The sequence below is a fragment of the Emys orbicularis genome, chromosome 1, assembly GCF_028017835.1.
Source record: "Emys orbicularis isolate rEmyOrb1 chromosome 1, rEmyOrb1.hap1, whole genome shotgun sequence".
NCBI classification, from domain to species: domain Eukaryota; kingdom Metazoa; phylum Chordata; order Testudines; family Emydidae; genus Emys; species Emys orbicularis.
Genome location: NC_088683.1, coordinates 99,100,964 through 99,170,986, shown reverse-complemented (window position 1 = coordinate 99,170,986; position 70,023 = coordinate 99,100,964). Strand labels below are relative to the sequence as shown.

At 54.0% G+C, this 70,023-nt stretch overlaps 2 protein-coding genes across 2 annotated transcripts; both read right to left on the bottom strand.

Moving 5' to 3' along the window:
- Nucleotides 1-23,055: 23,055 nt before the first annotated feature.
- On the bottom strand, nt 23,056-36,898 carry MFNG (MFNG O-fucosylpeptide 3-beta-N-acetylglucosaminyltransferase). Its single transcript, XM_065414099.1, has 8 exons — nt 36,220-36,898; nt 28,282-28,330; nt 27,106-27,208; nt 26,646-26,799; nt 24,878-24,963; nt 24,249-24,414; nt 23,532-23,617; nt 23,056-23,116 (listed from the first exon to the last, which is right to left on the bottom strand). The coding sequence occupies exons 1-8, from the start codon at nt 36,688-36,690 to the stop codon at nt 23,056-23,058; spliced, it is 1,176 nt and encodes a 391-aa protein (XP_065270171.1). The 5' UTR covers nt 36,691-36,898.
- A 5,225-nt stretch (nt 36,899-42,123) lies between these two features.
- Nucleotides 42,124-65,277, bottom strand: CARD10 (caspase recruitment domain family member 10). The gene is made up of 22 exons (XM_065405616.1): nt 65,271-65,277; nt 63,151-63,369; nt 62,344-62,481; nt 61,578-61,903; nt 58,615-58,797; nt 57,303-57,377; nt 56,485-56,640; nt 56,262-56,387; nt 55,742-55,939; nt 55,411-55,557; nt 54,121-54,236; nt 52,618-52,658; nt 51,821-51,938; nt 51,375-51,555; nt 50,068-50,191; nt 49,452-49,692; nt 49,071-49,140; nt 48,216-48,306; nt 47,113-47,289; nt 44,775-44,896; nt 43,942-44,057; nt 42,124-42,331 (listed from the first exon to the last, which is right to left on the bottom strand). The coding sequence occupies exons 1-22, from the start codon at nt 65,275-65,277 to the stop codon at nt 42,124-42,126; spliced, it is 3,180 nt and encodes a 1,059-aa protein (XP_065261688.1).
- Between the last annotated feature and the right edge of the window lie 4,746 nt (nt 65,278-70,023).

Genomic DNA, 70,023 nt, shown 5'->3' with positions numbered 1-70,023 from the left:
GTCTGAAGGGGCAGGATGGGGGCAGGTTTTCAGAAGTGTACCCAGGAGCATTGTGTACCTCCAGTATTGGGAGGGAGTGATCAGGACCTTGCACGGAGCCATGGATTTGTGCAGGATGAGGGGCTCTGGGTGACATATGCCTAAGGGGAGGCAGGTGCAGTTTGGTATCTAACGAAAGATAGGGTTATTCTGCTCTCTGTCCCCAGCATCTGTGTAATGAATTGGAGCTGATCTCTGCTACGTCTGAATCTGAGTCTAGACCCACTGCTTAAAAGACATGTCAGAGCTGCCTATGGGCTCTAAGGAATGTCACTCTGACGGGACACTCCCCTCCCACCTGCCCTGCAGGAGAGAGAGAGGAGAATCCTACATCCAGTTCATTCCATTCCAGCCTTCTTCCCACTCATGGCTCCCCCAGTCGGACCCCACCCATTCCTCCCTCTGCTGGGGTGAAAGAGGAGTTTGGCCCCAATGTTCAGTGTATCCCAGGCTTCTCCTTCATACCCTGCTCTCTGAATGGGGATGGAGCCCTGGGTGAGACACAGGCTGCCTCTGATCCTCTCCCTGGCATGCCCCAGAGCCTCCTTGGAGGGGATAGATTCCTGGACTTACAGGGAGGAATGAGGGCGTCCTGTGGAAGAGAGGAAAAGGGGTGGAGCTGGAGTCACAGGAGGCAGCTATGCAAAGGGAGCTATGATATCATTATGGTGGCTCCACCAATCCCAGGCAGGCAGCTTTCCACATCAATCCCATTCCCCTCCCTCTCTCCCCCCCCCCCCCATCTCCCCGTCCTGCAACTGCCTGTTGACCTGCACACCATGTTTCAATCACCCCCTTAGGGGACAGCTGGACAGGGATGAGAAAGTGGCCTTCAAGACAGACGGACAGACTTGCGTACTTCAAAATCAAAAGTCCTTTTGATCTTCAAAGATCAATGGGAGATGAAACAGAGGAGGGTGGGGAAAGAGGTGGCAGGGGGAGACAAAGAGACAGAGTGAGGTTTCCTAGATTTCTACCCCAGTGAGAGGAAGAGAGAGACAGCACATTCCGTCTCATCCACTTTGGTAATCTTTTAATCTCTTCTGTTTTAATCTTTCACGTCAGGAATGAGATAAAATAAATATTAAAACAGAAAACCCCACAGTTGGAATGGGTGAAGGAGGGGACAGACAGACGGACAGTGTGTCCTTTCCAGGCCTTCTCTCTCCTTCCCTCCCTTTCTCCGCTGTCAAGCAGGAACCTGACTCGAGGCACTGTGGTATGCTGGATCGCACACCTGACTCGAGGCAGTGTGGTATGCTGGATCGCACACCTAACTGGATCGCACACCTAAATGGCAGTACCATTGACTCACTGGGTGGTGTTGGTTAAGTCCCCACACCACTCTGTGCCTCAGTTTCCCCAACTTTTTGAAGGGCTGGGGGAGCAGGAGATGAGAAGCAGTAGATGTGTGAGCAGTAGATGTTATTAGTAGGATTTCAACCCTCTCATGAGCTAAGGGAGAGAATAACAAATGAGCCCAGTGAATCACAGGGAAATAATCCCAGCCAGGGTGGCCCATGGAGGGGAGGAGAGAGGGGGCATCATCAATTCCCAGGGCAGAGCTGGGAGATGGAGATTATGACGTGAAAAAGTCATGGCCGCTCCCCACCTTCTCCCATAGCTAATGGCAAAGGATCCAGTCCTGCTCCCATTGAAATCAACAGCAAAACTCCCATCCGTTTCAAAGGCAGCAGGATTGGACTCTCGTTTATTTCTTCGGTGCCCTTTCTAGGCTATTGATTGACCTGTGTTTAGTGAGAGAAAGCTAAGATATTAAATGAGACATTTGTTTAACAAAAATATAGATCCCAGAAGGAAAATTGTACAGACTTCTATAGCACAGTAATAGATGCAGTCAAAAAACCAGAGAGAGACAGAGAGAATCTTCCTATATGCATGGAAAGTGCTCAGCACGTAGTAATGCATTTATTATTATTATTAGATTTATACAAAAGTATCCAAGGCTACAGATTTCACTGTCATAAATTATCAAAACAAATAACATTATGTATATTTTACGTATCTATCTCCCTTATATACAGTCCTAGCCTATAAAATATCACTTACTAACCCATGGATCATAAATATTCTAAAGAATCTAAAATTGATACATTATAAAATAGTCAGTAACTTGACGACAGGCTCCACTTAATTAGAGCAGGGCCACAGGGATGCTGAACTGGCCTCGTGAACTCATATACCATGGGTAGTTCCTCCCTCTCTCTCTGTTAACAAATTAGCCCTTCAACTGCTGCACTGAGGTGACAGCTGCTTCCCTCTTGGTGCTTGATCCTGAATGGTGCTGAGCAGTTGGGGTGAGATCCTGGCCCCGCTGATGCAGATGGGAGTTTTGGCATTGACTTCAGTAAGGCCCTCGGACTGTGCTCCAGCAAAGCACTCAAGCCTGCACAGGAACAGTTCCACTGAAGTCAACAGGACTGTTTGTGAGCATTGTTGGGTTGGGACCAGAGTGCTCAGTTCTTTGAGGATGGAGCCCTCAGTGTCTGGCTCAAACCCCCATGCCAGGTGAATGCAGTATAAAGGGGGTTTCCACTGGTGCTGGGTGAATAATGCAAACGCCTTTAGGCAGCTATTCAGTCAACGCTTTCTGTGGATCCACTTGGCCATATCCATGCCCCTTTCATATTCACTTTCCATAAGAGTTTGAGCAATAACGTTTTGCTCACAAAAATGTTGGCAGAATATGAATTTCAGAGTTGCAACAGTTGTGAATACCATGGAGACCAAAATGTCTGTTCACACACAAGTATGCTTCTTGCATCTTCACTCAATCAGAGAGCAGGAAAAAAAGCATATGACTTATCTGACCAATCACAACTCAGCAACGTGGTTTGATGTGGGATAGTTGCAATCAACCTAACGAATGCAAAAACACTGAAATAACATATAAATTGTGATCTGCAAGCAGAAAAAGAGGTTCAGTTGGTTGAATGAATTATTCTTAACAATTAGTTGCTCACCTCTGCTTTCAAGATTCCAGAATTTAACAGAACGAATCAAGCTGGAAATATGGCCAGGAACTTATTAACGGTTGCTCTTACTTCTTAGTCCAAACCTCATCTTCTGTTGTTTGTTACCATGCTTCCTTATATCCTATCCATCTCATGCCTATTGCTATTTATATATCAGTCTGATAGCTATTACTATCTATCCATCCATCCGTCAGGCGCCTGTCACTGGTACCTATGCAGTGCTCTCACCTGGTATCTTATCCAACTCCCACTGAAGTCAAAGGGAGCCTTGCCATTGCCTTTAATGGGAATTGGATTGGGCCTCCTGGTCCTTTTCCCATAATTCCCCTCTCCAGTCCCTCCACCTGCCTTGCAATCTCCAGCCAGCAGAGTCCCCCACCCTTTACTCCCTGAGGGCCACACTCTTGCCTTCACTTCCAGAATGCCAATGGATAAAGAGACTCTAATCTCCCAACCAACCCATCTCCGCCCCATCGATAAGGCAGGAAGATGGCTTTAATGAGGAACAATTTGCTATTCAGTAGGTCCTTAATTAATATTAAAATCTAAGACAGGTGTTGAGTTTTAATTTTAAATCTTCTCTCTTTTTTTTTTACATTTATTTCACCTTGTTAACGCATTTGTGATTTAGATGCAGTTTCCTCTCTCCACCGTGCTTAATGAGTCGCGGGCTTTATTCCCTCTCACTCTTGTCCTCACGGGAGCATGCTTTGATTTTCTAGTGGGTGCATGAAAACACAGATTAAAGCAATTAGACAGAAATAATCTTAGGGAGAGGAGAGAGAGATCCAGAGCGCCTAATTATATCATTTTAATCAAGACACAATTATGCAGAGACTTTTATAGATTATAAATTAGCCAAACTCCAAAGGCAAAAAAATATCATTTTAAATACTGTGCATTGTGCCTGTTGTTTCCTCCTTTCAGTCTTTCCTGAACTGGATTTCTAGGGCTCACAGAGCCACCCCGAACCAAAACTGCATTTCAGTGCTCACTAGATTTGTTAGCATTTTACTGATTAGCTGAGGAAGTTGTGTCTGCTAACAGGCCACAGTTTACTGCAGAAGAATTCCAGCAGTTTATCAATCTCAGACAGAGCTAGGTTTTTGGTAAGAAAAGACAGGGATCTGGATGATGGCAACTACACCATGTTTTATTTCCCCCAATACACCCCAAAAGGATACACCCAGCAGCTTCCTGTTAAGGATTCTGGGTAGTGTAGTCGAAGAGGCAATTTCCTGTACTAAGGGTTACAATTAGAACCACCACTAGAGGGTTTCCAAAATACTATGGGCAAGATTCTGCTCTGTGTTGCACTGTTATAAACCTAGAGTAACTCCAACCAGTTTTACACCAGTGAAACTGTGATCAGAATCTGGCACCATGAGCGCATTACTGAACAGGATGCAGCCCCCCCAGAAGAGTAGGGAGAAGGGGAAATGGAATGCTTTCTGGGTGCAGCCTCTAAGACTAGGAGAACCTGAAATGGATGTTAGGGCCCACCAGGAATGGATTCCAGCTGCATCTCACGGACAATGAAGAAGAGGATCGTTCAATCTCCATGGCCATTCAATACTTGGCTTCTGCTGAGGCTGCCAAGAGAAGAGTCAATCAACATCATTCATAATAGGGAACACCTGTCTTCACAAATCAAGTTTTTATTTGTATTATAGTAGCACCCTCAATAGGAGTAGAGAGGTTATTTTACCTCTGCGTTTAGCAGCAGTGTGACTGCTGCTGGAATACTGTGTCCAGTTCTGGAGACCACAATTCGAGGATGTTGATAATTGGAGAGGGGTCAGAGAAGAGCCACAAGAATGATTAAAGGATTTGATAACATGCCTTGTAGTGACAGATTCAGAGAGCTCAGTCTATTTAGCTTAACAAAGAGAAGGCTAAGGAGTGTCTTGATGACAGTCTATCAGTATCTACATGGGGAACAAACAGTTAACCATGGGCTCTTCACTCTAGCAGAGAAAGGTAGAACATGATCCAATGGTTGGAAGCGGAAGCTAGACGAATTCAGACTAGAAACTATGCAAACATTTTTAACAGTGAGAGAAATTAACCATTGGAACAACTTACCAAGGGCTGTGGTGGATTCTCCATCACTGGCAATTCTTCAATCAGGATTGGCTGTTTGTCTAAACGATCTGCTCTAGGAATTAGTCTGGGGAAGTTCTCTGGCCTGGGTTATGTAGGAGGTCAGGCTAGATGATCACAATGGTCCCTTCTGGCCTTGGGATCTATGACACTCTACTGAGATTCGGGCCTCGTTGTGCTAGGCCCTGTGCAAACACCTAGGAAAAGACAATCTCTGCCCTGAAGATTTGATCCTCCAAATAGACAAGACAGACAAAGATATATTATCATCCTCATTTTACCCATGGGGAGCTGAGGCGCTGAGAGATGAAGTGACTTGCCCAAGGAAGTCTATGACACAGCTGGAAATTCAACCCATCTTGCCTGAGCCCGAGCCTAGTGCCTTCACTACAAGACCATCCTTCTCTCATTTTGCACATGCTAATAAATGTCCATCCTGTGTTGTGTCATGGAGCTGTCACAAACTAAGAAGGGCTGGACTTGGCCAGACTTCTAAGGAACACCGAGATAGTGCCAGAGGTGGCACTGGTGATTCCCTCTTGCCCTGCTGTTGGAGGGTATCTAAAACTGACGTCCTGATCACTTGCAGTCATTTGGGTTTTAAGAGAGAGAAGGAATCATGGCACTATAGGGCTGGCCTGGACCTTGAGAAATCATCATGGCTGTGGTCCAGTGATTAGGACTTGGGAGACTCAGGTTCAGTTCCCTGCTCTGCCACAGACTGCCTGTGTCAACTTCTATAAGTCACTTAGCCTCAGTTGGCAAAGTTCCTGCTCTGGCCCTGCATCTCACTGCTACTGTAAAATGGGACTAATAGCACTGCCCTACCTCACAGGGGTGTTGGGAAGAGAAGTATGTTAAAGGCAGTGAAGCACTTTGAGATCTACTGCTGAAAAGCAATTCAAAAGAGCTAGGTATTATTGTTTGTCTAGACCAGGTTTTACAGGTGAGCTGGTGGATCATGTTAGCTAACTCAATCTAACTAGTACCTTTACTGGTCTAGTCAAATAAATTTAAATTAATGGAGATATCCTATCTCCTAGAACTGGAAGGGACCTTAAAAGGTCATCAAGTCCAGCCCCCTGCCTTCACTAGCAGGACCAAGTACTGATTTTTTGCCCCAACTCCCTAAGTGGCCCCCTCAAGGATTGAACTCACAACCCTAGGTTTAGCAGGCCACTGCTCAAACCACTGAGCTATCCCTCCCCCCTTTTCAAGCTGAAGGTGGTGCTTTAGCACATGCAAGCTGGTCAAGCTAGGCTGTAGCTCAGTTTCCCATTGTGTAAGACAAGTCTAGCAATAAGATCACTTCTGCAAGGGGTGCTGTGAGGCAGTACTTCTTTAATTGTCCCGTGCTTTCAGATGCTAGGAATGAAGGTGCCAGAGAATTATTAAATTCCCTCTCCACTTGCAGGCAGCTATAGTATTCTTCACTTCCTGGCCTGTCTGGCTGCGCAGTGTTTCAATGTGCTATTAAGCTGGTGCTGTTTTCCCCACAGTGATAAGTAAAGGGAGTTCTCTCTAGCCATTAATGAGCTCATGGGGATGTTGTGAGGTTTGAGTCATTAGTGCCAGATTCTGCCCCCCTTTCTCACTGAGTAGCATCTTACTCCATGAAGAGCTCCACTGAAACCAGTGGACCCACATGTGAAGTAAGGGCCTATGCAGTGTGAGTAAGGGGAGCAGAATCCAGCCCACAATATTTGTATGCACCCACCTCTGTAGTGCCCAAGTACTAATACCCGAGATGAGGTGCTTTGCATCCCAACCTAGGAGTGAAAGGCTCAGCAACCCATTCCACAATGCCCCCAAGCTGTTCCGTTTTCCAGACTAGAGTGGGTAACCCTAAGGTGAAAGGCTGTCCCTAAGATTCCATATTTACCGTACCCATCCTCAGAGCGTGTGTGTCTGTGAACGTGTGTGTATTTATGAATGCAGTGCCTTGATTTGCCATGCCAGGGAAGTGTGATTGAATATTTATGTGAACCGAGACTGTGTGCGGGTGTGCCTGAGCGACAGCCTGTCTCCTAGACATTTCTCTCATACCACTCGTGTTGTCTATTACTTCATCTTGCAGAAAGTCAAGTGGGTTTGCAGTCCCCCTGCCGTGACTGGGAAGATCCCTGTTCACCACCCCCTCACCCAAGAAGACACACCCCACACCCGAGATCCAAACCACACAAACAGGCTAAGGGACAGGGAAAAGGTAGTCAGCTTCGGGAATCTGCCTGCTCTCACAACCAAGAGCTCAGCCCTGTGTGTGTGTGTGTGTGTGTGTGCGTGTGTGTGTGTGTGTGTGTGTGTGTGTGTGTGTGTGTGTAAGTAAGTAGTGGTGTTGGAGTGCCCCCTGCTGGCACTCTCTCTGGACTGCCAGCTCCTTCACAATCCTCCAAACCCTGCACTCCCTTACACACACACACACACACACACACACACGGTTGGTAACTCTCCTGCAGATAGTCTGGCCTCAATTTCCCTCCCCACCCCCACCCCCACCCATTGCTACCATTACAGTCACTGCTGGATCAGTTATGCAAATGAGTCCATCATCCGGCCAACCGCGTCTCTGTGACCGCAGCAGAGCCAGTGAGTGAGCGTGATGGGAAATCCTTGGAGAAGGAAGGACATAAATAGTGATAAATCTGTGCGTGTGTGTGTGTGTGTGTGTGTGTAACTCCCTCCCCTACTGTTGCTGCAGAGACACAGCAGGGACTCCCAAGGACTATTTGGATCTGTTCCCAGTGCTCTCGGATGAAGGGTCCATCCCCTCCTCTTCTCTGCCCCCTCTAATCCAAGAATAAATAAAGCCAGAGAGGCTGCGCAGGGATGACACGAGGCCTCTCCCAGGAGCCTGGGCATAATTCCGATTTCAGGCTGAGTGGTGGTAGAGGGGAGATGAAGGCCTTGCCACAGAGTATTATCCTGTCTTTATTGATGTCTCCAGGACTATGGAGGTGACATCCCCCAACTGAGCCCCCAGGACCCCTGAGCAGGCCCCAGACAATGCCAGCATGTGCATGCTTTGACTCGGCAGCACAGCATTTTCCTTGAAGCCCCTGAAAATGTTTCCCCTGCCTGTATTCCCCGACTCTTTAGCACCACAGAGCGGAAGGGGCTGGTGCACCAGCCAGGGAGATGAGACACTAAAAGGTCTAATGGTTAGAGCATAGGATTGGGAGCCAGGACTCCTGCGTTCTAATCCTAGTTCTATTATTAAATACAAGGTCATGTTGGGCCAGAGCCTCAGATGATGTAAACTGATGTAGCTGCACTGAAGTCAGTGTGGATTTACACCAGCTGAGGAGCTGACCCTCAGTCTATTCGTGCCTCAGTTTCCCAATCTGAGGATAAAATCCTGACCTGACAGGGGCATTGTGAGGGTTAATTAGTATCATTTGGTCTCTTTGTGATCCTTGGAATTAAGGTGCTAGAGAAATACGAAATAACGGTATTAATTATTGTTATGAACAAAAGTGCTACTGTGGGTAAATAGAAAGCAGGGATGGAGAATCTGTCTGTGTCCTGGCTCCTCACAGTGGGGATTTCTTGGCCCCAGAGGAAAGCGTGGGGCTTAGAGAGACTCAGAGATGGTTCCTGCCAGATGCTGAGCATCCTTATCTCCTCATAATTCCAATGCCAACTGAAGGAGCTAAGTATCAGCTAGGATCAGCCCCTGAAGCAGCATTATCAGCTGGCATTTGAAAAGATGCAATCAGGTCAATTCAGTCTACAATTTAGGTTTGGCGAAACCCTAAACATCAATGGAAATGTTTTCAGGGATTTTCTTTTGTCAGTAAACAAACCCAGGTTCAATGAACACAGTTTGCTTTCAAAAGAATACTGTTTTCCTGCAGTGTCTGCAAGCCAAACAGCAGAGGATCCTGTGAGCCTAGGAGAACTGGAGAGTGACACTGACCAGGCCTCCAATCCATCAAAGTACTTAAGATGGCTCACAAGCAGTAGTTTAGTTTACTGGAGTGGGACTACTCACCTGTTTAGAGAATTCCACGTGTGCTTAATTGCCTTGCAGAATGGGGGCAGTCACCTAGAATCAGAAGTGAAACTGACTGCTCTGTCTTCATCCTCCCAGCTAAAAGAAATGCAAAAAATAAACAAACAGCAGCAAGGGTGGAAAGTAAATGGGATTTTTTTTTCATTTTTAACTAGAGATGGGCCTAACCAAAACCTCCTGTATAGACACACCTGACAATGAGAAACTGTGGAGCGATCCCCAAGCTTAGCTCACCTCTTGTTTTAGTAACCTAAGGTGTTAGGACTACCAAAGGTTTGGAAATCTGTGTGGTAAAAATATTGGAATGCCAGCTCTACAGTGCTCCCTTAAAAAGCAGCCTCCCCTGGGGAAAGCCCCTCACTTTCACAAGTGACTTCTGGGCTGCTGTTGAGGAAGCAGTCTGTATTGCTGAGATACTGGTGTTGAATAGCCTGGCTGTGCTGTCTTGCCAGACCCACCCCTCCTCCTCCTTGGTCCTGCTGCAGCATCCTAATGCTGACTACCCTGCGGCGCCAGGGGGCTGAGGAGGGACTTGTCATCTGCATCACAACACAGACAGGCCCATCTTTAAAGAAAGCAGAATATCAGGCCCCGAAACCATTCCAGGAGGAAGGGAAAGCCAGAGAAGAGCACCCCCTTCTGGATTTGTTAGGAAAAGGGACACATAGTCTGGATCCCATGCTGATCTCAGCACTCATGTGCTACAGTCTGCTGAACATCAGGGAGAGGGTGACTGACGGAGGATGGGAGTTGTAGGGACTTTTGTAAATACCCCTGGTATGCTGACAAATGTCCAGAAACACAGGCAAAGTGATTTGTTAGCCCCGATTACAATTTTCTCCAGGAGTCCACATAAAGCCTCAGACCCAATTCTTCCCCTACAGGATACCAATAGCTACCACTGAAGTCAATAAGAGTTACAGATATGAGTGATCTGGACCCACTCTGGGGTGTATCTGGATTTGTATAGCCTTGGAGGGAATGCCTGAACTGGATTGCTGAACAGCCTGGAATGGACTATGAGAGGAGGAACTGGATAAGAATCTGAACTGGATCCCTGTGTCCCTCTGGAATGGCCTCTGGGTGCACAACCCTGTTGAGAGGAGACTCAGAAGGGGATTTCTGTGGCTCCTTGGCTGGAATGGACTTTGGGTACAAGTCCCTTGGGTGCTTTTTCACCCCTTCTGCTCCTGTAAGTGTCTGTGCAGTTTCCTACCCCATTCCCATGCTACTTGTGTGCAGGCACGTACTATAATGCTGTCCAGTGAGGATTAGATCTGTTGTTAGAACCCTAGACCAGTGGTTCTCAAACTTTTTTTTTCACGGCCCACTTGAAAATTGCTGAGGGTCTCGGCAGACCACTTAATGATCTTTCCAAATGTTGTTTGTACTGTTAGCTAACTACTGTAAAGCGCTTTGGATAAAAGCGCTACATAAAAAAAAATAACATTTTTCATTCTACAGATAAAAGTACACAACTTGTATTTAAAAATATATATATATCAGTAGTCCTACCTTTCTAATGCGATGGATGTGCCCTCTCTCCCCCGCCACGGCAGCTCCCGAGCTGGGGCTGGGAAGGAGGGGGGGTGTATCTCCCCAGCAGCCCCCGAGCTGGGGCTGGAGAAAATCGTCTCTTTCTCGGGCCGCTGCAGCCCTGCACGTCCCAAATTCCCCCCACCCCCTCTTCTCACCCCACTGCCCCCTCCCACCTATCCCCTATTCCCCCCAAGGCCACCACCTCACCTTACAAGTGTGTCTTCTCCAGGGTCCAGGCACCTAATTAATGGAGCCACACCTGCGGGGCTCCATTAATTAGGTGGGTGGCCCTTCATTCTTGTGTGCGGCTGCCCAGGTGCGCACCTTAGAGGGAACTATCGGTGGACTACCTGAATGGAGCTCGCAGACCACTAGTGGTCCATGGACCACAGTTTGAGAACCACTGCCCTAGACGAATGCAGTTGATCTAATCTAATCTGCCTATCTATGGATTTTCTATAGTGCCTACCACCAAAGTCTCTAGGTGCCTGTGTCTACTCCCTCCTTGATTCCTTCTTTGTGCTGCTATTGACCTGTATCATCCACGAGGTGTGACACTAGACTGACTGGGATGCAAGGGCTTGGCCTGCAAAATGGTTAATGCTTCTGCTAAGTATTCCAGGCTTCATCCGCTGTAGGAGGGCCATGCCAGATCGGCCACCACTGGGTGTTTGTGCCTGATGATCTCTGTGTGTAGGACTCCAGAGCAAAGAGGCAGCTCTTTGATAAATTCATAGCTCCTTGGAAATGAGCAGCTCAGAAAGGAGGGTGGGGAAAAGAGGAAAGAGGGAGGGGGAACAGATAAATATGGAAAAAGGAAAGAAGAGAGGCACTGCAAGAGTTAAAGAGAGAAGAGAAAACTGTATATGTGGAGAGATGGTGATAGGAAAATAGACAGGAATCAAAAATGAGGGGAGAAGGGAAGAGATGCAGAGAAAGAGAAGATAGGGGTGAGGGAAAGAAAAACGCAGAGGCTGACAGAGAGAATGAGATAGTGAAAGACACAGGGAGCGAGAAAGAGAGGGCATTGGAGGGATTGTCTGATGTCAAATCTGATAGAAAAGAGGATTTGTCTGCAAAAAATAACCCAAATCTAAGCCGCAGCTTCAGAGCAGCTGCATATTTAGCGCCATCGACTCTGCATATTGGTTCATAAAGAGGAGCCAAAGGGCTGCAAAATGAAAATCGTTGCTGTTTAGGAAGCAAAACAAAGCAAGCAGGGATGACTATGATGGTCCCTTCTGACCTTAAAGTCTATGAGCCCCAGCTAGGCTAAATGAACCTCCAGAATGATCTAATAATGACACAGGCTGGGAGGGGATCGGCCAGGTGAGCCGGACTTGGCTGTGCTGTCCATGGTGCTGAATGGAGTTGGCTCCTCAGTCTGGACTGGCCAAGAATGTAACTGACCACCCTCCCCCTATACACCCCTCCACTCACACCCCCACACTCTTCACTCAGAGTAAGAGGCACCAGTTAGAGGGTGCAATGCACTGAGAAGAGGCTCACACATCTGTGACATTGCACTCCATACTGTTTATGGAAATATGCTTATGAGTGTGAATATACTGTAACTGGAATATGCTTCATGCAAAAGGTCTCTTGGAAGGTATCATTATAAAGCTTATGATCTACTGAGTGTGTTCATTCTATTTGTTTGCATGTATTATTTCTATGTCTGAAGTTAGGAAAATAAGATATAAACTTGTATTACTGATGTTAACCCATTAAATGGAAACCATTAAGGGTGCTTCAGAATCAATGATCTGTAAATGGCTCTGTTTACTTGCAAACCTTGCTGGGTATGTGTGGGTCAGCCCTGGAAGAACGGAGGCTGGGGTCTCACAGGACATGTGAACATGTCACTGGATACTGGAATCCATCTAAATCATTTAGTGGGAGGGGTGGGGACCCAGAGAGACAAAAGATTCATGCCTTGTGCCAAAGCTATAAAAGGGGGCTGCCAGTCATGAGAACACCCCTGCTTTCCACCTAAGATGTCTGCTGGAACTAACAAGGACTGTACCAGGGGAAAGGATTGGGCCCAGACTAGGAAGGAGTCTAATCTGTGAAAGAAGCTTATTGGAACATCTCTGAGGGTGAGATTTTACCTGTAAACAGTTTCTTAATGTATTAGACTTAGACTTGCGTGTTTTTGCTTTATTTTGCGTGGTGACTTACTTTGCTCTGTCTGTTATTACTTGAAACCACTTAAATCCTACTTTTTATAATTAATAAAATCACTTTTGTTTATTAATGAACTCAGAGTAAGTGATTAATACCTGGGGGAACAAACAGCTGTGCATCTCTTTCTACCAGTGTTACAGAGGGCGGACAGTTTATGAGTTTACCCTGTATAAGCTTTATACAGAGTAAAACGGATTTATTTGGGGTTTGGAGCCCATTGGGAGCTGGGTGACTGGTTGCTGGAGAGGTAACCTGCTGAGCTGTTTTTGGTTAAAGTCTACAGCTTTGGGGGCATGGACCAGACCTGGGTCTGGGTTGCAGCAGGCTAGCATGTCTGGATCAACAAGGCAGGGTTCTGGAGTCCCAAGCTGGCAGGGAAAATGGGCTCAGAGGTGACTTCAGCACGTCAGGTGACAGTCCCAAGGGGGTCTCTGTGACCAAACCCATCACACACATCATCTTGGATAGAGGCAAAGATTGCCCAGGAAGCAGGAGTGAGTCCTGTGATGCTTCTAACAGCTTCTGTGTGAGGATCCATGGGTCTGGAACCCAGGTCTGCTGGCTCCTGGGTGGCTGCCATGTCCACACCACCCCCAACAGCTCTGGTGAAGTGGGGAACAGCAATCTAAGAGCCCTGTGGGTTCAAGCACCACTGGATGTCCTGCCCACAGAGGTCCTGACTGGCAGAGCCTACCACGGTCTCTGACTGCGCAAAGAAACAACATAGGATTCAAGGGGTAGGGGAGGACTAGTGGAGAAGACAACCAGGAATGAAAGGACATGAAGAATTAATTCCCTTCCCTTTTTAACACTGGAGCAGGATCTATCTAGAGGCACAGTTGGTGGTTCCAATTGGTGAACAGTGTGTCTACAACCTCCCATTGGAGAGGTGTGTATGTGTGTGCTCACACATACATGTGGGGAAGAGGCTTTCATGATGGAATGAATTTGAACACATGGCCCAGATCCTCAAACATATTTAGGTTCCTAACTTCCATTGAAATCAATGGGTGTTAGATGCTTTAATACGCTAGAGATTCTTGGCCTTAGCTCCCCTCTTGCACTGGGTAATCAGTGTCGCACTAGGGAGATGTCACAGTGTCACAGTGTCATACTAGGGAGATGTGTGTTTGTGCATTGTGCAGGCACACAGTGGGGCTAGGGCTCTCCAGATGGGAGGAGCATAGAATCACAGCAATAGATCTAGAAAAGACCTTTTAAGTGACCTTTTCTCTCACATTCGCACCTCACCAGCCAGTGCATGATTGTTCCTTAGAGTACCAGCTGGGGTTCTCATGAGAGGCTGCATCCTGCCAGGTGATGACAAATTGCCAGAGCTGTTGAACACTGAAGTCATTAGGAGATGAGGGCCCTCAGCACCTCCAAGAGTAGCTCCGAACCTTGCAGGACTGGGCCTCAAAGACAGCAGTGTCCATCTGCATCTGGGCACATATGGTATTATTGCCCCTTCTTTCAGTCCCAGTAACCCCATCGTTCCTCTGCTGAGCAGTTGCAGATATCGGGGTCTTGCAGATCAGCTTCCCCATGTGGCGTTTGATATACTCAAAGTGTAACTTGGTATATTTACACACATACACCAGTCCTGGAATAGAGGCAGGACAATCCCTTCTTTCAAGGATCTATCCGACACCAATGTCTGGTTCCCAGGGAGTAACTCAGCCTCAGGAATGAACTCTAATCAAAGAGCAGGGCAGAGCTCTGACTCGCCTGCCAATCTCACAGCTCCCTCTACCCAGAACCTTGTGTAACCCCAACAACAACACAACACACCTGCATTTCTGCCAAGACTAAAAACTTGCTCACACACTAAGAGGAACAACAGCTTGGAAGATTGTGTGTAATTGTGCCACCTGGCAACTCTCACCATAACAGTATGTTTTCTAGCCATGATAAGGGAGGGCTGGTGATGCTCTGGCAGCCACAGGTTCTGTGCTCACCATATCACGATGAAAGCCTGAAAAGTGCCTTGCAACAAGAAAGGGAGGGTGGGGTGGGGAGCAGGGAAGAGACCCATAAAGACCTGATGGAGGTCATGACTGATAGAGCCCGTACGGGTGCCTCTGCCATTGGGTAGGTATCTGAGGCACACACCTTAGTGAGGATTGGCTCAGTCTTTCCCTGTCATTGAATTTACACCCAGATGCTAACTGCCCCAGGGTTTAGTGGGGTTTGGGGCCTGGGTTTTTGGAGCAGCCCATTGCAGATCCGGGGCCAGTCTTGACCTCCGCTCTGACTCAGAACCAGCTCAACATTCAGAGAGGTTTGGATGCAGGGCTCTGGCTTGGCCCCATCTCCACAATGGATGGAATGGAGCCCAGCAGGGGAATGCAGGCTGGGTAGCAGGCAGTGCCTACAGCGTGCTCTCCATAGGGATGTGGTGGCCGTCCCATTGCGTGGGACAATTCAAACTAGACCTGGGAAAGCCCCGGAGAACACACTGTCCAGAACAACCCTGGACTAGCAGGGCAGGGCAGACTAACTGCCCCACTAGGTCTTTCCCATCACTGCTCCCTCTGGTGCTATCTGTGCGGAGCAGCAGCTGCTGGCCAATGCCCGGCTCCATCACAGTCGCTGCTGTTCCCCTCCAGCGGGCACGTGGCTGCGCTGGAACGTTATATTCCAATTGGATTAAGGGTCAGAGAATACCGGCTGTTATTTACCTTTGATTAAAACCAGCCCTCCTCCCTCCCGGGCTGGAGAGACCAATGTTGCTGCTATTTACTCTGCTGCCAAGCCTGGCGTTCCAGCTCTGCCCTGCGGCACTCACTAAAAGCCAAGGCAGGGCGGGAGCCTTGCGTGGGAGTGGCGACGCAGGCCACGCTGTCCCGTTTGTTTCTTTTGCAATCAGGATTTCATGCCAGCTTGGTGCCGGGGCCAGAAATGCCGGAGCTGCCCGGCTCAGTGGGGCACGCTGGGTGAGAGAGCGAGAGAGACCTGGCAGGGCTGGGGGCTGGCCGGCAGAAGGGACAGCAACTCGCTGCCCTGGCTGCCCGAGTGTGGGGCATCGGGGGCTGTTCCTGGACCAGACTCTGCATGTTCCCACTTCGCTCCTCTCTCAATTCCCCACACCCCCTTCCAGCCTTCCCGCCTCGCTCGCCTCTGCTCTTCCCAGCTTCCTTCCGCTGACTCTCATTCGCTCCTCTGCTCTCCCCTCAGACTCTTTCTTTCATCCTTTCTTTCCTCTCCTCCTCTCTAGCTCATGTTTTCACTCTCCCTCTTTCTCTCTCTCTTATCCCATTTTTCTTCTGCCCCCCCCCCCCCCGGTTTGCTTTCATTATCTCCTCCATTTTTCTCTTTCCCTCCATTCCCGTGGCTTGGGCTCCCTCTCCCCCAGCCGCAGCTGCTATTCCAGGACAATAGAGCAGATGGCAGGCTGTTTGTTTTATAGGTCCCTTCGGAAACTCAGCTCGGCTCGCGAATCTGCCACTGTTTCTAAAAACAGACCCCGTATAATGCTGAACCGAGCACCGCGGGGATTGGGAGGGGAGCTCAACTCTCCCCCTACCAGCTGCACAGGGGCATCCTCCCTCTGGCTCCTCTGTCCCACACCAAGCCCCTGGGAAAATAAGGCTATTGCCGTTTCCCAAGCAGCTGCAGCAGAGCACAGTCACAAGTGAAATGAGTCTGGCCAGCCTCTGCTGCAGGGATTCCAGTGATAGGAGACTGACTTTAAGGCCCTCTCCCCGGACATCAGTGTTCCTGGGGAGTGTGCGCGCTCCTTCCAAAGGCGCCAAGAAACTGAGCTGTGTTTCACACAGCGACAGGTGGGCAGGACCCCGGCGTTCGATCCCGGGCTCTGCTGTGTGACCTTGGCACGGCGTTTCAGCTCTCCGTGCCGTTGTTCCCCACACCTTCCCATCTAGTCTATTTACCTGTAAGCTCTTGGGGGTAGGGACAGTCTCTGGCTTGGGCCAAGGCTATACTGCATACTGTTGCTGGCTTAGCTATGCTGGTCAGGGGTAATCCCTGACCAATGCAGTTGTGACAGCACAAGCTCCTAGTGTAGACACCGTTTCACCAGAAAAGCTCCATTTTTGCAGATCTAGCTTATTTTGCTGCTGGGAGAGGGGGCCTGGAATAAGGAGGCCTGGCCAGGGCCCTGAGGGGGCACTGAATGTTTTTTCTCTGGGTGCTTGGCTGGCTGCTTCTTGCTCACGTGCTCAGGCTCTAGCCACACGTGTGGTCGAGGACTCCTCCCCGGCCCCAGGTCCCTTGCAGGTCTTTCACCTTCCTCTACAGTGGGTGGGTGTAGGTGTCTTATCTGGGTATCTCTCACCCATTTCACTGCCACTGCAGGGGCCTCGGACATTGGTGCACCTCAGTTCCTCTGCTGCTCTGCCTGCAGCACATATCAAGTCTCCTGTGGGCTGTAACACTTTGGTTGAAGTTCGGCTGTTGGGTTTCATGTGTGGGTGCTGGGTGGTGCTGGGGGCCTGCGATACGCAGGAGGTCAGACTGCATAATCAGGTAATGTCTTCTAGCTTTAAACTCGATGACGCTAATAAGCTATACCACCAAAAGTGCAGTTTTGCCCACCCTGGGAGCCCTTTGCTGCTGTAGCCGACCAGCAAAGCACTCCTTGTGCAGGTCTGGCCCGTGTGCTTGCAAAGTACTAGCACAATGGGGACTGTAGGCACAACTGCAGTACAAACAGTAAACGCACATCAACCCTGGCGTACAACCCAATTGCAAACGGAACAGCCAGCCCGCCTAGCGCTGGGAGCACGTCAGCTCTTCTGACTAATCACGGTTGAGCCAGGTCACTGATTGACCGCCAAGGACCAGGCAGGTACGGCACAAACGCGGTGCGGGTGGCTATGAGGATGCTCTCCTGGGTGAGCCCTATACAGTCCAGCATGGAATTATGACCCCCTGGGATGAGGAAAGTCCTGGCTTTTGGCTGAGATATAAGATCCTAACCCCTCTGTTGGCCATTAAAGAGCACAGGCACTTTTTGTAAGTGTTCACCTCGTTCTCCCCATCAAATTCCAACTCAGCTAATTACATCGGCCCGGATCCTCAAAGGGATTTAGACACCTAACCACCATTACAATCAATTGGTGTTAGGTGCCTAAATACCTTTGTAGATCTGGGTCTCAGGGAATTGGGAACTATGGGCCAGGGAGCCTTTCAACGCTTGACACCAGCTCTAATAACCAGCAGTATGTCCCCCACTGGAGAAGCAGATCTCCAATAGCAAAAGTCTCCCCCCACCCTCCCACCAGTGGCAAGGGGAAGGAGAGGCAGTTCCTGGGTTTCAGCGTTACCCTTCTAGCTGCAGCAGGGCTGGGCTGGCATCGGAGCTGTGGTGATCTATCCCGGAGCGAGGTTGTTGTGACTCTCCAGCCTGCGCCGCCGGGTGCCAACAAAGCGAGAGGCATGTGTGCTTTGCAGAGCACAGCCGTCCCACCCCAGCCGCACAGCCGCTGCAGAAAACGAGTGTAAATAATGACAGCGCCGGCACAGGGAACGGCTCCCCAGAGCAAGAGAAGCACCTCATCACTCAAGCACCGCCTGACCTGAGTGAGTGATGGAGACTGTTCTTAACTGCAGGATTGGCCTGACTGTCGGGGGGAAACCAGCCTCTCACCCTTTTCCTTCACAGGCTGCATCTCCCTCCCCACACTCAGTCACGTGTCCTCGCTCCTTCCCAATGGGACAGATCCTCAGCTGGCATCAATCAGCAGCTACTAAAGTCAATGAGGCAACACTGATTTTCACAAGCAGAGGATCTGGCCTTATCTCGGTCCCTCATTCTGGTTGTCTCCTCTTCCCCTTCCTTACACTCCTACGCCAGCAGCCCCTTGCCCCTGTTTCTTTATCACCCCATCTTACCGGCCTGCCCCACAAATGAAGCTGACGTTGGGCAGGGGAAGGAGAAGGTTGCTCCTGCTGCTCTTCCCAGCACTATCCAATTTCCCCACTCTGGCTTTCACTCCCAGACCCTTTCTCAATCTCACCCTTACCTCTTTGCATAACCCCAAAGGACACTCTGCCCCAGGGGCCTTCAGCAGCAGATCCTCTTCTCCCTGCCAGCTCTGGTTGTGATTACATGGGGGTCACAGCAGTCTCTTCCTGCCCCACAGGCCCCTGATCAGTCCCGTTTGCAGCAGGTTGCTAACATTTCCAGCAGGAGACAGGGCAGATTCAGAGAATCCAAGCACAAAGCGTCCCATTTAATTTTCCTCAAAGCTCGCTGATAACAAATTCTGGCTCCAGGAACAGAAAGCAATGGATGCTGTAATGAGGTGCATTCAGACGAGATGTCTGAATAACTAACTTGGGCTCAGTAAATCCTGGGAAGCAATTTAAACATCAGACATAGGCAAATCACCCCATCTTGGGGTCCATAATTAATCACACACATTTTAAACAGTGGAAGAAATGAGTTTTTAGCTTTCTTGGAATTCAGGCTAGATCAAATTGCACCAGGCAGAAAATTCAACTTGTCAAGGGACAGCAGTCAAGGGGCCCCATCAGCTTAGTCACCACAGGCCTCTCTGAGTTTATTTTACCTGCTATTGTCACAAGTGACACCCTGGGTGATAGTACCTGAAAAAATAAAGGGGGAACAAATAGTTGTCACTAGTTTTTCCATCTTGTTTCCTTTGTGTATTCGATGGTGCTCTGTGCATAGTTAGTTTCACCATTTCCCCTCTTGGAGTGAAATCTTGGTGCCTGTGAAGTCAGAGGCAAAACTCCCATTGCTGTCAGTAGAACCAGGATTTCACCCTTTGTGGATAGTCAGTTAGGCCCTGATCATGTGAATTGTGCCACAAGGAGCCCCCACTCCAGTCAATGGGGTTCTGCTCAGTCAGTTGCAGGCCTGGGGCCTTAGTCAGTTTCACCTCTTTGGGTGAGTTTCTCACAGCAGCAGGGGAGAAACAAACATCTAATAGAGCTGGTCAAAACAGCTCAAGCCTCAAAATGTTGCCACAGAGAACAGTGAAAAAATTCCACAAAAACTTTCACATTAGATTGTTCCCAATAAAACGGGATTGTAAAACCCCGACTCAGGGATGGGATAGTTCTTTAACACTGATCAGATTTCAAGTTGCCAGTGTCCCCTTAAGCTGGCTTTTTTGTGCTTAAAAAAAATGCTCTTGGATCCCTTTGTCTGCTTTGAGGAGCCCTTTTCTTTCTAGTACAGCACCGGAGCAGTTACCACAGGCCCTTTTGAAGTTCACTTTAACACAACCCTGCTTTCCTCCACATCCTCCTCTTCTCATTAGTTTGCAGGCTCTTCATGAGAGCAGATGTTCTCCACAGGAGCGGTGCTTGCTGGTATGGCAAGGAAATGTTCCACTGGTTTAAGAAAGTTTGGACTCTCACACCTGCTGAAGGACTTGACCCTTTCAGGGCCCGATTCTCAGCTGGGGTAAATGGAGCTGGGCCAGTTTACACCAGATGAGGCCCTGACCCAGCATTTGCCTCCTATTTCTGCAGCTTGTCTTCCCACAAGACTCAGAGTTTGTTGTTTAGTCGCCCCCTCCCTCACCCCCCACTGTGTTGTGCTCTGACTGCCTCTGCACCTGCTGTCACTTCTTCAGATATGATTGGCTTTTTTAATCTAAGCACTGAATGCATATGAGGTGAGATCTCAAATGGGTGGGGGGGGGGAGGGAATCCAGGCACTGTAGACTCCTCTCTTGGGTGCTAGGCTGGCTTAGGCCAGCCAGAAGCTTTTTCCTGTTCTGGTTAACTTGAAGCCCCAAAACATTCTCTTACCCCGGGAACTTCAAACTCATCCTTAACCTCAACGGATTGCCACACACGTACTCCTGCAGTGTGGGTGACTTCACTTTCAATGGCTTTGATTCCTATGGTTACTGGGCTCCCGTCACTGTGCAAGGAAACCATTATACACCCAAGGAGAGGTAATTGTTATCAGCAAGTCCTTGTTCCTGGTCATCAGAGAGGAGTTTCCAGATGAAAGGGTGCATTTCTTGTGACAGAAAGCAGGACTTGAGAGCCGTCTGCTTCTTCAGAAGTTGATCACTGACTGGAAGAAATGGTTGGATTGGAAAGTGACAAGAGGCCACTGTATTCTTCTAAAAAAATCAAAGCATGCTTTCAATTCTTGAACCCTCTCTGCCCAGGTGGAAATGCCTTTGAAACATGTGATTTTTAACCCTTCAATATCCTACACAAGGGTCTGCAGTGCAAGCCAGGACAATTGTAGTTCCTTTGCAGGGGGTTGGGCTGACCGGTTTGCAAAATGGTAAAGACACAGTGGTGCTCTCCGTAGGCCTCTACCACACTGACTGCAATAGATGCAGTTGTATTATCCCATGTTAAAGATTTCTCTTCCAACCTGTATGACTGTGTAGAGAGATCACACCCGCACTTTCATCTGCATTCTCACAGAACGCCAGAGGTCCCCCTTGTACACCACTGGCTTTTGAAAAACATCTTCCCTTGAAAAGGCACCCACTTTACATTTCTTTTATTCAGAGCATCCGTTGCCATTGAAAGTGGTTTCTTTGCTTGTTAGCTTTCCCCCAGTCTGCTCTCTGTATGTAAGCAAAGACAAAACGTAACTGCTATTCATTTCCCATCAATTAGGAGGGACCTTTGGGCAACACAACAAGCCCAGTCCAGGGCAAGAGACATTCCCCCCCCAGGATCTGGAAACACTCTGAACAGTCGGCAACCTTGCATGTCCCACCTAAGGTGACCAGATGTCCCAATTTTATAGGGACAGTCCCAATTTTGGGGTCTTTTTCTTATATAGTCTCCTATTACCACCCACCCCCGTCCCGATTTTTCACACTTGCTGTCTGGTCACCCTAGTCCCACCTCTCCCTCTCACTCCTTCTTCCCCTCTCTGCTGCACTGAGCAAGGAGTGAGGAGCTGATGAAGCTGCCCCCTAGTGTCTGGAGGGCTGAAGAGCAGGGGTAATAAGCTATTTGCCCTTCCGCTTTCACTCCATAGTGAATTCGGGGTTTTTTGGCATGGCTCTTAAATCTACCATCTCCAATCTGCTCCTGTGTGCTCCTTCACTATCTCCTCCTCCCTCTTCTACCTCATTCTCCCTTTCTCCCACTTCAAATCCTTCTTTAAGTCTATCCTCTCACATCCCCTCCCGCCAGGTAGAGATTGGAGTCTAATCTCAGAGGACAGGCTGGTCATTAGAAAGAGGGATTATCCCGATCCCCAGTGGAGCAGAGAAAAGGGAGAGTGCTCAGGGAGAGACAGAGAGATATCCCCACTTGAATAATGCACAAACCCACACAAGCCTCCACCCGCCCATCACATGGGAGACTCCTGGAAGAACCCAGCACTCGGGCTCCTGGCCCCCGTCCCCTTCCCAGGACAGTCCCAGTGCGGCGCTTCTCTTGGGCTGATCTAGCACGAAGACGTGATCACACTGTCATTTTATTGAAACAAATTATCAAAGACTTGAGTTTCTGGCATGAGAATGTAGCCAGACTATCTAAGCAGAGGCTTAGCAAGGGGGCTGGGGCAGGCGGAGCCCTGGCCAGCAGAGGCTCAACAAATGGGAGGACAGAAAAGGCTCTTGTCCAGCATAGGCTCAGTGAGAAAGGGTTTGGGGGCATAAAGGGAGGAGAGACTCTGCCCAGCAGAGACTGAAGTGAAGGCCAGCCGTACACTCCATTCACACTCGGCCCCACACAGTCAGTGTGGCTCAGGATGCACACAGATATTTGCTCCATCCACGCAGCAGGGGGCACCAGGTCTCCATCTATTCCTGCACAGCCAGCAGTTGTGGCCAAAGTCTGGCTGTTAATAGAGGCATAAGGTTACCTCCCCCACCTTGTCTCTCTAATATCCTGGGACCGACAGGGCTACAACTACACTGCCTACATTACCAGAGGCACGTCGACTTCCCCTCCCGCCCATTCTCACCCCCCACAAGTGTCCCAGAGCCCATGGGAAATTGGGTTGCATTTGAAATGCCCCACCAACAGCGTCATTCCACATTTTCACCTGGGCGCCTTGCTGTGGATCCTACCTTCTCACCCTGTGCCGTGCTCAGCAAGCACTGACCCACAAAGCTATCGCTAGCTGCAGCATGCGGCCCCAGGGCGGTCACTGCGAAGGAGAGAGGGAGCGCCCAGGGCTCCTTGAGTGCCCCCACACACAACACGAACTGAGGGTCACTGGCCTGAGTGGGACCCTTTGGGTGTGGGAGCTCAGACAGGCCGCGGGCACCAGGAAGTGTCCGGGTAGAGAAGGCAGTGAAGGGATTGGAACCTGCAGGAGAGAGGAGGAAGGTTAGGCGTGTGCTGTCAGAGCCGAATGAAGAGGCGTGGGAGGAGCGCGTCTCCCTGGTGCCCCATCCCACACCAGATGCTCTCGCTCTGCACTGCAGCTAGTGCTCTACACGTACGCCTCTAGACTCCTAAACTTCACAAGGACGTGAGGACGGTTAGAGGTGAGCCCTGGATCCAGACCCAACCAGCGGCAATGTGGGCCCAGCTCCCGCCAGGGCCAAAGCGAATGCCACAAACAACAACAGGGAAGGCAGGATTCCAGCTCCAGCTACACAGCTCTGCCAACGCACTTCACTCCTGAGCAGCAACCTGCCCCTGCCCATGCCCTATTCCAACCCTGTTTTCATAGGAGACTCTGGGAGCAGGCCAAACGAGCCAGAGACTCAGGGACCCACCTGGAGGGGTCATCCTGCTGGGAGAAGGGGCCAGCCAGCTCAACAGTGTTGAGTTTCTTCTCAAAGACACCATAGCTGAGGGTGACCTGCAGGGAAAGACCATGAGAAAGGAAAGGGGGAAGTTAGGGAACAAGGGGGCAGCTTTGGCGGCTCTCAGCTTTTATGTGCCTGGGCTATAGACGCTCCCATCACCCCCCAGCCGGGAGCCACTCTACAAGCTTTGCGTCCCACACCCAACTCCCCACTGCTTCTCCCCTCTGCCCAGGCTGATTTACAGGGCCAGGCTGCAGGCTTTCACCCCCTCCTCACCTCCATTTCCTCCATGTCTCCAGCCCCCATCTCACCTAAGCCTCTCCCCCTTCCTCCATGACATGCAGGGCTATATCGCATGGGCCCCATGGGTGGGCAACAGGCACTTCCTCTGGCTGTGCTGCAGCTCCAGAGGGGAGGGCCCTCCCCCTGCTCTTTGACTGGCAGCAGTTTTACTGGCTAGTTAATTGCCTTTTCATCCTTTGCCCATCATTGCAGAGAAGCGTCTAGGGATGCATTTGTCAGGAAAACCTCATTGAAATAATGTGCGGTTGATTCAATCAGGGTCACAATTACCGCCGGAGTGACGTGAGTCATCGCCCGCCTGCTCCGCTCCTCTCCCCCCGCCCCCTCCAAATCTCTTCTCCAACCTCTCCTTCTCCCTTCTCACTCCCCTTCCCCACTCACCTGCTGCGGGAGCTGGGGCCTGGAGATCAGCTGCAGGTTCTCCAGGTGAGAGTGGAAGAGCGTGTTGGGGAGTAGACGCCCGCCCAGTTTGCACTCCACGATGTAGCCCACGGTGCAGTCATCCGGGAGGCGGATGAGCTCTGAGGTGCTCAGGAAGTTACTGCCACTGGAAAAGAATGGGCTGCATTGATCAGTGGGGAAATACAGACATCTAATGGGATCCCCAATTTGGAGCAGGATGAGAGATCAGGAGCCAGAATCATCCCTGGGTAACGCCACTGACCTCAGAGATTCGCGTTGCCCTGGCTGTGAAGAGGCAGGTGGCTGCCCAATTCTGTCTGTTTGCACTGCAAGAACTTATAAACAGATACCCACTTACATGCCAACTCAGCTCAACGTGCATGCAGTGCCCAGCACAGGTGGGGCCTCTAAGAGCTACCACAACACAAATACATGCCCTTACCTACCTGCTCTTGCACACTCACAGCTGGGTAGGCCTGCACTGTGCCCTCTCTCGCACACTCTCTGTGTGCTCACATACATTCACACACACCCCAACTCGTGCATGATCTTCCATGACATTCCCCTGGGTTTCTGATGCTCACATATCTACTGGCTTCATGGCTCACCTGGCCCAAGGTGCCATCTTGACAGCCAGCCTGCGGCTGATGCAGAATCCCGCCCCTCCAGTAGCGAACCAGAAGCGCACGGACCTCTGGGGAGGGAAGAGCAGAGAAAGGGAAGGGGCTGAACAATGGGTGTCACAGCTCCTGTACCTGCAGGTCTCAACACCAAAGCACTGGCCATTAGATACACACACAGACCCAGCTATAACCCACCTTCTGCACCACAACATGGGGTGGCACAGAGGGGAGCCTGGCTTCATGGCATCAGCTGGTTGAAAATGCAGGACAACTGTGCTACTACCATAGGACCAGAATTCTTCCCTCAGCCCAGTAGCAAAGAGATGGGAGACATGAGGAGTCCAGAGATGAGGGCCGATTAGCTGAACATAGAGGTGGAATTCTCCCCTCACTCAGAGAAGGGGCGGTCCCGCTGAAGCAAAGGCATCCTATTGGTAGAGCAGTATGGGATGAATCTCTTAGCAGATGGGGTTCCCATTGGGGAGCAGCATAGGTGTGACTGCCTCTCTCTCACTCTCTGGGCTGTGCATTGCTCAGACTGAGCCTGCACATGCTGTTGTGGTTGTGTGACACAGGACCAGAAAGGGTTAAGCAACTTGCAGGCTAATTAACCCAGATTTAACCATATTAGTAGATAATGTTTCTGGCTTTGTGTGTTTACACAGATATTGCTAGAGGTGAACAATGTAACCAAACAGTTCCTGCTTATCACTATATTCTGTTAATTCAGAGATCAAAAGGAGATATTAACAGTTAAAGGAGCTGTGACTGGAGTGATATCACTGTCTTGATTTCTCTTTGGAGAATATAGCAAATCACCTGCAAATGGTGAGAGATAGGCAATTGCCTTATGTTAATCCATGTAGCTAATTACCAGAGATGTTTAGGAAATAGGAGGTTACTTCAAAGACACTATTGTTCACCCAAGAACTGCATGCAGTCAAGAGGCTGCCCAAAAACTGTATAAAGGGCTCTTGGGATCTGATCCTTTTTATCTCAAATCTGCTTATGCTGCATCAGGGGAAGTTTGAGCCAAAAGATTGAGATCTCCAGTTCCATTCCGGGTCACCCTGATACTGAACATTGGATTGAACCTATGGACTAATTCTGAAAGAACTCTGCAATTCTAGAGCTCACCGTCTCTACTATGAACCTGACCTAGGGACTCTATTCATGTCTGTATGTATAATGATCTTTTAACCAATATTCTCTCTTTTCTTTTTTTAATACATTTTAGTTTAGTTAATAAGAATTGTCTGTAAGCGTGTATTTGGGTAAAATCTAAACTATTCATTAACTTGGTGGGCAATGTGTCCAATCCTTTGGGATTGGTAGAACTTTTTCATATGATGAACAAGATTTTCAATAATCCTCATCATATTTGACTTAGCTGTCTGGGTGGGAGCCCAAAGGCTGGGTTGCTTTAAGGGAACTGTGTTCTTGGCTTCTGGGTAACCAATAAGATATTATAGAAACTGTTTTGTTGTGAGCTAAGTATTGGAATAACCACCAGTTTTGGGGATTGTCTGCTCCATTCTTTATAGTTTGCCCTAATTGAGCAATCTCAGCATGGCCTCCCTGGGACTCTGGTCACAGGTTGCATGGGACCAGATTGGGTCCAGTGGAGGCCAGGCCCAGAGCCCTCCTCTTTTGGGGGTTTGACAAGACATGTGGTCAAGAATCATCAGCTCCCTTCAGAATCCCCAATGAGCCAATCAGCTGCTTGTCCCCGTTGCTGTGGGGCAGGATTTACCGTCTGATTGTTGGGCATTGTTTCGGAGGCGTGGATGGGCCGGTTCAGGCTGGGCTTCCCAATGTAAACATCCTGGGCTGGAGAGTAGGAAGACAAGAGCTTCAAGAGGGCCTGTGGGTTTAGGTAGTTATCATCATCCAAGTGGCAAAACCAGCTGACAACAGACAGGGAGACAGACCAGAGGAGGTTAGGTCAGGAGGCTGCTTCTGACTCAGCTTCATGTCACAGGCCTTATTGATAGCGGTCGTGTGCAGCTACACGCTGATGGCCTTGAATCAGCACCTCTGCAAACTAGACCCTTCTTCATCCTTTCCCACTGGAACTCTACTCACAGCCCCCTCTGAGTCACACCAGCAGCCACCGGTTGGCAGTGACAGCTTCCCATCCCTACCAGCCTGTGGTGGGAAGTTCCCTCCCACGCCCCTGCGCGCAGGTGTGAAGGCCACCCCTGTGTGCTCACCTCAGGCCGCTGGCCAAGAACGCATTGAACTCGGCTGCCATCTTGCAGGAGAGGGCTGGGTGGCTATGCTCTGCGGAGCAGTTTGTGAATACCACATGGTCACCTGCGGGGAAAAGAGACAAAGCTCCTGGTCACTGCAGTCTGACCCCACCCCACTAGCCTGGCCTGGAACAGGAAAACCCTCCGGCCAGAGAGAGCAGGAATCAATCACCGTATTAATTCAGTCCTGGCCTTCTCACATTCACACCCTGCTCGCCAATGGGGTCCCCACATCTCTCCAGCCTGTTCCCACCCACCCTTCTCTCTGGGTTCTATCTTCCTATTCACGCAGCTCTTTGCTTCACAACCCACATGCTGCTCCCCTAATGGAACACCAGCCTTGCCTTGGAGGGGACCCCGTCCCTTCTGCTGGGCTGAAAGGGAAAATGCTTGTCTCTGTGGGTTTTCGATCCCAGATTTCTCCCCACACAAGCAAGACACCAGCAGGAATGAGCTCACTCATCACTGATGGTGTCACTTAGTCTGCGCCACGCAAATGATCTGTTGAGGTGCTTGTGGGCGCCTCACAAGCACTAATGACCTTCTCAGGAAATCAGGCTAGAGATGTGGCGTTCCCTTCTGGCTGTAGACTCTCTGACAACAGCACTTTGATACAAGGAAGTACCGTCCTCCCCATCCTGCAGATGGGAAACTGGAGCAGCCAAAGGGGAAGTGGCTTGACACAGGAAGCCTGTTGCAGAGGCAGGAACTGAACTGAGCTCTTCCAAGTCCCAGCCCAAGGGCCTTAACAACAGGACCCTCCTACCCACCGGTGTCTGGGATGGAAGACAGCGGTGCCCGACCCCCGTGTTACCACCCAGCTGTTCTTCAGGACAGCTGAAATGCCCGCAGCTTCTCCCGGCACGTGCTGTGCCAGTTTCCTGTCTCCCTCCTTTCAAAAGGCAAGCCCATCCCCCCGACTTTTCAGAAGGGAACTAAGCTTAGCTGAGCCTCGTCCCCAGAGTGAATCAGCATCACTCCTGCTGGGGGCTCTGCGGGGTTCATCCTATCACACAGATCCAGCAGGGCACCCAGTCGTGCGTGGGAGGAGGAGAACCAGCCCTCACTCAGGGCCTGATCCAAAGCTCACTGGAGAGTTGGGGCAGGGGAGCTGCGTGATAGGAAAGGCTGGGTTACCCATTCTCTTCTGCAGGGCTTCGTCTTCTTCGTCAGTAAAGACGTAGGTCTGAGAAAACAGGAGAGAGAGGAGAGAGCGAGGTTACTCCGAGGCCCGGTGCTGGCTCCATTTCTGGCCTCCCAAGCTGTCACGAAGTCTCCCGCCTCCCCATTCCAGCCTGTGCCTTTGACATCCTGCGGCTGCCTCCCGCTAGGCCGAGGGAGGTGGGAGACGCTGCCCCAGCTCCCTGCTCACCCACCTCTCCTGCTTCTCTTGCAGGGGTGGTGCCGTGGTGGGTGGATAAATAATCCTCTTAGAGCCCTGTGCCCTGCTCGCAAAAGGCAGGCACAGATCCTACAGCCCCCTCCTCCTCCAGCCGACACCAGCTGCAGGCCAGAGAGAGATTTCCCCTTGGTTCAGGGGACTGAAGGCTAGGGGCTCAAATCCTGGGCCCTCCTTTGCAAGAGGCAAGGGGAGCTGGGAAATCTGGAGGTTAGCTTCCCCCAGAGCTGGGACCCCCTCCTGCGTTCACACTGGGAAGGTTCCCTGACAGCCAGGGAACCCAGGAGTCCTGGGGTCAGAGTCTCAGCAGTTCTGAAGTCAATGGGGCTATGCTGACTGACACCAGCCGAGGACCTGGGCCCTGGAGTCTTGTTTTCTTCAGAAAGACCCCCAGTAGCTGGCCACTGCAGAAGAGAAGCCTATTCTGAGGGCTTCATTACAATATGCACCCTTGTTACCTGCAGAGTCTGGGGATCTGTTCTTGAGCAAACTCCCCCCACCCCCCCATGGCCCTGCCACCTGGTGAACGGAGAACTCAGGCAGCAAGCCGGGGGAGGGGAGGCCCAGCTTTGGGGTTTGAACGATGTCAAGCGGCAGATGAAAGCAGCAGCTTTGTGGTCAAAGGAAACATGGGTTAAGAGGGGAACATCTGTTTGTGTGTATAGCAGTTATAGACCCCTGCTGCTTCCCAGCCCCCACCCCTCGGGTCCATCCACCCCCCAGCCTCCAGCCGCCATTCTGTGACACATCCCCCCGCCCCACGGGCAGGGGGGATCACAGCCAGCTGAGAAAAGCTCCCCTCATGCGGAAAATGTGCTTTCAAGGAACTAAAGGGCCTGAAAGAAAGAGACACAAGCCTTAAACAATCTCCCCACCAGCTGCCCGCAGGCTGGTTAAACACAGCGCCCGGGCTGGGGACTGGCGGGAGGAGGGAGAGAGTACAAGGGCATTCAGACGGGCACCAGTGCAAACGGCTCTGGCACTGGGCCAAGGGAGCCCACACCACACGCCCTAGCTACCAGCCCGGGTGCCGCATCCCAGCTATTGGGCAAGGCGCAGGAGGATGAAGGGGCCAGAACGCCAAAGGGGGGAAGCCAGGTTATGAACATTGGAATGGCAAGCCTGGGGGAAGGGATGTGATGAGGTTGTGCTGACGGGCAGCTGGCACCGGCCGATCCACCGGAGCGACAGGCTCCGAAGCAAGAGGGTGCGGCGGGCGGAGCCGAGAGTACCGGAGGGGAGAGACGCCGGGGCAGGGGAGGGGGATCCCCCCATGGGCAGAGGAAAGCTGCCTCCAGCTCAGCACAGGTGAGGGAGCACTGTTTAACGAGGCAGTGGTAGATGGGGGCCACACATCTGTGGGGTGAGGGTAAGGGCGAGACCACTCTCCATCCCCACCCCCAACTCCGCTGTGCCTTTCCAGCAGGACCTGGAGAAGCCACTCCAGTGATGTCAGAGTTCTTCCTGCACTACGCAACCCACCCCCCTCATGCCCATTCATGCAGGTCTCTAGTTAGCAGGGACCCGTCTCCCTCAGCAGGGCTGCCCAGGAGGGCTGGGGCAGGACAGAGCCGGGAGGGCCCCCGTTAGAAACCTGGCAGAGGGCATTTGCTCCAGCCCGAAGGTCCGTCTCTCCAGGAGATGCCAGCCTCCGTTATCCACATTGAAGGTGTCTGGAGGGGGTTTGCTGGAGCCTCAAACCACATCTCCCTCACCCCCCGCCCCTGCAGGGAACACCCTGCCACTTCCAGACAGGGCCAACTTGGTGCCACTTTTACCAGCTCAGCCAGAGGGAGGGATAAGGTTCCCTTTGGGTTCTCTGGCTAACTGCTGTGTCTGTCTAGGTTCATACATCCTGCCCGTCACCACGGTATCCCAGCACCTACAGCCTGCCCAAGGGGCTTGGGGCCTGGTTTGGCAGACATCAGGGTAAGGTGCAACAGAGCTGGAGTTCAAACACGCAGGGCAGCCCCCCACTCTCAGAGCCACTGTCTAACGCATGGAGCTTGCAGTGGCCTTTGCCACTCTTGCTACAGTGGAGTGGGCTCAGGAAGGCAGAGGGGCCTGGATGCGAGTCTGTCCTTCAGTTCTGAGGAGGAGCGGACGGGCGTGGGGGAGGGAAAACTCCAACTGGAACCCAAGTGCAAAGGAAAGGCTGGAGCCCTTGCTGCCAGACCACTGGCAAGCTCCCCCTGGAGCCAGGGCCGGCTCTAGGCACCAGCAAACCAAGCACGTGCTTGGGGCAGCACATTTTCAGGGGCGGCATTCCGGCCTTTTTTTTTTTTTTGTGCTTCCGGCGGCAAAAGCCTAGAGCCGGCCCTGGCAGCAGCAGCGCCTCATGCGCGGGGGCGCCCTAGGGCCACTGCAGTTTGCGCCGCAGGGGAGCAGCGCCCGCACCTTGTGGCTGGGCCGGGCAGGCTCCAAGCGGGGGACACTCAGGCTGAGGACCGCCCCACGGAGCACACGGAGCCTCCTGCAGGTGCCGCAGGGCATAGGGTGACCAGACAGCAAGTGTGAAAAATCGGGATGGGGGTGGGGGGTAATAGGAGCCTATATAAGAAAAAGACCCAAAAATCAGGACTGTCCCTATAAAATCGGGACATCTGGTCACCCTAGCAGGGCAGCCGGCCCCCAGCGCCGCAGCCAGGGCTGGGCGAAGCGGCCCAAGCCGCCCAGGGACTGTGGCAGGGCGGCCAGAAGCAGCAGCAGCAGTGGAGCCATAGAGGGCGGGGCGCTGCAGTGCGGGGCCCACGTCCCGCTCTCCGGGGCTCCGCTTCCTCTGGGACTACCCTGCCCCGGCTCCTCAGCCCCCTGCCGGGCAGTCCCCTGGCTCTGCCCTCCTGGGTCCCGGCCGGTCCTGGAGGCGGGAGCCCTGGCTGGAGGGACCCTGGGCTGAGGCACGGCCCGGGAGCCCCGCTGCTTACCCCAATCCTGCCAGCACCAGACCGGTTGGAGGCGAGGGGGGAGCGGGCGGAGTCAGCACTGGTGCAGGGGAGCCCAGGGCTGGGGCGGCACCGGGTGCGGGTGGGGTGGGGTGGGGAGGGGGGAGAGCCCAGCGCTGGGGTGGCAGTGGGTGGGGGTGGGGGAGGGCACTGGTGGGGGGGGTGAGAGCCCAGGGCTGGGGTGGGGGGCAGCCAAAATTTTTTTTGCGTGGGGCGGCAAAAAACCTAGAGCTGGCCCTGCCTGGACCATATATGCCCACGGCTGGAGAATAAGGACCAGGCTTTGGGCCTGCACAGCCCATGCTGCCAGTGTGTTCATTAGCAGCATTGCAGTAGTGTGTCAGGACTCCCACCTGGGCCCCATCATGCTGGGCACTGTACAGACAGACACAAGGACAGTCCCACCCGAGAGAGCTCGCGCTCCAGGGTTTAGACACCATGCAGCAGGTGAATAACCTGACAGACAGGAGTGAGGGAACAGGCCGGGATCCGGGGGAACTGGAAATGTCAGGGCCAGCATCAGTATCCACCCTCATGAGATTAAATGTAGTCCTTCTCCTGACAGAGCCAGCCCTGAAAATGCAAACCCATCACCAGGGGTGAAAGCTTGTCACATATTAGCCCTCAAGACAGGCAGCAAAGTCCAGTGCACCGGGCTGGGACTCAGGATACCTGGGCTCTATTCCCAGCTCTGCCACTGACCTCCTGAATGAGCTTGGGGAAATCACTTCCCTGCTCCGTGCCTCAGTTTCCCCTCCCATCCTTTGTCTGGGTTGTCTATTTAGGCTATCAGCTCTTTGGGACAAGAAATGTGTGTGTGCAGCACCTAGCGCAATGCGGCCTGATCTTGGCTGGGGTCTCTAGGCTCTGCAGTTACTAATAAGATCACAGGTTATCCTGACTCCTGCAAAGCCACCCAGATCTGGCCTTTGGGGCCCCATGGAACAAGGTTGGTCCATTTGGGAGGACCCCAAGCAGATTCTCAGCTCAACGCCAGTGCCACCTAACGTGGCACTGATAACACGGACAGCTGCTGCAAGCACCCGCCTGTACAGGAGGAGGCTCTGCGGCTTAGCAGCCAGCATGTCCCCAGGCCACAAAACGGGGAAGCTCAGTTAGCACGAGCAGCAGCTTGGTTTAGTGGAGTAACTGCAAGACTGAGAGCAAGTGATCCCTGCAGGTTAGTCCTAGTTCTGATACCAACTCCCTCTGTGCTGGTAGCCACGTCCCGGCCCTTTCTGCCTTCGTTTCCCCACCCACCGGGCTAACGATACTTGCCTCCCTCATCAGCGTGGGTGTCACGGCGATGAATGAAGGCTGCGGAGTGCTAGCTGGGGGCTCCAATTCCCCACAGTGCACACAAAAGCCTTTATAGGATGGGGCCTGGTGCACTGGGACACCTGGCCCTTGCAAATCGGACAGGCTAGTATTTATTGTGCAAAACTTTCCTGGGGGTAGAAAATTTCAAAAGCAAAGCAGGTTTGGTTTTGCAACATTTCTGTTTTGTTTCCAATGAAAACTGAAAGCTTTTCTGTTACAGTTTTTCCTTTCGCTTCCCTCTCCCCTCCACCACCACCTTTTTCACTGGCATGGTAAAAGGGGGGCGGGGGGCAAAGGGAGGGGGAAAAGAGGAAAAACTAAAGGTTTTCAGTACAAAAAATCCAACAAACGGCTCTTTTTTAAAACATTTTTTGAAAATTCCTCCCCTTCACCCTGCCCCCTTTTTTTCCAGCCAACTCTACTCGCGAAGCTTTCCTACATGTTGGCAACCGTACCAGACCTCAGCACCAACAGTGGCGCTCCCCTTCTGCAGCAGGACCCATGGGGTTGGGCACATATTTCATAGAATCACAGAGTCACAGAAATGTAGGGCTGGAAGTGACCTCAAGAGGTCATCGAGTCCAGCCCCCTGCGCCGAGGCAGGACCAAGTAAACCTTAAGTGTCGCTAACAGGTGTTTGTCCAGTCTGTTCTTAACAACCTCCAGTGATGGGGATTCCACAACCTCCCTTGGAAGCCTGTTCCAGAGCTTAACTACCCTTATAGTCAGCAAGTTTTTCCTAATATCTAACCTAAATCTCCTTTGCTGCAGATTAAACCCATTAATTCTTGTCCTACCTTCAGTGGACCTGGAGAACAATTGATCACCATCCGCTTTATAACAGCCCTTAATATATTGGAAGACTATTATCTGGTCCCCCCTCAGTTTTCTTTTCTCTAAAGTTTTTTTAACTTTCCTCATAGGTCAGGTTTTCAAAATCTTTTAACATTTTTGTTGCTCTCCTCTGGACTCTCTCCAGTTTGTCCACATCTTTCCTAAAGTGTGACACCCAGAGGCCTCACCAGTGCTGAGTAGAAAAGGACAATTACCTCCTAAGTCTGACATACTGCATCTCTGTTAATACACCCCAGAATGACATTAGCCTTTTTTGCAACTGCATCATATTGTTGACTTATATTCAGTTGTGATCCACTGTAACCCCCAGATCCTTTTCTGCAGTACTACCGCCTAGCAAGTTATTACCCATTTTGTAGTTGTGCATTTGATTTTTCCTTCCTAAGTGAGGTACTTTATAGTTGTCTTTATTGAATTTCATCTTGTTGAATTCAGACCAATTCTTCAATTGGTCCAGATCCTTTTGAATTTGAATCCTGCCCTCCAAAGTGCTTGCAGCCCCTCCCACTTTGGTGGCATCTGCAAATTTTATAGATTTCTCAAGCACACACACACACACACACACACACACACACACACACACACACACACACACACACAGGTTCAGGTAATTTGGGGTGCTCCAGAGAATCTTCTCACTCCCCTTAATTCTTGGCGTGGCCAGAATGGACAGGCGTCGGTTATGTTTGGGGTAGGAAAAATTGTTTTGCAAGCCCACTCAGAAACACCAAGGCCGGCTATAATCATGGTGCCCATGTGCCAGCGCTCAGCCCACATCATAGCACGTATATGCCAAGAAGTATGGTATCTGCTAAGAGCCATTAGAGGGTAGGAGATAGAGCACTCAGGGCTTGGAGAAGCACGTCTAGAAGGGGAAGTATGATATTTCAGATGCTAACGAACATAGAGGAAGTGGGTTCAAAATAGGACATGGCTTCCTCTGACAAACCGCAACTGACTAGGTAGTGGAAAGCACCAGACAGTTACAGCTCAGCCTGTGGAAGGGAAAACCGCCCTTACCCAGAATGCCCTGTTCTGTCTCAGGTGCTCTTTTCCTCTGTACCCCCACAACCTAGCCTCCTCATTTAGGCCCCAATTCTGCAATTGGCTGTGCATGGGCAGACCTGTGAGCCCCCACTGACTTCTGTGGGGTTCTGTGCAAAGCCACTTGCAGGATAGGCGCCTGCACTTGCAGCACCACAGGGGAAAAGGGGACCCCAAAGCAGGGAAGCAGCAGTCAGAGAGCCCTCCCAGCACCCCTTCAATGATTGTGAGATTAGCAATGGGGCAGCCACTAGACACTGATTTAGCAGTGGAGTTGGTACCATGGCCTCTACCGACTGACCTGTTTAAACATAGCCCAATGCCTGGAGTCTACAATGAGCCCCGTGGGGGCTTTCCCCAGGCTTTCCCCATTACGGAGGGAGATCCCAGGTAGCAAATGGTGTTTCCCCCCAGCCATTATTAAGTCCGTTCTGGGTCACCAGTGTGCACTGACCTAATGCACCCCAAACCAACTCTCCCACCTGGATGTGAAACTCTCAAGACTCTGCTGGGTGAAGGGGGAAGAACAGTCCAGGCACCAGTACCAGCACACAGAAACAAGGGCTCCATACACAGAGGGGGGCTGAGGAATTGTCACCAGAGCGTGTGTGAATGGATTTGGTGCTCCAGCAAGCAAGAGACTGACTGCACTGAGGCAGACATGGGGCGTGCAGGCACCGTGCATGCACCCACATGCAGCTCCACTGCACCCCTCCTGCTATTCCAGCCCTGGGCCCCACACTCTCAAACTCGGCTACATGGCACCTCTGTGCCCTTTACTGGGCTAACCCTGGGTTCTCCCCACCCCTCAGCCAGGGCACTGCATCTTGTTCTCAAGCACCCGTGGCCACTCCAGGCCCAGGCAGTCCTTCCTGGGCAGACACCACCTAAACCAGATGTGGTTTTGTGAGGTGTACAAACAGTGTGAGACGGGAGGAGGCAGCTAGTCTGAAACCACACAAACTCATTCCACTTGTGAGCAAAGATCAGCAGTTTGAATCAGGCCTCTGAGGGTGAAAGAGCAGTGCACTCAACCCCGCCATGCCCCACACGTTTTAACCCCAGCAGCTGTCATCTATGTGCAGCATTGCACCCCTAGTGTAGCTGGATTTAAAGGAGGGTGAACTGCCCCGCTGAGGCTATGCCTAGGTGAGGCTGACAGTTCCTGTCAAATATCACTCCTCTGCCCAACCCTGTGCGAACAGCCAGGATAAACCCCTGTCTCTCTACAGGACTTTCCCCTGAGCCTGAAGCTGGTTCAGTCCCAGTTAATAGAGCCCTCCGCCCAACCAGAGTGAGGTGTCCCTGTCTCTCTGCACAGTGAAATAGACATGATGTCGGAGACGCACTGAATGGGACAGTTGTTCTTAACCCCCTGCAGCATGACCTTTCTTCAGTATGAGTCCCTGGGTCCTTATTCCTCCGCACAGGCATTAGATTCCTCCTGTCCCCTACACGCCCACCAAGGAGGCCTGTTACTGTAATGAACCCCTCCATCCCCACCTCCATACACACCTGCTCTTTTGCCTTGGATATCCAAGTGTCCAGCAGCAGCTCCAGCCTGGTCTGGTGGAACATCTTGGTTGTCTTCACAGCAATGAAAACCTCTCCAAGCTCCAGGCCTCTCCGCACACTAGAGCCCACCTTGGAAGGGCCTGGTGGCTCTTTCAGCTCCTGTCTCCTGCTGCTGTCTCCCAGCACATCCGCTGGGGACATTTTAGCCTGGTGCTCCAGGATATCCGATGTCCCATCACCAACCCCTTGGTAGCGGACCAACTCCTGAGTGCCACGGTGCCTCATGGAGAGGAAAGCCATGGTGACAAGGAGCAGAGCAGCTGCAGAGAGACAGCGGAGGAGATGCCGACGCATCACTGCCAACTTCCAACGCCACGGCAAGAAGCCCAGCAGGCAGAGGGAGCTTCTTCCTCCACACCCCAGGGTCTGTGAGCCCCATGCTGGCCTCATGCCTCCCAAAGGGGAGGACATACAAGCTGAGGCCCAACTAGGACATGGCCATGAAAAGTGATGGGAGGGGAGCAGAAAGTGGCCGTGAAATTCTTAGCCAAACACCAAGGCTGAGAGGGACAATTGTCCCTGGGAATGGGGGCAGCCTCCAGGAAAGAGACACAGGGACGAGGAAGACCTGATTTTCCAGCTGGCAGGACAGGTGACAGGCAGACACCTGAAGGCCAGCAAATTACACAGCCAGAGCTGAACTAACCCAGACCCCAGGCTCTTAGCTGCGAGGCTGAGGGTCCTGGGTGGGGGCCTGGTCAGGGTGAAAGGTCAAGGGTCCAGGAGGAGAGTCCATTCCACGCAAGGGGTTGAGGGTCCCAGGTTTCCAGGAGGTGTGATGGGGGAATATCCAGGGGAGTGACTCTGGTTTCCGGTTTGCTGGAGGCAAAGAGGCTGACCCAGCATCAAAGGATGCATCAGGACAGGTCCCAGGCTAGAGGCTGATGCAGGCAAGAGGCTGGGGATAGCCAGGTCCGGGGAACGAGCAAGCGAGCTGCCTTCCACCTGCTCTGTCTGTTCAGCTCTCACTGACTCCCTCTAGCTACAGGCACCAGGCTCCGCCCACCCCTTCCTTGGGCACAGGGTGGGCGGGGCCCTTCAGCCTGTGGGGAATCCTGGCTAGCTGTCGTCTCTGCTCACAGCTGCTGCCCTGTGGGCTGCTCCTTGTGTCAGGCCAGGGGAAAGAGCTCATCCTCATGCTAGCTGGGGGCTCACATTCCCCAGAGTGCACACAAAAGCCTTCATAGGATGGGGCCTGAAGGAGGAAGTGTCCAGGGACCCGACTCTCATGTCATCAACCTGAGGGGAACATGCTTCTGCCCCCACCCCCAACTCTCAGGGAGCCTCTCAAAACTGAGCCAGGCTGTCGGGGGGGAGAGGGGGATTCACCCCACACTGCGGCTGCTTCGCAGTGGCATTGGGGGCCCCAGCAGGCACAGAGCCAGCATAACACCCCTGCAAAAGGCGACGTGCTGGCAGGGCTGGGGGACAGCTGAGAAGGGGAGGCAGCATGGCCAGGAGTTCTAATGCCCTTGGAACTTAGACTGGCTCTTAGAATGACCCAGAGGAGCCATTGCAGATGGCGTGCCACTGGAGAATCAGGGGGCACATTGCCTCCCCGGTCAGTCTCTGTGCCAGGCTCAGCACCAATGCAGAGAGGAATTCCCCACTAAGGGGCTTTCCCAACCCCCCTTCCCAGCTGCCAGGGCAGCTCCAGGTCCAGTCTCAGGTTCTGTAGGGCCCTATGCAAAGTGACACAAAGTAGCTAGAACGCCAGCTTAACGGGCTCACTGCCACTCCTTGCCCTGTTGCAAGGGGGATGGATAAGGCATCCCTACACTCCAGTGATCCCCAGCTGTTGGACCTGCCCCTTGGGCCCATGGATAGTTGGGCATAATTTAGAGCAGCCCCAAGGTTTACAGCCATTTGCGCTCTCCCGTTTCAAATATCTCAGCTGCAGCTGGGGATCTAGCCCTTAGCTTAGATATGTTGCTCACCATGCCATCTAACCCTGCTCAGAGCAGATCGCCTCCACACAGTGCTTAGGCCGATGGTCAGCCATGTACATTACAGCTGCTAATGTTAACTCCCGTGGCGCTGAGTCAGTGTGAGCAATGGCAGGGAAGTTTTGCAAACTGCCCCTAGGGAAGGCAATAGCTAGTGAAGGACTTGGAAATCCACCCCCAACCCAACTGCACGCGCACTCAGATGCACACTCCAGCAGATCCCCTCCCCTGAGGGCAGGTAGAACGGTTTTTCTAAATGACTCTTTACATTGGGATTGTACAAGGCTTTTACAGCTGGTAATTGGTGCCCACGGCTGCTAATGGCATGCTACCTGTTCCTTAACCCATGACTCATTCCTCTACAGCAGGCAGCATTACCTCCCGGGGCAGGGAATTCGGGCACCCCCCAGGAAGGAGTGATACAGTGCAGGGTGGAACTGAAGCCAGGGAACATTACTGGGTTAATGTTTACCTTGGATTCCTCTCTTCCCCTCCATCACATCTGAAACCAGCTGGAGCTGGGCTTGTGGAATGGATCAGCATAGGCCAATGTGACCTCTGAAACAAACCAGGAGGGAATGGAATGACTCCTGGAAGAAGCCTGGGAGAGAGGGGCAGTGCTGTCTAGTGGTTAGAGCAGTGTGGTGTGTGGGGGGGGTCAGGATCTCCAGTGTGCTATTCCGAGCTCTGCCAGACTTGCTTTGTGACCTTATAGAAGTCATCCTTGCCTCCGTTTCCCTGTCTTTAAAATGGGGATAACACCTACATCTATAGGGTCCTTTCTCATCCACAGCTGCTGCCATATGTCCAGGTGACAGCAGTGGCCCCAATGACAGTTTATGTTCTGCACCTAACAAGAACATCTCCAAAGATCTAGTGTTTCCCTAGCTCTCGTAGAAGGCTCCCTGATGGCTGTAGTTGTAGAACCCTTTGAACAGCAGCACATTCTGTCACGAATTGGTTGGGGCACAGCCATGGCATTCAGAGGTGCACCGTTCTAGTTAGCCAGCCTGGGGATTACTGCAGTGCACGCTCCATGGTGCCTTGCCTTGAGACTCCTCAGGAGCCTCAGCAGGGGCAGAAGATCCTGAATCAGTGTCAGGGATTTCCCTACATCCCGTACCCCCCACACTCCCCTATCTGCCCCCCAATGGTCAACTAGTTATAGGCAGTGTTGCCAATTTAGTCATTTTCCACCCCATCCCCCTGTAAATTCGAACACCTCCTCTAATTTCAATTCCTGGGGAAAACAGTGTGTGGCTCGCAGACAGCCCCATGGCGCCAATGCTCCAGGCAGGGCTGGCTCCAGGCACCAGCCCAGCAAGCAGGTGCTTGGGGCAGCCAACGGAGAGGGGCGGCACGTCCGGCTCTTCGGCAGCAATTCGGCGGTGGGTCCCTCACTCCCTCTTGGAGCGAAGGACCCGCCGCCGAATTGCCGCCGAAGCCTGAAGCGGCGGCGGTAGAGCTGCCACAGATTGCGATCGCGGCTTTTTTCTTTTTTTCCTTTTTGCTGCTTGGGGCGGCAAAAACCCCAGAGCCGGCCCTGGCTCCAGGAGCTGCACTGGCTGCCTGTTAGCACCTGGGTGCAGTGGAAGGTGTCGGTTTTGACCTCTAAAGCCCTCAGCGGGCTGGGTCCTGTGGTGCTGTCACAACTGCACTCAATGGTGGCACTGGAGCGACTGTCTCCCTTGCTTCAGTGGGAGGGGGTTGCTAGCAGGGCAGTCTCCAGGAGGAGTCACCCTTGGGCTGGTCCAACAGAGGTCACTTTGCAAGAGGCACGCTGGTGGCAGCAGTGGCGTCCCTGGGATGAGTGGGGTGAGGATTCTGAGAGGAGTAGAGGGGGCACGCGTCTGGACGAGGGTGATGTCTCTGGCTAATGCTTGGGCTACATCCTGTACTGCTGTAGGGCCGCTCCGGGAGGTTGCTCTAGGTTTTTGTGGCTGTAGGTAGAGACGCAGGCACTGAGGTAAGAACAAATTACCTCATCCCAGGGGAGCTGTGAGGATCAGCGGGTTCATCTTTGCCTAGAGCTGGAAAACCACAAAGCACTAGCTCAGGGCTAAGCATCGTTATGGGGACACAAAGGGGACTTTGGCATTGTCTAGACCATCCTCTGCCTGGGCCCATTTCCCACATCCTGCGAAAGCAACAAGCATTCAGCCTCTGCCAATCTCTGCCCCTCCCAGCCCACACTGTCCCAGTCCTGGGGACATGCAGACCTGCATCCAGGGCTGTCCTCCCTTCATGTTGCTCCCCATCAACCCTAGCATGGGGCTGTGCAGGGGGGGCCCAGGACTGCCTGGCCCACACTTTTCTCCAGCCTTGTGTCTGCCTGCACATACCAGCTCCAGTGCTGTCCACCCTCCCTTTCAACCTCTGCAGGTCCCCCGGCACTCCCCAAGCATCCAGCTTCTCCCAAGTGCTGAAGGACTCCGCAGCTCGCAAGCAATTGCTCTGCAAAGCTGCCCTGGCACCGATGGTGGGAGGGCTCTCCAAGCTAACCGCACGCCTGGGAGTGCTATCGCTCCCAGAGGGGTGCTTCTAACGCCAGGCACGCTCCCAGGAGTGTGCTGCACAGACATCGCCTCCTGACCCCCTCCACTCCACTCCTCTCCTTCCTTCCCTTCATGTCTGTCTCTTCCCCACTCTGCTTCTCTGTTCTCCCTTTTCCCTCAGCATGTGAGAGGAGGGGGCAGGATGGGGGGGAGGGGCTGGATTTCGGGCACAGCCGGTGCCAGCTCCAGAGTCAGAGCGGTGGGGTGAGCACAGCCTCTGTTTGAAGGGTGAGGCAAGCCCCAGCCTTCCAGCAGCCCCACTGGCTCTCCCCTCTCCTATTGTTCCCCTGGAGAAGGACCCAGATGGCAGAGGCCCCAGACTCCCGGAGGTAACCGGAGCTACAGGGACGAAGGCTCTGGGAGAACCGGGCAAGCGCCCTCAATGTTCCCCTGACTTTCCCAGAGAGGGACCAGCTGCCTGAGTCTGTGCAGGAGAGAGAGCAGGTTAGGAGACATATGAGGTAGGGGTAGGAGAGAAATCCCCCAGCACTCCAGGCCAGCTGTTAATGCAAGCAGCAGCCCCTCCTCCGTTCCCATTATAAATGGTATTTAATTCTCTTTTATATACAGGTTTCCAATTAAAAGGGTCCATTAATAATTTATACACCATAAAGATTACAATTACCACCCACTGAGGATGCCTGACAAACCCCACGTAGTGTCATTCTGCCTGTGGCTGGGCATGTGTACCACCTCCGCTTCCATCGGGACATCAGCTGAGGTAGACAGGATGCCAGAGAACGCCATGATGGGGAAGGGGAGAAGGAGACAGGGTGGCAGGGGAATGGAGCAATCAGAAGGCAGAGAGTCTCTCTCTCTCTTACACACACACACACACACACACACACACACACACACACACACACACACACACACACACACACACCTCTCTATTCCCCTCTTGTCTGATTCTCCAAATGACTGGGCCATACAGAGGGTCTGGGTGCCAAGAGCACTCCTGGAGGAGCAGCGGCTGCAAGCTGTGAGGGGATTCTTGGTGGGAAGGGGAAGGAAATCCCTCCACTAAACCTGGACATGAGGGGAAAGGAGTCCGAGTCTGCATGTTACCCCCACCCTGGCCAGTCTCCAAGCAACCTGAAGTGGGCCCAACTCCCTGACACATGAGGGGCCACCTTGTCCTTCCAGACCTCCACTGATGGCAAGACATCCCACTGCATCCGATCAGGGAGAAGTGGCACGCTGTTTCGGAAACAGTTTGGGGATGAAGGAAAGAAGCCAAGTGTGCTCCAGGCACCACCCTTGGGAAAGGAAGCTAGCACCCCACTCCCCCATATGGAGCCTCCCGACATGAAGACACGGCCCCAGCTCTGCCGGGTGTGGGATCACAGCTCGCCATCCTCAACCCACACGACCTTGTTCTGCTCCTGGAAGATGCAGCGCCGCACCACTTTCACCAGCTCTTCAGCGTGGCACCAGGACTGCGCATCCACACAGGCCCACGAGCAGGGCAGGGCGTGGAGAGCCTGCTCAGCGCTCTGGCAAAGCTTCACCACATCAGAGTCACGCTGGCCTGGCTTCCGCAGTAAGCTCCTGACAGAGAAAGGGAAACAGCCATAAACATCACCCACCCAGAGAGCTATGGAACCCCAGTGTACCACAGCCAGCGCTCCCGCCCCTTCCCTCCAGGGACTCGCCCCCATCCAGGCAGCACTCCCACCAGTGGCGGAATACTCTGGCCCCATCCCCTGCTCCTCCTCTTCCCACCCATCCTCTCCCCTTGGGGCCCCACCACCTGCTCCTCCTCTGCCCACTTCACCTCTTCCCCCAAGGCCCCCAACCACCCGCCACTCACCCCTCTCCACCCCCGCGTCCGGGGCGCCCCCGCCCACCATTCGAGGAGCAAGCAGCAGGCAAGGGATGCCTTGAGGGAGGGGGCAGAGAGGCGTGAACGGCGGACAGAGGGATGTCAGGGGAGGAGGCTGACTGACCGAGCAGGAGCGGGGCCTGAGATGGAGTGGGAGTGGAGCATGGGCAGGGCCTCAGGGGGAGAAGGTCCAGTTGGCAGGGGGGCTTCAGGGCAGCACGGTCTGGGCACTGGTGGCCTAGGGTTGCCAATTCTCCCAGTTTTGCCGGGAGTGTCCCAGAATCAGGCTCTATCTCCCAGAGACTACTGGAGCCAATCCGGGAGATTTTAGGCTGCTAAAAGTCCGGTGGCGCAGCGGGGCTAAGGCAGGCTCCCTACCTGCCCTGACCCCACTCCACTCCCAGAAGCAGCCGTCATGTCCCTGCGGCCCCTGGGCGGGGGGCAAGAGGTCTCTGTGCGCTGCCCCCGACCCCAGCACTGACTCCGCAGCTCCCATTGGCCGGGAACTGCAGCCAATGGGAGCTGCGGGGCAGTGCATGGAGCCCCCACAAAGGCGCTGACTCCCCCTCTGCCCTGTGGGTGCCCCGCCCCCTGCTTCTCCTCTTCCCCCTGAGGCCTGCCCCCTGGCCAGAAGCCAAATCCCAGTGAGCATATTGCCCCCCACCCCCAGCAGGCTGAGTCACTGGCCCGAGCCCCTCTCCTCCCCTCCCCATGCGCAGAGCTGGCCCGAGCCCTGCCACTCCCCCTCCCCCGAGCCCCTTTTTGGAAAACTGGGCATTTGTCCCATTTGCAGTTGGCAAGAGCAAACGGGACAAATGCCCAGTTTTGCCAAAAAGTCAGGATATTTGGGGTTAAAAAGAGGAGTGTCCTGGCCAAAATGGGATGTATGGTTACCCAAGGCTGTAGTAAGAGCCACCCAGGGAGCCAGGCAGCTGTGTGGAGCCCCAGACCCCCCACCCACCCTGGGCGGGATGCCCGAGAGCAGCCCCCGGCCCGTGTCCCTGCCCTCCTGGGCATGCTGCCCAGGGCAGGTGGAGGATCCAGGGCTCCCCACAATGGCTCAGCTTCTGGCCAGGCAAGGGGGTGGGACTTGGAGGAAGGGGAGGAGCAGGGGGCGGGGCCCCAAGGCGGGGGGGGGGGGGGAAAGGTTCTTTGTGCCCAGGGCCCCAATAAAACTTAATCTGCCTCTGGCTCCTACCCCCTCCCCTCCAGAGACTCCCCCGCCCCCCAGGCAGCACGCCCACCCCTTTCCCTTTGCTCTCTCTTTGAGCATGGGCCAGAGTCACTCTTTTTCCATGGTATGACCTCTGCTAGTCCTCTGAAGGACTTTCCGTACCTGAGTCCCCTGACGTTCTTCTCGGTGACCTCCACGTGGATAATGATGGGGTATATTTCACTTTTAATTAGATCCCTCACCCTCTGGAGGCCCAGCTCCAGTAGGCAGTGTTTATTCTGCAAGGAAATTGCATAGATTTACTGATTTAAATGGAAAAGAAATAACCCAAAGTCCCTGACAGTTACATTAAATCAAGCCCCACACTGTGAGATATCATTGCTTTTCCAGTAGTAATTCCATTACATGTGGCTTTACAGTTAGACGCAAGAGGGAATCAGAGAATTAAAGAGCAGGGTCATTTGATACATAAGAGGCTGTGTGTCCAGCCTGGCCAGGGGGCCCTCCTAGCCCCTCCCTCCCCTCCCGGATGTGCAGCGTGCATCTCCGGGCCTTCCAGGGCTTCCTTCACAGAGCCCAGGTCTTCCTCATTCCGCCCCCTCTTGGAGAAGGTGAGGAAGGTGCTGGGATGGAGCAAACCCCACTGATTAATTAGTGCTTAGCATAATTAGCATTAACACCTGTTGCTCCCCCTTTGAATGGGGCTTGATGTGGACTCCATAAAGGGACCAGACCCGACGCTTGATGGAGCCCCGTAGTCTGATGGAGGAAGCTAGTGGCTGGAGAACTCCTTTGAAGGTTCCCAGCATCCAAGTCATTGACTCCTTTCCTTCCCCCTACTCTCCTCCCCATTCAGTGGTCTCTTCCCTTCCTCCTTCTCCCCCATTCAATAATCCCATCCTCTTCCTAGTGTCCAGTAGGACCTCCCGTCCCTGCCCCATCCCCACTACCACCCAGCAGGCAGTGTCCAGAAGCTGCTGCTCTCCGCTCAGCACCTTGCCGATGCACTCCCGGATGGTGCGGATCCTCCTGCTCTCCCTCTGGTCCTGGAGAGAACCTAGAGCCACGCAGTTCTCCTGGGAAGGGGTAGCAGCTGGCTCGTCATTAGCCAGGGTCTCTGCAGAGGGAGGCAGAGCGGGTTGGCTGTGACAGATTTGGCAATTTTGTGCAGTATCCTAGAAAAGCCTTACTGAAATACGTTAAACCTCATTGAATTAGGTTTCAGTATCCTAGGAGTTCATTGTGTTAAAAATGCAGCTGTTTACCAGTTATTGTGGGGTTGTATTTAATGCCTTTAGGACACATGACTCATGTAAGCCCTGGGAAGTGTTATGAGCATCACAAGACTCCTTGAAACAATATGCCAGACAAACCAAGTGGGATCCCTGGAAAATACTTGGGAGGAGGGGAGGGCAACTTCTCAACTCCAAATCCAGCCTTTTAAAGCTGGGTCCTGAGAAGAAAGCCACTGTGGGCTGATCACCTGTTACGCGAGGACAAGATCAGAGGCCCAAACTGGATATGAGAGTGACTCACAGATCCATGGGGGGGAGGGGGGGGCGCTTGTTCTGAACTAACAGCTGTTATGAACTTGTGAACACAGAGGAAAAACCCTTGGTGGGATCTGAAAGGCTGCTCACCAGCCAGAGCCCTTGTCAGCTTATTAGCAGGCACGTCGGTTCTTTTCTTGTTTTTAATGTTTTCTCTGTAATGCTCTTACTTTAAGAATAAGTGTGCTTGCTTAGAAAGAGCTGTGTGGTAACTTAACTGTGGGTAATCACACTGTGTATAGCCTCTGAGGAAGGAAGGCAAAGCTGGCTTGCTGAGGCACTCTGCCTTGCTGGGGATATCACAGTGTAGGCAGGGAGCTGTGCAGCCTGGAAAAACCCTGGTCAGAAGGGAGAGAGCTGCGGGTCTCTGCTCAAGAGAAGTGACAGCAGAGGAGGCAGGAGTCTGGGAGTGGGTGGACCACAAGGGGGAATACAGGCACAGTTGCCTGAATTGTGGCATTGGCTATGTGGAGGGACGATGCCCATTAGACCCACCTTCACCCTGGGCAGGGCTTTCATAGGCGCCCACAGTGTGGTGTGAGAGTGGGGTCAAAGGGGTGCAGGACAGGGCACTCGCAGGATGGCACACAAGCTGCACAAGTCACACGGCTCGTGAGTGGAGCTTGGCAGAACGTTTTCTTTCAAAAGGTTCCTTTGCGATGGAAAATGGAGATTTTAACCCTCCCCCCCAATTTTTTTTTTTTTTTTTTTTAAATTTTCCCGTTTGGACATTTCTGAAGGGAAACACCAACAAAAAGGGGTGGCGGTGATGGGGGATTAGTTCCCATAGAAATTTCTTGCGGGAAAAGAAATCGCTTCCCAACCAGCCGTCTAATCAGTAAAACAACAAAAACGAGAGGGAGAGACGTCCTTACGGGAACAAGAGCGAGCACGCAGCGCTGTGGCTGGTTACAATGGTCACCTGGAGGCAAGTGAGGAAGAGACAGAGCTAGCAGAGCTCACAGAGCTACAGTCCTTCAGGCCAAAGGCAGGGGGCTCCCTGGGAAGAAGGCTATGGACAATCTGCAGGAACCTGCTAGAGCGACCACCATCCAACCAAAGGACGATGCTCCAGCCAGACCAAGAGACTGGCTGGGTCCCTGGTGGCACGGAAAAGCTCGGGGGGGAAGCTGGCCCTCCAGGAGGCTGAAGGCAATTGCAGACAAGATTATGACGGGAGGCATCAGGTATTTCAGAGAGGCCCAAGCAAAATGGGACACTAGCTGGTTAGAAATGGCTGAAAGATGGGGCAGATGGAGCAGCTGCCGGGTGGGAAGAGCCAGAGACCATTGCATTGGCTGATGAGGAGGATATTGAGGCATCTTTCCCCATCCCTGAAAGACCTGTAAGTGCACATCTCAGATCTCCTGGGTTCTTAGACAGCTCCCACACCTGACTGGAGAGGGCCTCCCATGGGCATGGATATCACCAACTCTAGAGATAGGAACGACCTATCATAGGTGCTGGAACTAGGGGTGAGGGGTGCTGCCGCATCCCCAGGCTTGAAGTGGTTTCCATCATATCCAGGGTTTACAGTTTGGTTCAATGGCTCTCAGCTCCCCCACTATACAAATTGTTCCAGCGCCCCTGCGACCTATCTTCAACATCATCAAGACCCTCTCCCTGGTAAGAGGCTGCAGATTAGCGGGAGGAAAAAGGCAATCTTCCCCCAAAGAAGGGCCATGTGATTAGCGCAGGGACCGGGACTCAGCAGAGCTGGGGTCTGTTCCAGGGGGAGGGGTGACTCCACCACACACTCCCTGTGGGATTCTGGGTAAGTCACCTGATTGCTCCTGCTCACCAGCTGGGCACAGGTGAAAGTCCAGGCGCGAGGTAGGCAGGTCAAGCAGGTTCCTGATGAGCCTGGGTGCTATGCAGTCAGGGGAGAGCACCACCGGGCGAGGGGCCTGCACCACCAGGGGACGCACGAGGCTGTAGGGCTTTGGGCTCCTGTCTGGGTCTGGAAGACATGTAGGTGAGTTAACAAGAGCTAAGAGCTGTCAGCAGCACAGAGATTGTTCTTTTCTCCCCAGGTCATGCCCATTCCTGCCACATGCACCCCCGCCCCAGTACATACAGCCACCCAACCCCCTACTACACCCACTGTCAGACCCACCTGTCACCCAAAAGCCACCACCCTGCCACTGCCCCCGACCCACCACACCCACCTATCACCCCCACCCCGCTGCACTCACTGCCAGACCCACATCCATCCGCCTGTCACTCCAACCCCACTGCTTCCCCCAAACCCCTCCCAATCTCAGCCTGGTAGGCCACAAAGCTGCCCAGCCCCACTTCCTGATCACTGTGCAGGGTCAGGGCAGTGAGACACACAGGGCACTCCTCTCCCTCGGGGGGATGCATCAACCCACTGCCCCCTGCAGCCCTCCGAGTCCCACAAGGAACCTGCTGGCCAGGCTGTCTGCCCTCGACCTATGATAGTGAAGATGGAGCTGTGGGGAGTGTTTCCAGCTCTCCCAAGCAGGGCCGCCCAGAGGGGGGGGCAAGTGGGGCAATTTGCCCCAGGCACCGGGCCCCACAGGGGCCCCGCGAGCCCTGGCCCTGCGGCAGTCTGGGTCTTCGGCGGCATTTTGGCGGCGGGTCCTTCAGAGCTGCCGAAGACATGGAGCGACTGAAGGGCCCCCCGCCGCCGAAATGCCGCCGAAGACCCAGACCGCCACCGGGTGAGTACAAGCGCCGCAGCTCCCCCGCTTTGCCCCAGACCCCCTGAATCCTCTGGGCGGCCCTGCTCCCAGGCAAACAGCCACAGAGGGGTCACATCAGTACCCCCCAGGTATTATTCACAGGGATTGACTTTGTCCCCAAGGGAGCCCCTTCCCCTAGGGGGCTGTACCAAAGAAGGGCACAGACAGAGCAGCAGCTCACCTGGGCAGGGGTCCAGCAGCAGCTGCCGAGGAGGCTCCCCGGGCGGTTTGGATTTCACCAGCCGCAGCTGGCCCAGGGTCCGTTTCTTCAGCTGAGGAGAATGGGGGAGAGACCAGGGACACAACTCTTCGCTCCGCTGCTCTCCACCGGCACAGGAAGGGCTCGCATTGGAAGGGAGACGGGCGGGGGAGGCACGGAGGCCCAGACCGCAGGAGGTTCAGGGGCTCCGTTTAGAGGAGTATGCAAAGCTCAGAGCAGCATTTCAGGCCTCCCTGTCCCAGCCACCTTTCCATGCCCACTCCCTGACATGAGGCACTCCCCTCACCCCCACACAGCAGAGCGCTGCCTGCAGAGCATTCCCCCAGGCAGGCCGAGACCTGGCCTGGCACACGCAGCCCCACAGAGCACCCAGACCCCAGGGAAGCGAGAGACTGAGACTCCAGCTCTTCCAGATCCAGCACTGCAGACCTGCTCTTCACGCCCAGCCTGGGGAGCTAACACTGGTACTTCCATGCTCCAGCCACGGGAGAGTAGATGGCATGGTCCTGACTGCTCCTCCCATTCCCACAGCAAGTAGGGGGCTCGGACAGCCTCCAGCAAGGTGTTCTCCTCTCCCCTTCATTCACCCCACAGCATGTTTCAGTGGAGGTGAGAATCCAGGCACAGGGCACACTTGGTCAAATGAGCATGTAATGCCATGCTGGGATTGACCCTAGGCCCTCTGGAGCTCAAAGCATCAGCCACTACTACTACTACTACTACTACTACACACACACACACACACACACACACACACACACACACACACACACACACACACACACACACACACACACACTTTCTCCTCCAGCTTACATTACTCCTGCAGCCCCTCTGCCGGCCTGGCACTTGGCCTTTCTCCTGTACCTTCAAAAGCTGGTGAGCCCTGGGAGGAGAGAGATTACCATCAGGTAGCTACAGACTCTGAAGGGGGCATACCCCACTGAACCCACAAAGCTCTGTTAGAACATCAATGGGAAGGGATATACTCTATCACCCCTTCTCTTGGGGGTGCCTACATGCCACGGTGAGGGGCCCTGTGATATGACCTTGAGAAGCTAGACAGCCTGTACTCCTACAGAGCTGCTGGGAACCCAAAGGCAAAAGGGGGGAAGACAAACTCTCCTTCCCCACATTCAAGACCCCAAAGAGAGGGCTTTCCCCGCCAAGGACTGCAGCTCCCTATGCCTGCATTACCTGCTGTAATTAGGCACTGTTCCCTTGTCCAGGTCCCGCAGTGTCAGGGGGTCAACGCGGGCACAGTACCACTCCAGCCGCCCCTTGTGCATGGTGTCAGTGACGTGCAGGATCTCCCGACACTTGACGCACAGGGAGTAGGGGTCAGACTGCTCCAGGAGGGTCAGATTGGTACGCATATAGAAGGAGTCTCCAGTCACTTTCTTCCCTTCTTCTAAGGCCTCCTTGAGAGGCTGGTACCCTGGCACAAGAGAGACAGAATGAGATTCACCATAGCCCAGGCCCTTCTCCAAGGGACACAGGTAGGAGCGATGTTGGCAGTCATCGCTGGAACTTCTGGGCCTCTCATACAGCTGTGCTACATGAACTGGTATTCACAGCCACATGGGCCTTGGTGTGAAGACAAAGCCTGGAACTGAACGAACATGGCGATTCTCCACTGAGGCAGGGTGGGGGGTCTTATGGTAGGGAGGGACAGAGCCCAGGACTTGGGTTGCTCTGGGCTGAATGGACAAGGAGGTTGAATTCCCCATCTCACCCTGGAAGGGAAGGGGAGCTTTTACCCCATTGACGACCATCATTACGCCCAAGACAAGCGGCAGGCAAAGGAATTTACCGTGCACATCAGGCAAAAAGATGAGACCAGCTGGGTCATCCCAGTGCAGCAGGCTCAGGTAAGCTACCTCCCGTGTGCAGTTTTCCAGGGACAGCACCTGCCCATTCGGCAAAGTCCCCCTCAGCTGCCAAGGAAAGAAGGATAGGAGGGAGAGGTGGTGACTACAACAGGACACACAGACCAGCTTGTGCCATTAGATGATAGGCCTTCCTTCTCCACTTCCCAGCTCCCTCCGCCCAGCGCCCCAGAAGGGCTAAAGAACAATTGAGAGCTTTGGAAGGGACTGAAATCGTCATGATGCAGGGCTTAGCCCAGCCTCTAGCCAGGGGGAAACCATCCCTGACAGCAGGGTACCCTACAGCTGCCTACTACAGAATTTCTTGCACCTTCCTCTAAAGCCTCTGCTGCTGGCCTAGATGGCTCACACCGTTCCCCAATGCTCTTCATACTGTGGCTCCCCTCTGACTGTCAAACCTTATAACCCCATGCAGCCCATGGTGCTTTGGGCTCTGATGTTCATACAGGCATAGAGTTTAAGGCCAGAAGGGACCACCAGAGCATCCTGTCTGACCTCCTGTGTATCACAGGCCACCAGCACCACCCACCCTGTTCTCCAACTAAGCAGCATCAGGTGCTGTTAATACTCAGATGGGAGACCACTCAGGTACTGGACATTCAAGAGGAGATGTTCTTCCCTCCTAGTCAGTATCCCAGCATGGAGCCATGTTGCTGGAGGTGCATGTCAAAGGTTGTAAAAGAGAGTGTTTTTTCCAAGAGCAGGGCTGTTCATTCAAGTGGCCTGGCCAAACTGCAAGTCAGGTAATTATATTCTGCCAACATAAATACCCCAAGGCACTTCCACTGGAGCAGTTCTTCTCCACATAACTTCCTACAAAACATGGGAGTTGTCACTGAGGCAGAATTGCTGCAGTGGGGAGTGAGCCAGCCTTGGAAGTGCTTTGGGACCTGCAGGATGGCAGGCACTAGGGAAATATATGGTGGTATTATGGTCCCAGTATTGCCACTGCCCCGACTGGAAGATACCCTACAGCCACTCATTCCAGAAAGATTCAGTATCTAAACAGACCTGTATTGATATGCTCACTACCATTATATTATTCAACCACTTGTTTCTGTGTGCCGCATAGGCAGGGATTGGCTCCCGGTGAACAAGGGAGACAAAGCAGGGACTCAAGCGGTGCAGAGACCCGGTTGTTTATGTTGTAGTTGTAGCCGACTTGTTTAATAAATGTCTGCTGTTTAAGATGGACTGTGGTTCAATATAGCGTGACAATCTCCAGACTCACCTCTAGGAGCCGGCAGCCCTCGCGCAGTCCTGTACTCTCAGCTTCTGAACCTGGCTTCACCCACTGGACATAAATCCCTGTTCTGTTCCCCCCCAGGATGGAGATGTCCCCTCCAAGCCCCCTGTGCTGGGGCACTGGGTTGGTCAGGTGATCCATGCTAGACAGCTGCACCACCAGAGATCTGGTGAGGGAGAAAACAACAATGGGAAATTCAAGCCTATTGTCTTTGCAAGGAACCGTGTCCCTCCTCTCATCCCATCAGAAAACGGCCCTTCCAGATAGGGCCATGGTCCCATCTGGGAAAGCCCAGAAATGACAGAACGGGGAGACCACCCCAAGACAGGGAGTGGGATCCCCCATTGCCTCAGTGTTCAGGAGATGAAATCCTTCACCTTCCCCAGCACCAAGCCTAACCCAAGGATGAGTCAATGAAAGGAAAGCACCACCTGATGAGCTCCTTCTGGTCAGAGATGGCAGACAAGCAGATCTCCGACTTCACCCTGGTGCATGCACTGCTGGAAAGGGAGGAGAGACCGGCCGATGAAACAGTAGTGGTCACACTCCCTAGAAAAGAGAGAGGGAGAATAGAGAGCAAGTCACCACTGACGACTGCATAGACACAGAATCCTGCAGGAGCCCAGCTCAGGGTCTGTCCTACCTACAGGGTGTTTGGAGTGAGACAGGTAAATTGTGGATGGAAGGAGGGCTAGAACCTGCACTGGGCTCCTGGGCCAGGACTCTTGAGTACAGGCAACTCCCCCACACAAGCCAGGGGTTGACAGCAGAACCCAGGTAGCCTGTAACCACCCAGCTGGAGAGCCAGAACACTAGACCGTGCCACAAATCCAGCCAGGCCCGAGATATACAGTGGGACATGCTCTTGAGAGTTACAGCCCGTCACCAAGAACCGATAACAACTCGAAGCTGAAGCATTTATCTCTTCCCATTCCTACCCCTCTGACTCTGAATCGAATTCTCCATCAATAAAACCCTCTATAAATTACATATACCAGACCAGAATATCCTAAAAGCTCCGCAGGAGACAGGCGGGCCCTCCAGAGACTGCTACTGTGGCTGACGGGGGAAGCATGGGGCAATGGTGCCCCCCAGTGGGCGCACAGCCTTGCAGCTTGCTTCATTGATGGAAGGCACTGGCGCCGGCTCCCTGTCCCCTCTCTCCCTTGTCTCTCCCCTCACGTAGTTCCCAGGAAAGTCCTTCTGGAAAAGTCATGATTGCGGATACCTGTGATGTCCTCCATGCTGCCAAAAGACCCGCAGGACAGGCTGGAATGGACAGAAAAACACAAAGGGGAATCACCAGGCAACAGTGTTTCTAATACCAGTGTCATGATATGCACCTGCTATGCCTGCATGGCTCCCCACAGCAGCTCCCCTACAGCCTGTGCTCTGCACCATTTCCCCAGCAGCTCCCGCCAAGAGCCAGCACTCCCTCACCCTTCCAAACGGGCACCCTCCCACGCTGTAGCCAGGGCTGCAACCCCATTTCTCCCAGCAGCTTGGGCTTCCTTAATGGTACCTTCCCACCCCACAGTCAGCGCGGCCCGCTCTCCCTGTAGCCAGCATGGCTTGCCCCTCCACTCCCTACCCCCACGCAGTCAGCAGGGTCCGCCCCTCCGCTCTCCCCCCCCGCCCCACATAGCCAGCACAGCCCGCCCCTCTGCTCTCCCCCCACCCCACACAGCCAGCGCGGCCCGCCCGTCCACCCTCTACCCCCACGTGGCCAGCATGGCCCGCCTCACACAGCCAGCGCTGCGCAACCCTCTGCTCTCCCCCGACCCCACACAGCCAGCGTGGCCCGCCCGTCCACCCTCTACCCCCACGTGGCCAGCATGGCCCGCCCCACACAGCTAGCGCTGCGCAACTCTCTGCTCTCCCCCAACCCCACACAGCCAGCGCTGCACAACCCTCCACCCCACACAGCCAGCGCAGTCCGCCCCCTGCTCTCCCCCGACCCCACACAGCCAGCACGGCCTGCCCCTCTGCTCTCCCCCGCCCCCTGCTCTCCCCCGACCCCACACAGCCAGAGTGGCCCACCCCTCCGCTCTTCCCCCGCCCCACACAGCCAGCGCTGCACGACCCTCCACCCCACACAGCCAACCCAGCCCACCCCTCTGCTCTCTCCCGACCCCACACAGCCATTGCCTGCCCCTCTGCCCTCTACCCCCACGTAGCCAGTATGGCCCACCCCCCACCCCCGCCCCACACAGCCAGCGCTGCACGACCCTCCGCCCCACGCAGCCAGTACAGCCTCTCCACTCCGCTCTTCCCCACACACATCCCACGCTGCCAACACCCTTCCTCTCAGAGACACCCTCTCCATGAGCAGTCACTGCTCTTGCACCCTTGAATGTTGGTGCTCCTCTCCCCAGCAGCTGCGCTCCTGCATCCTTCCCTCCCTCCCAGCCAGCACTCCTGCACCCTGCAATGATTCTCAAATTTTCGGCAGCCAAGGGCATGTTTTCCTAGTCTGTGAAGTGTGTGCTCCGGCACATACTTTCCCAGTTCATAGTTTACAGGACAGCAGTACCTCGGCGCTCCCCTCAGCCATCACTTCTGCCCCTGCCTGTACAGCATCCCTTGCTGCCAGAAGCTGGGGCTGAAGTAGCTGCTATGTCCCCTCAACCGGGGCCCCTGCCTGTGGTGGCGCCTGCTGGGGAGGCTGGAACCGAAGCGACCTGTAAGGGATTTCAGTGAGGTACGGAAGGGCCAGGACTCCATGTGTTACCTTTTGAAGGGCACGGATCCATCTTCCCGCTGCCGTCGGATGATGGAGCCAGCACAGGGTGGGAAGGGGAAGGTGGAAAGGCGGTTAATGTCCTTCTCGCTCTCTGGAGTCACCTCCTGAACAGAGCAAGAGAGACACCATCTTGCACCACACCCACCATTCAGAGTCGCCCTCAGCCCAGTGCCAGGGGCACCCCCATCCCGCTCCTCTTCGGGTGGGTCGCCTTCAGATCCCAGCCAGAGCTGCTGGCACCACATTCCTGTTTAGGGTAACCAGATGTCCCAATTTTATAGGGACAGTCCCAATGTTGGGGTCTTTTTCTTATATAGGCTCCCACTACCCCCCACCCCCTGTCCTGATTTTTCACATTTGCTGTCTGGTCACCCTATTCCTGTTCAGTGCCCATTTGTTCTCCACCCCTGCCCTGTTCCTGGGGGCTCTGCCAGGGCTTGCCACCCCAGGAGATGGGGGAAGGGTCTCTGCAGACATGAGACAAGATGCTGCACCTCACTAAGTCCCCATCCCTTTGCAATCTGTCCGACAAGTGGTGTGGTCCCAGCCGAGGCCGTGGGTAGGTCTGATGGAGGGGGGGGGATGTAAAAGAAATACCCATCAGGTCCTCATATTCATCCTCCACTGTAACACAGAAGGGATGAGCTGTAAAGGCAACGGGCACAAGCAGAGCAAGGACTCTGTGTAATTAACCCATGGAACTTGCCACTGCAGGATATTGCCAAGGAGTAGGCGTTTCTAAGGATCGGGGTGAAATCCTAGCCCCATTAAAGTCAATGGGAGTTTTACCATTGAGTTCAATGGAGCCTGGATTGCTCCCGTAGCTTTTTGTGTGTGACTGAAAATAGGGTGACCAGATGTCCTGATTTTATAGGGACAGTCCTGATTTTGGGGTCTTTTTCTTATATAGGCTCCTATTACCCCCCACCCCCGTCCCGATTTTTCACATTTGCTGTCTGGTCACCCTAACTGAAAATCACATCCACAGTGATACTAACTAGGGAACCAGGTACAAGAGCTACTGATCGCTGTGCCCAAGAGTAGTGAGCACTTAGGGGCACGGGTGGGTTTTGGGGAGCTGGTCTGCTCCCCAGGAATGAGCCCCCTCTGAACACTACACTGGGAGCTCCTGGGCTCCGCTCCCAGCTTTGATACTGACCCACTGGGTGACCTCGGGCAAGCCCCCGCCCCTCTGTGCCTTGTGAAAGGGGGTCACGCCAACACGGACCCGCTCTGCAGAGGGGCTGCAGGGTTTAGGCTAAGGCCCCCTGCTCTTACCATGCTGTGGTGTGTGGAGTCCCCTGGAAAGGTGATGGCGGGGACACCCAGCGTGTCCATGACTCCATTCCCTAGGGGGGAGGGGTTGTCGCTCAGGCTCCAGGTGCTACTTAAGTTGGAGCAGAGGGAGTAGGAGGAGGTGCCCACCTGAGAGAGAAGTAAGGGACCCAGTGAGAAGGTCATTGGTCCCCTCTATGCCCAGGCCCTTTAGAGACCCCTCAGCTCCTCCCTTCTTCTCTTCCCATTCCCTTTCCACTCAGGGTCTCCTCCCCAGCCTCCCCTCCCTCAGGGTCCTTTCCTTCTACGTCCCCACCCGCTCCTTGTCACTCACCGTCATGCCCACATCCCGGTTGCCTTGGCATCGCTGCAGCTGTGCCTCCAGAGTGCTCTCCACACCCTCCGCCTGGCTGAATTTGCTCCGAAGCTCATCTCGCTCCTCCTCCAGGGCCCGAACCCGTTTGCGGTACTGGTCCTTCTCGACCAGGCTCTGGGAGTACTGCAGCTGCACCCTATCTCGGCTCTGGATAGCCTGCAGGGAGAGAGTCAGATCCCCAGGCCAGAAAGGATCATTGTGATGCTCTAGTCTGCCCTCCTGCATAACACAGACCACAGAACCTTCCCCGGAATAATTCCCGGAGCAGATCTTTTAGAAAAGCAGCCAATCCTGATTGAAAACTTGCCAGCAATGGAGAGAGCACTAAGGGTGAGAGGGGAAGAGGTGACTATAGGCCTCAGGCACGCAGAGTTAGCCTCCTCCCGGTGGAGGCTAGAGAGGACTCTGGGGGATCAGGAGTGGAGATTCGGCCCCTCTCCTACTGGGGAAGGGGACTCTGGATGGGAGGACAATTCACCTGATCCCTCTCCTTCTCGATCTCTTCCAGCTGAGACAGCACCGTGTTCATCCGGTGTTTGTACAGATCACAATCTTTCTGCAGAGTCCGGTGCTTCAGCTGCAGGTTCTCCACCTCCTGCAGGTACTGGGGACAGGAATCAGAGTGTCACTCCTACCCGGGGGCAAATATCCCTGCTCCAGAGGGCCCCGCTCTTCAGCTGTACCGGGGGAGGGGGGAATACCTTATCCCTTAGTTCCTCAGCCCACTGCAGCTCGTTCTGCACGGAGTGGAGCTTCTGGCACAGCTCCTGCCGTTCATCCTGTGCTTCCTTCCAGTCATGCTCCAGAATGTCCAGGAGGATCCGCTGGGAGCCCGGCGCCTGGGCCTCACTCGCTGCCTAGGAGACGAGAGAGCGGAGTAGCCTAAACACAGGCACCAAGGGATGCTCCCAGCTAGGGGCAGCCTCAGGCTCATCTGCTAAAGGGGCTGACAATTGAGTGTTGTTATGGTCACCTTTATTATGGCAGCACCCAGCTGAGATCAGGGCCCTCTTGTGCTAAGCGCCGCCCTGAAGAGTTCACGCTCCAAACAGACAAGGGAAGGGTTATTGTGGAAAACTGAGGCACAGAGAGATCAGGTGACTTGCCCACAGTCACACACAGAATCTGTGGCAAAGCCAGGAAATGAACCCAGGTCTCCTGAGTCCCAGTCCAGTGCCTTAACAATCCTGTCCCCTGAGTACTTAGTGCAGGAGCAGCAGAAGGTCCCTAAAAGTGTGGGGGGGCCACCGGCGTCTGCACTGTGGCCCCGCCCCTTCCCCCTGAGGCCCCACCCCCACACCGCCCCTTCCCCAAGACCCTGCCCTCACACCGCCCATTCCCCTGAGGCCCTGGTCCCGCGCTGCCTCTTCCCCCGACCATCCCACCCACCACTCGCTCCTCTCCTCCCCTCGCCCACAGTCACTCGCCCTTATGGCCGGTAAAAAATGGGGAGGCCATGGCCCCCTGGCCCGCCCTGTTCAGGTTCCCCTGACTTAGCATAAAGGTCCTGTTACCTCACCTCAGGTGTGAATCTGCAAACCTGGACTGCTAAGGATCCTCCGAGCACCAAACCAGAGACAGGGACCAAGAGAATCTGAGGGTTCGATCTTAGACAGGGACCTTGTTGCTGTTCAGAATTCAGCATGGGTTTAGTTTGCTATTCCAGTATGCCCTTGGGTGTTGGTCCTTCTATCCCATTGTCCTGGGGGCTGTTATTCTGTCATGCTTGGTGCCAGGTTCCCTTTCTAGTCTGGTGTCTCTGGCTATAGCCTCTGCTTATTGTTAGACTCTGTAAATAAATCTGAGCTTTGTATCGGTTTTCCCCACCGTGGAAACAGCTGTATTGAAAACACTCCCAAATGGAGGAGAGCAGAGTCTAGGCTGACTGCCTTCAGCACTGCTCAGTCCCAGAAAGGGACACAAGGAGACAGCTTCAATGGGCCGAACACCAGAACGAAGGGCAAAACTGGTGACGGGCAGAACCCAATGCCCACCTCCATACTGCAGAGATCCACCCTGCTGCATGGTGGGGCCGGCTGGTCAGAGGACGCCACAGGGAGCACCCACGCGGAGATCAGCCTTGGAATGGGAGCTGAGTGACTCTGAGGAAGGATTTCAAGGAGGGGATGGGAGCTATCATGGAGGAGAGAGGCTGCTCCAGGCATACGGGGTGGTAATGGTGAAGCAGCAGAGGAGGGAAGGGAGAAGTAGAGACACGGAGCAGAGCTCGCAGATCTGCAAGGGGGATCAAACTATCTCTCACTCCACACTCCTTCCATCCAGTCTCTATCCAGTAACCCTATTCATCCCTCACCATCTTCCCTCCTTCCACTCCACTCCCTCAGCCCCTCTCCACATGCATCACCCCGGAGCTCCTCCGGCTCCTCCTTAACAACATGACCCACCAGGGAGCTCAGCACTACCCCTAGTTTCTTCCATCCCTACCTGATACATGGGGGTGGGCCTCAGCCCCAGCCCTCTCTCACTCCAGAGCCCTTCCCTATTAGGGTGAGACCGTGTCCATGCAGGACATAGCTCTCAGCCCCCCTGGCAGTCCAGCCATGGAGGAGTCAGGGTCACCCAGCCTTCTCTCAATGGCGGATTAGGGGGTTGTGGGGCCCTGGGCCAGAGCAAGTGGCAGCCGCTCCCTACCCCTTCTGCCTGCAGTCCCCCCGTCCATCTTCTCTCCCTCCTGCCCCCCGGTGCCCCCACTCCCTGGCAGGAGCGCAGGGCGGAGTGTGGCGGGGCACGGGGGCACCCATTTTTCCAGGGGCCCCGTTGGCCCAGTGGCTAATCCACCAATGCTTCTCTCCCTTTGCTCACGCTGGTACCTGCAGCGTGCTCTGCAGCTCCTGGAGTGAGGCCGTCAGCCTCTGGTTCTCGGCCTGCAGCTCAGGCACTGTGTCAGGTTGACCCCGTTCCTCTGCCTCTCGCTGGGGCCCAGCGGACGCATGTTTCCTCAGCAGCCTGCACTCTTCCTCCAGGCTGCTAACTTTACATTTCAGCTGGTCCACCTGGGGCAGGGAGAACAAAGACAGCCTCACGCCCACCGCCTCTGCCTTAGGTGTCATGGGGCGAAGCGGGGAGGCTGGCACACAGGGAGAGGGCTTGGGAGTAATGAGAGTAAGGGCTGAGACAACACGGTGGGGAAAGCCTTGTACAACTACAGGGTCTGGGGGGATCTCTTCTGACTTAGCTCTCAAGTGAAAGGGGTTTGGTGGGCGAGACAGAGTAGGCTAGGTCTGTACCAAACTGTGAGCCCCAGTTTAAGTGACTGCCACTTTTGTATTGTAACGGTCATATTGTATTGCAACCTCTATTCTGCATTAGAGCATCCATTTGGTAGTAGGTGCTTGGCACCTACTGGAATGACTCTGTGAAGCTAAAACAGAGCAATCTAGCCCCATCGGCTTTCATTGTCTCTCAATGACCGGCCAGCCCCTGGAGCAATGACCTCTCTGCACAGCAGTCGGACTGGCGAGGAGAAGCTGGAATTTCCCAGCTAGAGCACATGGCTGGGAGAGCTGCAGTTTCTCCTGCTGGCCACCTGACCAAAGAGAATAGAGGCTATATTTCAGAAAGGGGGTTCTCTGAGCAAGGCCCCATAGATCATCAGAAGACCAGGTTAAGGAGGCAGGAAGGGCTGATTAGTTGAAGGATGCTGACCAAACCCAGGACTCACAGACAGGGGGAGATCAGAGTTGCATGGCTGAGTTCTGAACTATTTGTTATTTTCCAAAAATCTGTGACTCTTGAGCGTGCTTTGTTAAGAGTAAAGTCTCTGTGGCTAAGAAATTCCCATGCTAAACCTGTGTTCCTTGTTTTCCTGCCTTTCTTTTGTCGTCTCTGAAGGGGTTAATCAAGAAACCAGCTTTCATGGTCTGGTGGGCTCTGGGGAAATGTATCTAAGCAAGTGGGGGGGCAGGGGGGACTCAGGAGGGTGGAACACTGGTTCTGGGGTCTAGGCAGCTGAACTGCAGGATCCTACTGCCCAGGAAAGGTGTCAGACATGGGGTCTGCACCTAGGAGCATGACCGAGGGTATGTCTACACTACAGTAGAAGGCCCCTGCCTGGCCCAAGTCAGCCGACTCAGGCTTGCTGGATTGGGGCTGTGGAGCTATAAAACTGCACTGTTCACATTTTGGGCTTGGGCTGGAACCTGGGCTTGGAGATCTCACGAGGTGGGGAGGATCCCAGAGCCCAGGCTTCAGCCTAAACCTGAATATCTACTGCAATTTTAGAGCCTCGCAGCCCAGCCTGGCCAGCCATGGTTGTTTTATTGCAGTGTAGACATACCCTGAGAGACCCAGAGCTAGGAACTGTGACCAGTCACTACCCAGGCCCAGGGAGGTTAGCAGCACATGGGATCCAGCGGTTGGGTCCACCCATCACATCCTGGTGTCCATCCAGAGAGGGGGACTGGGCCAGACTGTGACCGTGGGTCTCACCCTACTCTCTGATGGGTATTTGTCCATATTACCAAACCCACAAACAATCCAGCTGCCTGTGCTCAGAAGAGGCCTAGGATTGCTATAGCAGAGGGATGCTGGTCAAGAGTGAGGGACATGGGCAAGAGCTGTGTGGGGATCCCAGGGCTGAAAGAGCAGAGTGTGAGCAGGGCTGGGACATGGGCAGGGCTGTGTATGGGGGCCCAGCCCTAGAATAGCAGGGGGGCGGGCAGCACCACAGGGAGGGGCATCGGCAGGGCTGTGTGGGAGCCTGGCACTGGAACAACCCAAGGAACAGGTGTTACCAAGGACAGGGTTGTAAATAGGTGAATTCAAGGTGCAGCCGTCCTATCTGAGACAGAGGAAGTGGGTGTGTAATTGCTGGAGGTGAAAGCATGGTAACCAGGGCACGTGTCATGAATTCCTTCTCCCTGGCGTCATCTGAGGGGAGAGGAGGTGTAGGGTGGGCTCTGTGCCCGGCACCTCAGTAACCACACCCAATGCCAGGCAGTCCCAGAGCACCTCGCACAGATACACCCAGAGCCTAGTGCACACACACAGCAAGACACCCACGCTCCCTCCTACAGAGAAATGGATATGGACATTATGTAAGTGGAGAGAATAAATATAACACCAACCCACACAGAGCAACACCCAGAGAACACACAGTACACACACAGCAACATGCAGTACACTACAACAAGCATACACAGCACAAATTACACGTACAGACACGCTGACAGAGCAATGTCTGATACACATACATACTAAAATTCACCATCACATACTAATATGCAACTGAACTCACACATTTTCAATGAAACACTAATACCCACAACAACACATTAAATACACAACCTCAGCCACTAGCACACATACACTCATTCATTCCCCCCCCCCTTGACACTCATCCTGCCTGCAGTACCAACACAGAACGTACACACTCACCCTTCCACACACACACACCCCCGAGGGGCAGGGCCGGCTCCAGGCACCAGCCTAGCAAGCAGGTGCTTGGGGCGGCCAAGGGGAAGGGGCGGCACGTCGGGCTATTCCGCGGCAATTCGGCAGCGGGTCCCTCTCGGAGGGAAGCACCTGCTGCCGAATTCCCGCGGAAGAAGAAAGCGGCGCGGTGGAGCTGCCGCTGGAGTGCCGCCGATCGCGATTGCGACTTTTTTTATTTATTTTTTTCAGCCGCTTGGGGCGGCAAAAACCCTGGAGCCGGTCCTGCCGAGGGGAACACCCATCCCACCCTAGTCTGCAGCCTAACCCATGCCCATGCTCAGTAATAAGCACTCCTCTCACCCACTAACCGCCAAGCGCCCGCTCTCCCACCCTGCCATACCACCAGCTGCAGGTCCCGGCTCCGCAGCACGGCCAGGTTCTTCTCCTCACACAGCTGTGCATAGCGCATGGCCAGCATGTAGTTCTCATCCTTCAGCCGCAGCAGCTCCATGCTGTTGGAGTCCCACTCCTCCCGCAGCCTCTGGCATCGCTCCTGCACCTTCAGCAGCTCCTGCAGCCGCTGCCCCAGCCGGGTCTGCTCCTCCTCCAGGGCCTGGTTCTTCACCTTTAACTGGTGCTCTCTCACCAGGTGCTCTTTCCTTTGCGCCCTCACCTTCTTCACCTCCAACATGAGGAACTGGGTCAGACCCTCGGGGCCCTCCTCATCTGGAAGAGAGAAAGGCAAAAAGTTCCTGGGTGCTGAGACAGGGACAACTACCACCCTGTCTTAGATCTGGGACACAGACTTCTCAGTCACTCTGTACCCTCAAACCAGGGTTCAGGGTGCCGCGGTTCCTGGTACACACAGGACTCTTCCCAAGCCAGGGTACAGCATTCCTGGTTCCTCACATACCCTGGGCTCTCTCCGACCCGGGATTCAGGGTCCTGGGATCCTCACACACGCAGGGTTCTCCCTGACCGGGGGGCTCAGGGTGCCCGGGATCCTCACTCACACAGGGTTCTCCCTGACCGGGGGCTCAGTGTGCCTGGGATCCTCACACACGCAGGACTCTCCCCGACCCGGGGTTCAGGGTGCCTGGGTTCCTCACACAGGTTTCTCTAAGCCACTGCACAGCTGGGGAGGGAGAAGGGGGCTGCGTCTCTACCTAGGATCATAGAGCAGCGCTGCGCTGGCTCCCTTCCTGTCAGCCGGGTAAAGTGCTCTGGGTAATAAAACTCCAGGGATTCTAGGAAGGCTTCGTAGCCTCGCTTTCCTCGACATCGAAGGATATCCATCAAGTGTCCTAAAAGAGACAGAGCAACACAGGAGCAAGGCACTGCTAAACCCATGAGCAACCAGGTGTAATGACATCATTGTACCAAGGAGCAAATTCACTAGTTTCCCCCACTTTTAAGATCAGGGCAGTAGGGAAGAGGGTGGGACCGCTGGCTATGGGGGGGTGTTGCTGGAGGGAGCGAGGCGGGACCGCTGGTTGTGAGGGAGTCGCTTTAGGGAAAGAGGCGGGAGCGCTGACTGTGGGGGGGGGGTCGCTGGAGATAACGGGGTGGGAATGCTGGCTGTGTGGGGGGGGTGGTCGCTGGAGGGAATGGGGCAGGAGTGCTGGCTGTGAGGGGGAGAGTCACTATAGGGAACGGGGTGGGAGAGCTGGTTGTGGGGGGAGTCGCTGTAGGCATCGGAACAAGAGTGCTGGCTGTGGGGGGGTCGCTGTAGGGAACAGGGTGGGAGCACTTGCTGTGGGGGGGAGTCACTGGAGGGAACGGGACGGGAGCACTGGCTGTGGGGAGAGGTCGCTGGAGGGAACAGGGCGGGAGTGCTGGCTGTGGGGTGGGATAGTCACTGTAGGGAATAAGGATGAGGGAGCAGTGATGGTGGGTCTCTCCACTGAGTGGCAGAGGTGTCTTGGGCAAAGAAGGGCTCCACACACGCACTGTGACAGATTGCTTTCTCCTACCTGTGCGATTGCTCTTGTATGGGAACCTGCATGAGCTCAGCACCTCCTCCTCGTCCTGCTCGTCTATCACACGGCACTGGCGCAGGTAGGGCGTCAGCTTTGCTGGGTTCAAGGACCGGGTCAGCTGGTGCCGCACACTCTCAATCTTCTCCCACAACACCTCCTCCTCCTCCTCCTCCTCTGTGGGGCTGTCAGCCTGTCCTGGTGCATCCTCAGGGCCTGGAAAGGGGAAGGAGAACTTGTGTTGTGACAGTGGGGAGTCATGGACATGGAGCGGCGCTAGGAGTCAGCTCTCCAGGCCCAAATGGCAGGTCAATCATCTTAAATACCAGAACTGTCCAGAAGGATCAAAAGGTGATCACCCACCTGGGGCATCAGAAATGGAGAGTGAAAGAGAGGCCACCCAAGACAATCTGCCACCTTAGGCAAAGCTCACCACCTCCTCTGCAGCTCCCAAGGTGAGAATGGAATCATCCTTTGCTAAACTGGGGGCTAAACGATACCCAACAGCACAGCAAGGGTGTCAATTTGAGAATTCAGTAGGAGTTAATCCAGCAAGAACAAGGCTCATTATCTCTAGCCTGTTGCACTTGGGGTAATTAGAACACGAAGCGCCTGCAGTCTTCCTATCAGCTAGAAGGCCCTGGGGGAAAACGTTGTTGCAACTAATGTTCTATTCTGCATCTGTGATTAATTTATTTGTTTGGAGACAGAATTGTGCAGAAGAGGAATTTAACAGCAGCCCCTGAAGGGTGTGCCAGCTCCTAAACTGGTCTGCGGAGCTGGCGCTGGGCATAAGTAGACTAAGCAATTGTTTATGGCCCGAGCAGCTCAAGGGGGGCTCCTATTCCCTTTTTATTATGAGAACTTGCCTGCTTTTGTATTGGGGGGGGAGGGACTCAAAAATATTCCTGCTTAGGGCCCCCAATGGGCAAGCATTGGCACTGCTGGTTTGGCTGCTGGGTTGAACTCTGCTTCCTGGAAATTGATTTGAGAGTTTGAATTACCCACTCATTAAGGAAATCCAAGCGGGGGCCCTGCGACTGTTCAATACGCAACCAGCTTCCTGACAGGCAGTCACAGCAGTAAGACTAAGGCTAGTTCTGGAGGCTGAATTCCCTTTCCCCGCCTCCCCCATGACCTCCTCCAGGTAGGGCTGAGCTGAACTGCTCCAGGTGCCAGGGGAGGGCAGCATGGGGTCTATAAAAGCATTGTCTAGTCTGAGTGAACAGGGAGACTGAATTTCCTTCTCCCGTCCCCCATCTCCTCCCCTCCACACACACACAGCAGACCTGGGGGAGGAGGGTCTTCCCCACTGCACAAATTGCAAAGTGCAGCTCCATAGGCGGGGGCGAGGTGCCTCCAGGGCAGGGCTGTGATGATGCCCTAAGTAAACTCCGTGAATCACAGAAAGCAGCCAGCCAACAGAGCGGTTAAATCATCTAGCACCCCCCCCACACACCCCTGCCAATGCATGTTTGTCCTGGCAAAGGTCCATTTGCTAGTGGTTTGTACAGTCTGCCTTTAAAAGTCCTAAATGATGAAGATTTCACACACACCCTCCCCCCCCCCCCTGCACACACGCGCGCACACACAATTGTACTAGTACAAGAACAGCACACACTAACATCTCCCTTCGCCTGACACTTGCCCACGGCTGTCAGGGCTCTTTTACCTATCATGCCAAAAGGACACTGCCAGAGCCAACCGCTGGATCAAACTTCTGCTCTCGCAAATTCCCCTCTGCCTTCCCAACCTGAGCAGCAGGAGTCCCTGTGTCTCAGTAGTCTCCTTTCCAAGTGCCTAATCTGGGCTGGGAATGGAGTATGGGTGGGATCTGGGACTCATACTCCTGCTCTGGTTGGCTGACCCTAATTTCTGTCACACAGCAAGAATCTAGTCTGGATTGTATTCCCCCGGGGCAGGTTTCTGATTGTATCGCAATCCCAGCAGGTGTGTCCCAGGCCCTTCCCTGCCCTGTCTCTTTCGCAGTCTCTTATTCCCCTGATCGCATAGTGTGCAGAGCAACAAACTCTAAGCTTGTGAACAGTGTCTAGTCACAGCCTATCCCCCCTCCCAACTTTACAAACCGATACAATGTTAATATAAGACAAACTCACCCCTCATCCCGGTAAAAGGGACCTCGGCCCCCTACCAGACAGCTGCTTGTGCCCAGCCCTGGTAGGAAGACAGCGTGCCCTGGAGGTCGACAAGCGTGGGCCTGTGAGGGAGTTGCAGAGTCCAGAGCCCCAGCACTGAAAACTGCTGGCCCCTTCCTGTTTGAGCCAGGGGGGGCTGTTAGCGCCAGTCCCTCAGCTGATGGCCGATGCCACAGTGCCAGCTAAGGAGAGCAATCGCTCAGGTAGCAGGGTCCCAAACCACTGGAGCCAGCTGCTTCTCACCTCTATCTCTGCTTCCTGCCTTTCTCCCCTTCTCCCTCTCTCTCTCACCACTCCCAATACACACCTGGCATGACCAGGCAACAGTGGCGAGGCAGATTTCTTTTTCAGGAATGCAAGAAGGCCTGAGCAAAAACAAGTGCTGACACCCCTGCTTCCTGCCCAGGAATGCGAGCTGTGAATTCCCTTCTGAGAGACGAATCCGGCCAGGTGGGTGGGGAGGGGGGTGTAAACCTGACCTCTGGGCTGGAGAGAGAGCGCTTCCAGCTCAGGGCTCCCTTTCCTCTGGAGCCAGGCAGCTGCACGGTCGCTGACCTGCCCTCCCTCCACAAAGCCTCTCGGTGCTCTTCACCTGGCCAGCCGCCCCAGCGACTCTCTGGCAGGATGTGGGTTGCTTTGTTGCATGCCCATATCTCCTGTCCTGGCACTTATGTCACTTGACATTCCTGTCGAGTCTGGGTGCTCAAGCTTTACGGTGGCAAAGGCCGTGCTGGCAGCTTCCCAGGAGCCTGTGGGCTGCACCTGATCTGCACATCCAGTAGCATTCCCTTGGCAGAGAGAGATTGAGGTAGCGTTCGGTGTCAGGGTGCAGCAGCAGCAGCTATCAGCTCTGTCCAGACCCTGGGGTCACTAGGAGATGGAGAGGGGCTGTATTTTAGAACTCAGTAGGTTGCATGCTGCGCATCCAAGGCGTGGAGCCAGACAGACCCCATTCAGCAGTGGCTAGAAAGCCCACTGCCACTGCCAGAGCTGAAGGGGCCTCAGAAGCCTGGCCTACCAAGGGAGTGGCTGAATCCAGGCATCTCTCTGATGCTTCCTAAGGTCAATGAGTTACAGGCACTCGGTGGGTGGTGAGCAAACTGCGTTCTCAGAATCATTAACCACATCCGGGCAAACACCCATCGTCTCTAAGAGGTGCTGGCCAAAGGGTGCCCGGGGCCAGTCACTGAAGATGTTGCTGTCATATCTGAACAAAAGCAGCCTTTTTCTTGTCCTGGGGAATCTCTAAAAAACGAGGAGTACTTGTGGCACCTCAGAGACTAACAAATTTATTTGGGCATAAGCTTTTGTGGGCTAAAACCCACTTCATCGGATGCATGCAGTGGAAAATACAGTAGGAAGATATATATACACAGAGAACATAAAAAAATGGGTGTTGCCATACTAACTACAGGCGAGTCTCATCTTACGCGCATTTAACATGCGCGAATTCAGCTTTGCGCGGTCGGCAAAAACAAAAAGAGAAAAATAACAATTTAAATACTGTTCCTGTAGTGCGGGCGATTCCACCCACCATTCCACTCAATGTAATTTTGACTATACGTGATTTTCGCTTTACGCGCTGACCGCGGAACGTAACCCCAGCGTAAGATGAGACTTGCCTGTATAACGAGACTAATCAAGCATCCATAGAGCCGTGGGTGGGGTAATGCCCTGCACTGCTATATAAGGGCTTGTCACCGCCTTGAAATTAGGTGCAGGTTGACCTCCCTGTGATTCCTAGTCCTGGTCTCTGGTACCACGCAGCCTGGCAGGGGAGGACAATAGGGTAAGGGCTTGTCGCCCTAGGGTTGCTATGTAGGAAGAGGGCTGGGTTCAATCCCTCCTGGTGCCTCCCTTCTAGGACTGATGCTTCTTTGCATCTGTCTGGCAGCCCCACTGGTCATTGGTTTCTTCCCCCTTGTCTTCTCTCCTTCTTTTTTCATTTAAACCCAAGGGTCAGAGCCTTGAATCTGGCCAAGCTGCAGGCAGTTCAGGACCCAAAGGGGGATGGCAAAGGTGACTTAAAGCCACCGTTATGCTCCCCTGATCCCTGAGCTAGCTAGGGACCAGTTCAGCCAACCGTGTAACTTGGAGCAGCCTCAGGGTTGCTTTACGTCCTTCCAGCTGCAATGGCCCCAGGGGCTGTTGTGCCAAGTGGGGCTCTGCGGAGCACAAAGTGTTCCTGCCATTCAAGGGTGGAGATTAGTAGGGCAAAAGAAACTGTATACATTGATAGTGGCGGGGCACAACTTAAAGGTTCAGCTGCCCCCCGAACAGCACGTCACCCTCCCCCCCCCCCGGGGCAGACCCCTCCCTGACCCTCCATCTCCTCCCGGAAAGCAGCAGCCCCTCCCCGCAGCACCCAGCTGTTGCTCCTGTCTCTCCCCACGGGGCGCAGCTCACACAGCCAGCTCGCAGCTTGGGGCCGGCTCTGAGTCAACAGGAAACTCAAATAAATGTGTTAGTCTCTAAGGTGCCACAAGTACTCCTGTTCTTTTTGAGGAAACCCACGCACAGGAGTGGAGCAGCCCCAGCCCCACCTGGAGCCCCTTGAGGCTGGGTGGTTTCCAGCTGAGGATTCCAAGATGCCCTTCCCCCGGCTGGTGTCTCCCCCTGCGCATTAGCCACCCCGTGGCCCTGGTTAAATGCCCCCTGCCCTGCCCCCCCAATATAGAAATCAACCTATGCCTATTCTGCCATTCCCCCTCTCACCACCAACACCAGGGCCGGCTCCAGGCACCAGCAAACCAAGCAGGTACTTGGGGCAGCACATTTTCAGGAGCGGCATTCCAGCCAGCCTCTTTTTTTTTTTTTTTTTTTGGCGCTTGGGCGGCAAAAGCCTAGAGCCGGCCCTGGCAGCAGCAGCATGTCCTGCACCGGGGGCACCCTGGGGCCGCTGCGGTTCGCGTTGGGGAGCAGTGCCCGCACCTTATGGCCGGGCGGGCTCCGAGCGCGGGACACTCGGGCTGGGGGCCACCCCTCAGGGCACACGGAGCCGCCTGCAGGTGCCGCAGGGCGGCCGCCCCCCAGCGCCGCAGCCGGGGCTGGGCGAAGCAGCCAGAGCCGCCCAGGGACTGCGGCAGGGCGGCCAGAAGCAGCAGTGGGGCCATAGAGGGTGGGGCGCTGCTGTGCGGGGCCCGCGTCCCGCTCTCCGGGGCTCTGCTCCCTCTGGGGCTGCCCTGTCCCGGCTCTTCAGCCCCCTGCCGGGGCAGTCCCCCGGCTCTGCCCTCCCCGGTCCCAGCCGGTCCTGGGGGCGGGAGCCCCGGCTGGTGGGACCCTGGGCTGAGGCGCGGCCCGGGAGCCCCGCTGCTTACCCCGACCCTGCCAGCGCTGGACCGGCTGGAGGCAAGGGGGGAGTGGGCAGAGTCAGCGCTGGTGGGGGGGAGCCCAGGGTTGGGGCAGCAGGGGGTGGGGGAGAGAGCCCAGGGTTGGGGTGGGGGGCAGCCAAAAATTTTTTGCTTGGGGCGGCAAAAAACCTAGAGCCGGCCCTGACCAACACACCCCTGCACCAGGAGGAGCCCCAGAAGCAAGTGGCACAGAGGGTGGGGTCCCCTAACTGGTGCAAAGGGAATCCCTAACTGCCCTGCTACCACAGCTTCCTGCCCCCCTTGCTCTGCTGGAGCAGGGCAAAGGAATGGATTGAGGACCAGTGAGCTGGCCCATAATGGGGAGGAAATACGCTATTTTTCCGCAGAGGCACAAAATAGGAGAAAAGATGCGAGGGAACCTTGGCCCCTCTTTCATGAGATCAGAAGGCCCCATAGGCCGTTCCCGTGGATGGAGTGGCAAAGGAGGGGGTGCACCCTCTATGCAGTGCCCTGCAAGGAGTGGGTGGGAGCAAGGCCAGAGAAGCTGCAGCTACCTGGATCCTCTCCCAAGGAAGAGGGTGTGAGGCCTCCCCCAGCATTTAGGCTGGAGCAGCAACTGTTGGGTTTGACTCTGGTTCTCTGTCTTGGTGAGGGAAGCATTCCTCCGTTTGTCCCCATGCAGCTCCCCAGCTCGGCTATGCAGGCTGGTCTTGGGAAGCGAGGGCTTAGCCGCTAGCAAACAAGCCCTTTGCCTTTGTACTGCATTATTTTCAAGGTCAAGCGCATCGCAGACCCAAGGATGAGATAAAACAATTGAGTCGAATGCTCCATTTGTAAGACTTGATTTATCGCCCATGTTCTTAAATATTCCTCTGCTCACCAGACTTGGCAGCGATGCCTGGCCTCTGCGCTGCTGGAAATGCTGAGAGTCCTGATTTATTTCTCATGCTGTGCAAGCAACACCATATTTGCACTGCAGCCACCAAGCTCTGGTTAATGCAGGAAGAGTTCACTTGTCTCTGACTCATTCTCACTCAGTGGGCCAAACACCAGGCTTCCCAGAGACAGTCACCTCCTGGCTACTGCACTGTGAGGTGGGAGAACTTAACCCGTAGTCTCCAGTCAGCATTCAATGCCGGTGTCACTCCACTGCCTCCAGTCAGAGGGATCAATTCGCCAGTTGCACATGAACAATCAGAAGCAAGTACCAGCAGTGCTGGCTGCTCTGAACTGAGACTGACTCATGCCGAGACAGTTCTTGCTGCTAGTTACTCTGCTGGAGCTAACCAGAGTCAGCCTCTCTCTCTCTCTTTAATGAAAAGATTTTCTGAGGGGGATGTTGTGGACCTCAGGCAGTCATTTACATGGCACAATGTGGATGTCAGACACTACCATTCCAAACT

Excerpts from the sequence above, each read along its gene's own strand:
- MFNG (XM_065414099.1), bottom strand. The coding sequence starts at position 36,690 with ATGTCCTCCCCTTTGGGAGGCATGAGGCCAGCATGGGGCTCACAGACC. Across the intron at positions 28,331-36,219 it reads TATCCAAGGCAAAAGAGCAG|ACCTACGTCTTTACTGACGA; the intron begins GTGTGTATGGAG and ends CTGTTTTCTCAG. Across the intron at positions 23,618-24,248 it reads GGCCCCAGCTCCCGCAGCAG|GTCACCCTCAGCTATGGTGT; the intron begins GTGAGTGGGGAA and ends CTTTCCCTGCAG.
- CARD10 (XM_065405616.1), bottom strand. Across the intron at positions 62,482-63,150 it reads ATACAAGAGCAATCGCACAG|GACACTTGATGGATATCCTT; the intron begins GTAGGAGAAAGC and ends TGTCTCTTTTAG. Across the intron at positions 47,290-48,215 it reads GCTGCTGGACCCCTGCCCAG|ACCCAGACAGGAGCCCAAAG; the intron begins GTGAGCTGCTGC and ends CATGTCTTCCAG.